The sequence below is a fragment of the Podarcis filfolensis genome (genome assembly GCF_964270895.1).
Source record: "Podarcis filfolensis genome assembly, chromosome: 6".
In the NCBI taxonomy this organism is placed as follows: domain Eukaryota; kingdom Metazoa; phylum Chordata; class Lepidosauria; order Squamata; family Lacertidae; genus Podarcis; species Podarcis filfolensis.
This window is the reverse complement of record NC_139609.1, coordinates 53,933,940-54,004,510: the sequence shown is the minus strand read 5'-3', so window position 1 is coordinate 54,004,510 and position 70,571 is coordinate 53,933,940. Positions and strand designations below refer to the sequence as shown.

Here is a 70,571-nt window from a genome sequence, read left to right as displayed (position 1 = left end):
TTTGAACCTTTTGTGGTGGTTTTGCTAGAGACGTGGTGGCACTTTCCTGTGATGCGAGTGAATTGTTTGCCTGCATGCAATCCACTGTGTTTAAGACTGGAAAGGGGACACTGTTCCCTCAATAGAGGATTAGTTAACAAACTATGTGAATTCATAGAATTGGCTAAAATGACAGCAGCCATTAGACTTCACTCGAATCAAAAACTTAAGAAGGAATGGAATTGCTTAGAAGAATATATGACAAAACATCGCTCCAAAACGAATTTATTGATATGCATGGACTAACTTTGTAAAGGTGTGAAAAAATTATTGCAAGAGGGTTTTGAGAGCCAAGGGAACCAATATATATAGCACAATGACTAGTTCAATATATATCAAAGGAAGTCGAGCTGTGGTGGAGGGAAGTCACAATAGAATGAGATAGACACAGAATGGAAAACGGGAATTTTATCAATGTAGTATCTTATACTGTATATTCTGTATACTTTAGTGCATATATTCCATGTTATAATAATTAAATGAAATAAAGATTTAAAACTCAGTGTGTTTAAGGCTGCTGCAGTTATTGTGGTCACAGAAGTAGCCTTGACTCTTCTCTTTCAGCAAGAGGAAGAAGCAGTTCAGAACTTGCATGGCACCAACTTTTGCAGGGTGAGCAGCTGAGGGAACTAAAGGTGCCTTGTGGGCACTCTGCTCCAGTGGCCTGAAGTGGCAACTTAACAAGATATCAAGTTGAGGCCTGCCCTCGGCAGCCACGCTACCTGCCAGGACTTGTTCTGGTATGCCTAAACCTCTCAATGATGTCATTCAGCATAGCTGTTTATAAAGAGAGCATGAAGGCTGCTGCTATTTTTAACCTCTTTGCCTCTTCCCAAGCCTGAACACTGGAGGAAAGGCAGCCTTGCAAACACATTGGCCAGTGTAGGTGGTGGTGGTCTGGAAATATACTCTCTAGACAAAACACAGTCCACTTAAGCATCCTGGTAACCCAAACCTTATAAACCCAAATGTGTGTATGCACAGTAAACCTTAGAGGTGACTTCACACAAGATGCTTAAATTGATCTACAGTGTGATGTCAAGATGGGTCATTATTTGGCTGCATTCTGTCTCTCACTAATGCCATTCAGCACTAGAGAAAATGTGTTATGATGGTGTGGGAGGGCCTTGTATTGATGGAAACTCTGTCTCCCTTGATGGCCTTGAGATCAGCTTTGTCTGCAATATGGATGGATGAAAGGGGGGCAGGGCAAAGGTCAAAATGCTAAGATTATGTGGGCCAAAGGCATCAGATTTGATGAAGCCAGGAACCCCAACTCAGCTGTACAGATCTGTGTGTATGTGTGTGTGTGTTGAATCCTGAACAGTCCGTGATGCCCAAGTCCATTAGCAGCTGGTGACTTAACATTTTCTCGTAAATTGTAGCTAGTTCTACACTGCATATGCACAGCAGGTGGTGTTTGGCCACATTCAGTGCTAAAAGTACATGAACAGTGCAATCTTTCATGCACGTTAACATGAGAGAAAGTCACACTGCATTCAATGCAGCTTGCTCCCCAGCTTTTCAAGGCTGGAGATCTAAAACAATTCTTGGCAACAAAAAACACCCATTTCACAGAAGAACTGGTAATGCTCAGAAGCCTCTCCCAAACAGGCAAAACATCTACACCCTCCCTCCCAAAATAAAGCACAGAAAAAGGAGGCAACTTCCCCAACCCCCCTCAATTAAAAAACCCCCAACACATTTTAGAGTGGGGGTGAGGGCTTGGGTCTGAAGGTGCTGTAGTGCCCAGGTGCCATGTTGAGGACCGTAGCCCTAGGAAGTGTGTTTAGGATTGCAGGTTTTGCAATACAGTATACTGTACTGAACTCAAGGTCTTCCAGTGCAGCCACATGCTTTTTAAAAGAGGTACTTGGACATCCTAGGACTGTACCAAGACAACTGAGGGTGTGTTTTCTATATAAAGATTGGGTTCTGACTCTGTCCTTCTGAATCGTCCAGATTTGGGCAAATGTGGACTATTCCTTCAGGGTGCTCCTATGCTCCTTTATTAGGTCTCATATCAGTATAGCCGTACCTTGGTTTATGAATTTAATCCATTCCGGAAATCTGTTCTTAAACCAAGGCATTCTTAAACCAAGGCGTGCTTTCCCATAGCAGCGGGGGACTCAATTTACAAAGGAGACACACTCAACATGTTCTGCTTGCAAGGCAAAGTTCACAAACCAAAACACCTACTTCTGGGTTTGCAGCGCTCTTTTATCCAAGTTGTTCATAAACTAAGCTGTTCTTAAACCAAGGTACCACTGTATTTAAAAGCATAACTAACAACCAACACAATCAAGATTCTGTACAGAAACTATCATTTGGAATGAGTGCGTACAAACTGACAAAACAGACACTTTTATGCAACGCAGTTCACCTGCATCCAATTGTCTAGAGGGGATCAATAAATAGTGGAAAGATCTGATGTGGAAGATTCTGCTTCACGTTAGGCCAACCATAAAACTGCAAATGCTGTTCATGGAAAACATGGGACTGCCTCCTTGAGTGTGTTCAGTGTGCCCAATGATAACTGCTGTGGCAATGCTTTCCTAATTTAACAAGAGTTGTCTGATGGATGACTGCATGGAAATAATTATGTGGGAGAAAGGGAGTACTAAAAATGGAACACCGCCAACTAGATCTTGGCTTGCAACCCCTTTTTAATCTCCAAGGAGCTCTACTACATGTAGCTATTGGGTAGCTTCTTGGTTGAAGGCTGTGGTTCAAAGGGTGGGGATGATGAGGCTTGTGTGTACAGTGCAAAGAGCAGCTTTCTTGGTGACGTTGGCAGTTACTCAGAGGAATCCTTAGCCGTTTCAAACGTCATCTGAATGATGTTCTCCTGGCTGAGAATTTCCCTACAGATTCCATCCCTAGTTTTATGTTGCTCAGTTCTTTCAAAGGTAAGGCCTGTTAAAACCGTTGGGCCCAACTTGTTGGTTTATATATTCAATTGCTGGTTTATATATTCAATTTATTTGCTACTTCTTAATGTCAGCTGAAATCTCCCAACAAAAAGGAATCGAATACAATACAAATTCCTTATTCAAAAGTAAACAATATTCCTAATCACCACCACCACCATAATTCTTCATTTGGATAGTGTTCTTGAAGCTACCAGCATGAGTTTGACCAAATTGCGGGAGGCAGTGGAAGACAGGAGTGCCTGGCGTGCTCTGGTCCATGGGGTCACGAAGAGTTGGCCACGACTAAACCACTAAACAACAACCACCACCAAATATATATCTAAACAATGTACATAATTAGGCATTCTTAGTCACTTTACTTAACAGTTAAAAATTCCTAACTGTTAACCAAAAAAGCTTGATAGTGTCATGGCTTCAGCCCTGGAGGTGTACTTTATTGTCTCTCAAGACAACTCTGATGCCAACAATAACAGTCACCTATACATTCACTCTACACAGGAACTATTCTAAGCACTCAACCACCACATACACAATCGCACATGCACCACTTCACTCAGTCTGCTCGATTCTCACTTCATTAAAAATTGCCGTGGTCCTTTTCTATATGTACTGCATTTTTCACAAGTAAATCTGCGCTCGAAGCAGTTTATGGAAAATATAGTAACACAGTAACAGTACATAATAAGACATATACTTGCTGAAACATAACACTAAAAATTAATAACAATTAACTGTTAACAATATATAAACATTATGCTGTTGAGTTCTTTTGATTAGGCCTTGCTGCTGGTCTTGCCGCCATTAGGAGGTGTGGTTGGTCAGTGACTTGGGACAGGGTCTCTTCTGTATTGGAACCAAGCTACAACATTTCCTCCCCTGGAAGCTGGTCTTGCTTCCACCTTGAAGGCCTTTCATTGTGCTGTCAATTCTGATATTTTTGCCAAGCTTTTGACCTAGTAAAATTAGCTTTGCCATGGCATTTTTTAAAAAAAATCAATTTATTTTACTTGCTGAATTGATTTATAAGTTTTATTGTTAACTTATAACTGTTATAGGTGGCCTGTAACTTTCCTTAAAACATGTCGCTTGTATTTCTCCTAGCTGGAAACATGCCTCTGTCTAAGGGCAACCTCCTTCGGTCTCCCTGCAGCAGGAAGCTTTGCAGAAACCTCTTTGGACCAGTCGATCATGACCAGCTTCAAAAGGACTTCCAGTCCTTAATGAAGGCCCAGCTGGAGGAGGCTCAGCAGAAGTGGAACTTTGACTTTGAATCGGAAACTCCACTTGAAGGGGACTATAAATGGGAAAAGGTCTCTCATCTAAACAGGTTGCCTTCTCAAGATCTGCTGAGCCCCACAAAGGAAAACAGTTGTGCCGGTGAAAAGAGCTTGAGCTCCTCCCCAGTGCTTCTCAAGATGCACACAAAGACAGACAGGCCAACGCAAGTGGGCTTTGAGGCTCGCAAGTCTTCCAAGCGAAAGCAGACAACTATCAAAGGTAAGGAGCTACCAGCTTTGTTTGTCTTCCGTGTTTACATTTGCAGAGAGGAGGGTAGAATTACCAGTAATGGCCAAAGCTGCCCTGGATGTGGATTTCACTTTTGTGAAATTGCATTTGTTTCAAATTCACCAGTTGAATTCTGAACCTGAGCTCAAAACTGGAATTTGATTTTGGGAATTTTGATTGTCTTGTCATCAGTTTAAGAGGAAGTTTTCTTATACGCCCCCCCTTAAAAAAATAAAATTATATTTTAAACCAAACCTTCATCCTGAAGGTTCCCAGGATGCAGTCGAACCTTTAAAATAAAATTGAACACATAGCTATAGAAGTTTAAACCGAACAGTCACGTTTAGTAACTATCTCTTAAAACTTCAATAGCAAAGAATCCAGCAGAATGCAACCAGTAGTCATATTGGTGGTCTTCAGCTGACAAGTGAAAAACCAATAACAGGACATGGAAATATCTGCTAGGAGGGAATTCCACAGCTAAGCTGCCATGATTGAGAGCGTTGCACCAACCACCAGCACAGTCTGTCCTGCAAATCTTAAACCAGGCTTCCTCAACCTCGGCCCTCCAGATGTTTTGAGACTACAATTCCCACCATCCCTGACCACTGGTCCTGCTAGCTAGGGATCATGGGAGTTGTAGGCCAAAAACATATGGAGGGCTGAGCTTGAGGAAGCCTGTCTTAAACCATGGGCTGGCAAGGCCACTCCTTCGTGTACATGACTCTCAAGTTGTAAAGTGCGACCTTGAAGTAAGCTCACTTGAATACCATGGAACTTCTGGGTAAACATTCATAGAATTGCGCAGTTACGGTTGTGTTGGGAACTCCAGGATCTTGGCTGGTGATTGCCTTGCAGTCTCTGAGCAGACTGCTCTTGGGCATGAATGAATATCTCCCAGGCACTCACACGGACACTCCCTTGGCTGGCATGCTCAATTTGTCCTTCTGCTCTTTTCCAGACTTCTACAGCTCCAAGCGGAGAACTGTCCCCTGCAAGTCAGACCCATGATAACTACACTGCAAGCAAAATGCATCCACGCAGTCTCTGGGCTAAAGGAGCTGACCTGCCTTCACCGCTATTAGCTGGAATGGCCGACTTGGACACGACACTCAGTGCAGGCAGCAGACTTGACTGTTTGAAGGAGCAGCTAGTTAGAGTAATGACTTCTGCTCTGAGGCTCTTACTTTACATAAAAACTATGTAGCGGACTAGTGTAACACTTCAGAAGGATGTAGAGTTATTTTTCTTATTTATGATGGCACTGGAGCTTTATGTGCAATGGAATTTATTGTAAAGCCTTATCCTAAAATAGACTTAAGTTGCTGGGGGAGATGCTTAAGCATGATGGCAAGAGGGAAGGATCAGTGCAAGTACTGCTTGTGGCTGAGACCTTTCACACACCTGTCTCAGGTATGAGTCACTTTGCAGGTGCAAGGTCCGAAGGATTGTATTTTCCTAGGTCTGTGATCTTGCTCTCTCTGTGTTGTTTTTTGTCCTGCTAGGTTTAAAGGAATATGGTGAGGGGGGGGGGGGAGAAAAAAGACTTCCAATCCAGAAAGCTAATCCATTCATTTACAAAGATGAAGATCTTCCTACTGTGGGCAGTAGTATCACAAATCAGTACCATTACTGTTGCAGGAAGGATTCCATTATCAGACAATACTGGATAGTGTGTGAGCACTGTAACTTCCTTCCCCTTCCTAAATCTATCGAATAATACTGTTGACTCAAGTCATGCAAATAACACTAGCCTTAGGGGGGAAATGTAGCCAGTGGGAACCAGAAGTTTGAGCTCAGAAATATTACTCTACTTCTGCCATGCAGCCTGTAGGCACATATTGCCAGCATAGCGACTCATCCATCCTTCGACAGCATACAGCCTTTGGTATGGTACTAATTGGTGAGAATATTGTGGGATTTGGGTTCCCAGTGAGTGCTAGCGAGGCTTGATAAGACATGCCCATGGAGTTTCCATTGCCTCTGGAAACATGGTTCACTTGTGACATCTCTCTCTAGCATGACGTAATGATAAAGGATTTAACTTGTGTTTGCTTTCCATGCTTTCTGCAGCTACCTGTGATCTTGCCAGCTTTCCTTTACCCTTTTAAGATTGGAAAGTAAATTGCTTAAAGCTTAAGCACATCTACTTGGTGCAAGACAATTAAACTCACAGCTGTTCCTGTCTGAATTTGGGACCGATATTTCAGTTATTACTGGCATCTTATTGCCAGAAGCACCACCTGTTCATATTGGGTGCAGTGTTTAACACTGGAATCTGAAATGTAGCCTTTTGCCATGTGCAAGTCAAATCAGACTTTCATGTGAATCATCACAATGTTCCAAGTCAAATCTAACTTTGCCTTTATTGTTCTACCCCTTTGCAACGGGTTCTTTACCGCTGCGCTGCTGGAATAGCACCCGCTGCTGAAATCTTGAATCTTTCATCGCGGTGTGTTTTTTGGGAGCTATTGCTTTATTCCAGAGGCTGGAGCTGGGTTGGAACACTTGGACCACCTGAGGATCGCATTTTAGTTAAACGAAGGGTGTGTCCCATTTAACTGCATCTGTTTTGCAAGAGTGGTGGGGAAATCCCTACGGCCGTGGGAAAGGATTAATGCTAGCACATTACTGACGGGCACAATTTTGCCTTTGACAGACAACGCAGGAGCATATTCGTGCTTTGTTCGGCACCTTCATCTTTTTTCCTCCAAGAGAAAGTTGGGGGTGGGGAGATGTCAAGCACTTGGCCTAGTGGGTTGTTTGTTGTTATAGGCCTGGGATGGAGGGGGGGTGGGAATGTAGCAGCTGAAATTGGGAGTACTATCAGCCATACTGTATTAGACTAGTTACAAACAACAACTGTGGCTTGTGAGCAAGATGTTGGAAGAAGACCTATCTTACCCAGAAGCACAGCTTTGGGTACTTCCTTAAGATAGTATGTTTGCCTGTGGATTTCTGACTTTTCTAGAGTTGCCATGGACAGGCCTGGCCACTTCGGACCACTGCACTTCTACATTCAGGGTAATGCGTAATGCTAGGACTCTCGGCACTAATCCATTTGTTTGTGAATATAATGCTGCTGAACTGACTTAAGTATAGACCTTAAAATAAAAGCTGTTTCATAATGGAGCAACACTTTTGTCTGATTTAATTGCACGTGGGATTGATCAAGCTTGAATTTTCTGGGTGGTGAGGGCTCTTTCCTTGGGGGTTGGTTAGTTTTTTTAATGGAGATAATAGGCAAATGGAAAGACACTATTCCTCCTACTAGTTGTGCAAAGTGGGACAAAACCATGGCAAAGGGCTGCCATACCACCATCAGGAAACACTGCAGAGGATGCCATAGATGGCAGAGGTCAAATCTGATTGCCAAATACATGCTGTGACTGTTAATCCATGCTTCATCTATCAAATATGAGCTGGAGAACTTAGTGGTATTACTATGCCAGCTGTCAGTCAGTTTCTTCTTTCCATCCTTGGATTACTAATCTCTTGCATGCTGAAGCATCATGGTAATAGTATTTGCTCTCTAATGGTTGGATTGTTGCAGTGCCTTATAGAATATCCACAGGCATTCTCATTTCAAAGACCGAAAAACATGTTTGCAAAAATATTTTAAGTTCATGAAAGTGAAGGTTTTGGTGGTGAATGCCACAATAGGCCTAAGAACTTAATGTAAGGGCAAAAAGATAAGGAAGTTAAAAGAGATCCTAGAGCTTACAGGAAACTAAAAGACCAAGAGTCAGATACAATGGTAAAAGTGTTTGATGGGCAGGCTCCGAATAGGCAGCAGGCTGGAAAATGGGAGCCTTAAGGAAACCCAGAACAGAAGGTGGAGAGTAAAGAAAGGAGTGAGTTTAGAGAAAAGCCCATACAATTTTATAGAGGCAGAAATTATTTCCAATACTACACATCTGAAGTCACCTGCCTGGCTGGATGTGGGAAATAAGAGTGCTAAGAGGTACAGTGGCTCTCCCCTACCAATCTTTCTTTGGCAGAATGTATCCTCTTAGGAAGGGTCACCATGGCTGCTATTTGCATCCCATTCTGGGCAGTCTTAATTTACTCTGGAAGGCCTCTTTTGCCTGAAAATTTCATTCACTTAGGTGAAAAGGGGAAAAGGTTATACAGTGGTACCTTGGGTTAAGTACTTAATTCGTTCCGGAGGTCCGTTCTTAACCTGAAACTGTTCTTAACCTGAAGCACCACTTTAGCTAATGGGGCCTTTCTGTTCTCATCCTGAAGCAAAGTTCTTAACCCGAGGTACTATTTCTGGGTTAGCGGAGTCTGTAACCTGAAGCGTATGTAACCTGAGATACCACTGTAGTTGTTTTTATATTCAAAAAGAGTGAAACAGCTTTGGATTTAACAGTTCAGAATTGGACCTGAATTACAAATTGGAATGATACAGTACAGATCCAAAAGAGGCTGGGTTGCTTCCAAACACTACAAATAAAAGACCAAATTTTGCGGTGGCGGCACACCACTATTACCGGTAATTGGTTTTTATTCATATGTCCTTCAAGTGATTAAAAAGCAGCTGTGAGTTGATATTTCCAAATATTCAAAGACATATCTAAGAAGCACTTTGCACACACAAAAGAGCAATTGTATTGGATAAACAAAACAATGTGCTGTGTTTTTGGCAGTACACTGGCAGTACACTTACACAGGATGAAATATAAACTACTATAATCTTGTAGTTTCTGTACTGTTAAGTGCTGCTCCCCATGAATGTGGGGTTGGGTTCAGAAAAGAGGCAACTGTTCTTAGAAATGTGATCCTGAAAATACATAGCAGATCCTCTTCCTTTGTAGGATGTTACTTGGAATACAGACAACTATTTGTTTTTTTAAAAAAGCCAGTTAACAATGGCTAATCAATATACAGATAATCTCAGCAGAATTTGGCAGAAAAGAAAGTGGGTAGATATATTTACATGCTTGCTTAATGGAATGGCAGTGGCTTTTTATAGTTGCCTCTGACTAACCTAGACTGAAGACCAAAAAACCCTTTGCTGCTGGTTTGCATTCTAGGTAGCCACAATAATCTTGCTAACACAATCACATTTCTATTTGCAAACCATTCCATAAACAATTTTTACTGCAGGCTGACCTTTGAGCTTGTTCCACATTTGTGAAATGGCTCAATGTAGGCCGTACTATTGGTCTCCCATTCAACAGCAAAACATTTGCTGATACTTTATATTCCCGGAAATATGGCTTCTCCCAAGTAAAAGTGAAAACCAACTGTGTTTTGTGCAGCCAATTTTAATCTTGCATTAAATGTCCCAAGGCAACCAATGCCTTTCCCAGAGATCTGTAGGACAAACAGTTAAAATAACGTGAGTGGCTGTAGCATGCTGTTCTGGCTGAGCCCACAACAGAAAGATGGGTTGAGCAAGAAGGAAAGTGACAACACAAATGTCTCAGTTATGCTGGTGAAATCGGCCACCTTCTCCCTCCTTTGTGGTTGTGCCAACTTCCGTCTGCAAAATAAAGGAACCGTCTCATTTAAGAGGAGGTGTCCTGCTCTTTGCAGCAAGTGAGAACCCTGTAGATGCTGGTGAATGGTAAGTGCTTTTTATGGTCTGGCTCGTGTTTTAGGGAGTAATATCGTGAGTCAACATATTAGTTAAAGAACAAACACATGGAGGCTTTTCTGTATTTTGGAGTTAGATTTTATTTTAACGGTGGAAATACTGAGTGCTAGGAGCTTCCACAAGGAAGCTTCTAAAGGTAAAGGTAAAGGTAAAGGGACCCCTGACCATTAGGTCCAGGCGTGACCGACTCTGGGGTTGCAGCGCTCATCTCGCTTTATTGGCTGAGGGAGCCAGCGTACAGCTTCCGGGTCATGTGGTCAGCATGACTAAGCCGCTTCTGGCAAACCGGAGCAGCGCACGGAAACGCCGTTTACCTTCCCGCTGGAGCGATACCTATTTATCTACTTGCACTTTGACGTGCTTTCGAACTGCTAGGTTGGCAGGAACTGGGCCTGAGCAACGGGAGCTCACCCCGTCGCAGGGATTTGAACCGCTGACCTTCTGATCGGCAAGTCCTAGGCTCTATGGTTTAACCCACAGTACCACCCGCGTCCCTAAGAAGCCTCTAAGAAGCATTTCCATGTGCTGAATTTCTGCCTGCTGTGCAGCTGTTAAAAGCACAGATCCCCTGATTAAAAGTCAGTGGGGTGGAATAGTGGTTGGAGTGAGGATGGGAAGCCTGTGGTCCTCCAGATGTTGTTGGACAACACCTCCCAATACCTGTGACTGTTGGCCATGCTGGCTAGGACTTATGCAATTTGGGGTCCCTGCACCTGTATTGGTGTGACAGAGTAGGATGAGACCCAGGCTCATCTCAGCTAAGAAGCTTTTGCTTGGGTGACCTTGGGCTAGTCGCCATCTCTCAGCCTAACCTACTTTGCAGGATTGTGAGAATAAAATGGTGCACAAAAAGACAAATGCACGCCACCCGGAGCTCCTTGGAGGAAGCGTGGAATATAAGTACAACAAAGAAAGAAAGGGGAAGGGAGAATTGATAGCCCTAGTGACTGATTCACACCATACATTTAAAGCACATTCAGCACACATTTAGTGCGTATGACTTACCCCAAACATTCCTGGTAGCTGGAGCCATAGACCTACAATTCCCTTATTTGTTTTTATTTATTTACAGCAGGGTTTCTCAAACTTGGGTCTTCAGCTCTTTTTGGACTACAGTTCCCATCATCCCTGATCATTGGTTCTGCTAGCTAGGGATGATGGGAGTTGTTATGTACTGAAGTTCTCACCCTGGGCCAGCAGGGGGATACTGTAGATAGTTTTCACTCAGGTCCACATCAGTTATTTTAGGCGGGAAACCCTGGGTTGTTGTTGCTACAATGTTGACAGCCGGCTGCCTATAAAAGCAGGCCGGCTGAGCTGTTTGCTGTTCAGTTCTGTCCAGCTTACAAGTAAAGAGCTGCTCTGGAGAAATCGCTGTGTCGTCTGCTATGTTCGCCCACAACTTAACAGGAGTTGTGGTCCAAAAAACATCTAGAGACCCAAGTTTGAGAAACCCTGCTTGTCAACCGAAAAGGCTTCCAGAGTGATTTACATACCACCTAGGATTATTGGGTGAAAGTCATGTGCTTTAAATGTATGGTATAGATTTGCCCATACAGCGAGTTTGAATCAAAATCCAGGTTCCTTTTGAAAATATCTTACGCATCGTTGCCTGGGCCCTTGCAAGCAACACCAGGACTGTACACTGTAGTATGACTCTCCAGCACCCTTTTTTTTTGTATTGTCAACAAAAAAACAACGACCCTGAAGAGTGATGTAAATTGTTTTCCACTTTTGACATTTTAAAAAATGCAAACAGCACCTCTTACAGCAGATTACTCAATCACACTTATGCTACAATCCTGCACCCGCTTAACTGTGTGACTACTTCTGAGTAGGCATGTAAATGCATATACTCTAGAGCAGACTCAAAGAGCTGCTTTTTGCCAGACTTAGTTGACTGTCATGATAGTCCAAATCAACTGAAATTTCATCCTTTGCCAGCAGCACAAACAAAATGTGGGAACTTATTTAAAGGTGTTAAGTTTCTGGAAAATCACCACATGCGCTGGCTGTGTGAATCCATGTTTGCACAACCATTGTCTCTAATGTAAGCTGACTTTTTGTAGTTTGCCAAAGCTTTACTGCAGGCTCTCTGTTGGTCAACTGCAGATTTAGAACCCACCAAGGAGAACCAACCAATTATGAGGTTGCACGGATATGGAGCACTAGCGGGGCTTGAGTTGCCTTGACTTTAAAAAAAGCTTTCTGAGTTCGTACCAGTTGCATCATCTATCCATGCCTATTGCTAATGGAACCTTAGTCTTATGTAAGGGTGTTGTGAAGATTAATGTCTTGCTTGAAGAATAGGTTGGGCAGGCTCTTGGGCTATATTATTAAGAACACATGTACAAATTTACCAAGAAAAGTTCTTATTTCATATACTGTACATGACATCTGGCAAGCCTAGCTGCAAAAGCCCAATGAAGTCACCAAACATATAGAATCAAAAGCATGAAACTATCCTGCAACTGGAAACTATATAATGACCCTTGTGGAATAAACTTCCAACTCAACATTTAGTTATATCATGTGTCAACTTTGAACCATGAGCTGCTTTTTGGAGGGACCTGGCCTTAGTTTTGGTCATCCAGAAAACCCACAGAAGTACTATTTATTTGTATATTGTATTTCCCCTGAAACTTTGTGTCCAAAGTGGTTTATAGGATGGACAATTTAAATACAGTACCCATAATTATAATATATTGCAATTACCAATTCAACAACTGCAGTTCATTTAAAGGAGCATAAAACATACCAACCGGTCAGTGAACAATATCCAATACTAATAATATCAGAGTTATGCTCATATTAAGCCATTCATTGAAAAGTTAATTCAAGTCTAACCAGGGGCGGAAGAAGGGGGGTGCGGTAGGGGCAGGTCTACCTGGGTGTCACCACTGAGGGGGATGACAAAATGCCGGGCGGCACCACCCCAGGCGCCCGATCCGCTTGCTCCACCGCTGAGTCTAACCATACAAGTCTAACCTCCCCCATAAAGTAGCAGAAAAAGAGGAAATGGTTTTTAAAAATTGCAAGACACTTCAGACAGCGCACTCTAGATCATAGTTATCATTTGAGAGTTGGACTTCCACATTCAGTTTCACATACCCTGAAAAGGCTCCAGTTGAAACTAGTTGACCAACTTTTGTTGCTGTGTGTTGCCAAGTCTGCTTGGTCCCCACTGCACTGTTCAACCTGGGAAATTCTATTGACTCACCGCCAGCGATATAGGCAAGCGGTTCTCGATCCTCTTTGAGAGTAAGTACTTCTTCTTTCTGCGAACATTTCTAATTACAAATGCTAGAAAGTTGTGGGCTCCTGTACCATAATTTCTATAATTAGATACAAGTGCAGTTACCATGATGGTTTCAAAGGAAGGCTGATTAAGACAGGAGTCGGCAAAGTTTTTATGGCTTGGGCTGGTTCACGGTCCTGCAGACGCTGCAGTGGGCCAGAGTGTGTGTGTGCCCATGCATGCATGCATGCGCAAATGCTCTTTCCAGCGCTTCTACCGGCGTGGAGGAGGCGTGTGCAGCTTCCCATTGGCTGCAGGAGCTTCCTGCAGCCAATGGGAAGCCGGCCAGCATTGCGGAAGGCGGTCCGCGCTCTGCTCCGTGCCGGTTTAGCGCGGCGCACAGGAGCTGACTGAGCGGGCGGTGGGGGTCCCCGAGCAGGCGGCGGGGTCCATGGGCTGGTTAAATGACCCCCATGGACTGCTTGTGACCCATGGGCCTTAGGTTGCCAACCCCTGGATTAAGATCTAAAACATGGGTAGGCAAACTAAGGCCCAGGGGCCGGATCCGGCCTAATTGCCTTCTAAATCCGGCCCGCAGACGGTCCAAATGTATTTTTACATGAGTAGGATGTATGCTTTTATTTAAAATGCATCTCTGTTTTTTTGTGGGGCATAGGAATTCGTTCATTCCTCCCCCCAACAAAATATAGTCCGGACCCCCACAAGGTCTGAAGGAAGGTGGATCAGCCCCCTGCTGAAAAAGTTTGCTGACCCCTGAATTTTAAAATGATTCAGATAATAACTTTTTTAAAAAGGGGCAAATCAGTGCTCTTTTTTTCTAAAAAAATGTTTAGGGGTATTCTCATTTCCCCCCACATATTGAAATACTGCCCCTCAATGATGCCAAACTTAGTTTCACAAAATGTTTAGGGGTATGCGTCCCCCCAGGAAAAAAGCACTGGGGCCAATACAGTGGTACCTTGGGTTACATACGCTTCAGGTTACATACGCTTCAGGTTACATACGCTTCAGGTTACAGACTCTGCTAACCCAGAAATAGTACCTCGGGTTAAGAACTTTGCTTCAGGATGAGAACAGAAATCGTGCTCCGGCGGCGCGGCGGCAGCAGGAGGCCCCATTAGCTAAAGTGGTGTCTTAGGTTAAGAACAGTTTCAGGTTAAGTACGGACCTCCGGAACGAATTAAGTACTTAACCTGAGGTACCACTGTATTGTAACAGCTTTTGAGTTTCCCAAGACTTTTCTCGACTGCTGAACTTTCTTGATTTTAAAGCTTATTATGCTAATCTACCACTGGCCTATTAAAAAGGTGTTGCTTGAAGCCCAAGGTATCACAAAAGCTTGCAAGGTTTCACGGATGATGAGAATAGGGGTATGCTTGAATAATCTCTATTCTCCAATCAAGGATCATTTGGTGAACACCACTGTCTCCTCTGTTTTATATGAGTGAAGACTGTTCACCTCCTGTGTGTTTATTTGCCCAGCAATAATCTGTCCTCCATGCACTTAAGAGCCAGCTGTGTGTTTACTGTTTTGGTTTCAGAAAAACATAATTGTTTCAGAAAACAATTGTTTCTGGTTTCAAAAAAAACCACAGTTGTTTCATAAATGGTATGTTATCCATAAACCTCAGTAGCCGTTGCATGTGAAATGGCAGGTTTTGTGCTCTGTGGTGCCTTAGAATGCGTGCACATAGATGTACCTTTGTGTGCATTGGAGACAATGTGCATCCATTTCTGACTCAGATGTTCTGCTTCTAGAGAGCTGGGGTTGGGAGTTGAGCCCTAAAGCATGATGACATCAGTAACTCAAAGCTAACCACATTTTAACTTGAAAACAAGTAGTGCCCATCCTTGCCAAACAGGGAGGATTGGAGTGAATGCAAGTCCAAAACAGCCATAAACTAGAGACGTAGCACAACATATGTGGCAGCTGTCACCAGGTATATCCTGTCACTTCCTTTCCTGATCTAGATAAGGATTCTTGGTGCAGAAGTTAAGATTGCAATGTTGGCTCGTGCACTGGATCAATGTTGGTATCCACTGGCAAGCTGGGAACCAAAGTATGTTTAGCCCAATGGTGGCTAATGTAGTGTCCTCCTAATATTTTGGACTACAATCCCCATCATCCCTAGCCAACATGGCCAATGGTCAGGGGTGATGGGGGTTGCCATCCACAGCATCTTGAGGAAACCATGTTGGATACTTTTGATTTAGAACAACGAAGGAAATGGCGGAAGAGGTCTCTTTGGATACAGTGCAAATGGGGAGCCAGGATTAGCGGATGCTTGTAAAAAAACCCACTTGCAAATAATTACTCCCCAAGTGCAAACAGCCTGGGAAATATTTATAAATTACCGTAATAAGCTCACTGACATGTGGTCTGTTTATGCATTATATTCTCTGACTGGCAGTAACTGTAGCTGGTCTGCCTCAATGAGAGATCTTTCCTGCTCTCCTTTTAATTTGACCTTTGACCTTCTGCATGCAAAGTTAAGAGCTACAGCCCCTCCATAAAAAAGGTAAAGGAACCCCTGACCATTAGGTCCAGTCATGACCGACTCATCTCGCTTTATTGGCTGAGGGAACCGGCGTTTGTCCGCAGACATGTGGCCAGCATGACTAAGCCGTTTCTGGCAAACCAGAGCAGCGCATGGAAACGCCGTTTACCTTCCCGCCGGAGCGGTACCTATTTATCTACTTGCACTTTGACGTGCTTTTGAACTGCTAGGTTGGCAGGAGCAGGGACCGAGCAATGGGAGCTCACTCCGTCGCGGGGATTCAAACCGCCGACCTTCTGATTGGCAAGTCCTAGGCTCTGTGGTTTAACCCACAGCGCCACCCGCGTCCGTCACAGCCCCTCCATATCTGGGAGTTATTTTTCTTTTCTTTTAGGCCTTCCATGTGCCATAAAAAGCTTACCTAAATATATAATAAAGTCAGGGAGAGCTGATGTCTGTCCTAGGTAGGCAGAACCTGGGCAATCTTAACTGACCAGGCAAATTTTCTGCTTTGTAACTCACCTGGGGCAATAGTGCGTTCTGCTCCTAACCTCAGCAGCTCCTGATGCTTGCTTGCAAAGTGGGTTTAGTGTAGGCATGCAGATCCATGAGCAGGCAAATGCATCACTGCTTTACAGCTGGCACAACCACCAGCCTTCACAGGTTCAAGATAACTAGGAGGAGAACCTTTCTGCATCACACGTCATAAAGTGCCGTGTGTCTCTAGCGTGCCAAATTATGAGGCAACGGAGGATATGAAAAAGGATTGATGCCCCCGCTCCCTTTCCTTCCTCTTTCCAAAGAACTGAATGTAAATCTCTGGGAGGGCCATGGATAAGCAGAGGATGCCTGGCAGAAAGTTTGGGTCGAGCCGCCGGAAGCAAGCGAGAGGGACCTGGGGAAGCACACGGGTATCTTCGATCTCAGAGGAAGAGCCATGCCTTTCTGAACTCATGGAAAAAGTTCGGAACCTCTCCCAGGGACATGGAAAAAAGGAAGGTTTCATCATACGAGCTGATATGCAGGTAAATTGGCGGTGCGTGTACGTCATGTGCTTTTGAGGGCCACATGCTTCATTTTTCTTGCTGGAAGCTTCAGACATGCTGCCTCTTGACAGTGGAGGTAGAATACCTTAATGATGGATGAGAAAAGGCCTGGCAAAAACCCTGATCACAACTTTGCCTTATCATGGATCATTCTGTGTGACCATAAGACAAATAATTATCATCTTAACATTATTTAGGTGTCTATGACCCTGCATTTAGAATGAAACGCTACGACTCTTTTCCACTCGATGTTATGATGTTGGGTCTGCTAATCAGACCTTTTTATTGTCCCAGGCACTGCTAATGCCAATAAGAGCCTGTAGACAGGAGATCCAATATACTTTGTTTATTCAATTGAATAAAGCGCACAAACATCTTCAAAGAAAGGGAAGGAAAATGCCGGCCACGAGGACTCTTGTGCCAGGCTTTTAAAACATTGATTTTTCCCTCTCTCCCACTTTCTCCCTCCTCCTTTCTTCCATCTGCTTTCTGATTGGTTAAGACTTACAGCTTATAGATTTCCCAGAATGCCCATTTCATGTCTTACTCCTTGGCATGTGAAGGAGGGGAGCACACACATCACATGTGCATTTAGATTAGCCTTAGCCCCACCCTGGGTTTGTCTTCTAATATTCATGAGATCCTAATAGGCTCCAGAACATGTGCAGAGTCCCCAAAGTAGCACCTGCTATTTCTTTTTGTTATCTTGGATTGTCAATCTTTCACTCTTAGGCGCCTCTTGGCTATCTACAGGCCTTGAGCAATAAAATGCCTCCTTAACACATTCCAGGCAAGAGTCCCTAACAAATAGACAAAGGAAGAGATTCAACTTAAAAAGACCAGGTTAATGGACTGCAAACTTAATTAATTAATTAATTAATAACTTTATTTATTCTTTAGCATAACACTTGATAGGTTCTCCAGCTGGGAAACAGACACAGCAAGCACAGTTTTATACAGCTGGTTATTTTATATAAAAACAGGACCAGCAATCATTTCTGACCCCGCAATGACACTGAGGGCACCTTTTTGGCAGACCGAACTGTTTACTAGCCGTCTTGAGAACAAAGGGACTGATATCAGGGCCTTAACTTCACATTTGTATTGTTTTCAGAAATTGGAGGCAGACTTTCCTTGGAGCACCAAAGAGCTGGAGCTTGTGTTTGATGGCCTGGATACTGACAGCAAGGGCTACTTAACCACAGAAGAGTTCACTGAGGGGCTTAGTATGCATTGCTTGAGTGTGTTTACGTTACACTGATGGGGTTGATAATGTGCAATGTTTGTCTGCAATCCTATGCACACCGTACTTGGCAGGAAGCCCCCATTTGGAGGGAAGTGCAGAAGTTTGGAGCAATGGTTGCTGTGCCACCCCGACTGAGGATGGTTGCTTCTCATGTTTGCAAAGTATTGCAGCAGCATCCACATTATTATTATTGTTTTATTAGTAGTGGTCACTCCATTCGCAAAAGTGATTCAAAGCGAGTTACAGAAACAAACATGGAAAATAAGATTAAAAACAACCTAAAATGCTCACCGATAAAAGAGTGAGTCCAACTCAACCCAACCCACTGAAAAGATAAGCAGAAGATTAACATCCAAAAAGCATGGGTCAGTGGAAATATCTGGTGTCCAAAAAAAGATAGGGATGGCATCAAGCATGCCTTCCTGGGGAGAGCATCCACAAACAGGAGCAACCATGGAGAAGGCCTGTTCTTGTGTTGCCAACCTCTGCACCTTTGGGAGCAGATTGGGAGGCGTAAAAAATTCCAGCCTGTATCTGCTGCCTCTGTCGCCTATTTAATCCAGATTTACCCTTTCCGGGTAAAACAATCCAACCAGGAAAAGGAAAATGCCCACTGTTGCCTGCCAATGACCTGTCCACAATATTAAGCCCCTGTCTGGAAGCCTCTTGATTCTGACGGTCTGTCTAGATCAACACGAGGATCAGCAGAGTGCTTGTGGCAGTTGCTCTGGCAGTTGTCTCATCGTAGGTATTTATTTTGTCCTAGGGGCCAAATACTGCTTTGAAACTGTTCTGTGTTGCACCATGTCTGTCCAGAGGTGTGATTTTCATTGTCCATGTGGCAGGGTATTTTCTGAGCTCACAGACGGTGGCAAGAGCGCACCGGAAGAGAAAGATGCCTTCCGTAAGGGCTCCTACCCACCTGTCTCTGGAGGAAGCTGATATAGAGGAGCAAATGTGCTTTAAGGCCTTCCTAAACCAACTGGGAGCTGACAACATCTTTGAAGAGTAAGTGCATGCAAACCTTTTGCTAGTTTTATACTGAATCTCACAACACAGGATCCAGGCAGAGGAGGAATAGGGAATAAGTGAAAGAGTTTTGGTGTTGAATGTTGCACTTAAGCTTGAGTTACTATATGGGTTGTGGAAGTGGAAAGTCTGTAGGAAGATGCTCTGGATCTTGAAGATCATGTTTCAACACCCTGAGTTAAGAAAGTAGCTCTTGGGGCTTGAAAGCTGGGATTAGTCCTACCATTGGGTAAAGGGAGGCAACTACCTCAAGTGCTGTGATAAAAGTGCTGTGGGTACAAGCACAAAATGGCTGCCACGGGCAGCTAAAAAAAGAGGTGATGGTACTTGATACCAGTAGGTACACTCACAAAAAGGCAACAGTAATAGTTAAAATGGCCTAGACACTTTCCTATTTTATCTACTAACTAGTTATTTTCAAAGTGACACGCATGGCGATAAGAGGTATTTCAGCTTTCGCAATAGCTACTTTACAGCCCCGTTGCCTTATTGATCCACATGCTTGTTCTTAGAAAGAAACAAAACTGCTCTCGGATCCTAAGAACAGTTGAGACAGGCTGTCCCGATTGAGAGGTCCCCTGAGGAATTCAGGTGGATCAACAGAATATTCGCTGGAAAATGAGACAATCTTCTCTCTTGCAGCCAGTCAGAAATCTGGAAGATTTGGGTGCAGCTCCGACAGGATGAACCACATCTGCTGGGAAACCTGAAAGAATTCTTGGCTAAAATGACACACTTGATCAAAGAATCGAGGGGCGCAAAAGAGACACTGCAGTTAATACTGAAAACGTAGGTCACTGGATGTACGAGTGAAGCGCGGAAACTGCTTTCATAAATGCAGCTTTCTGGAATGGGTAGAAAGACTCCGGGAAAAGGGAATTTGGAACCCAAAGGGTAGAAAAGGTTGGAGTGTTTGCATTTGTAGAGAGAATAGGGGGGCATACATAGCTCAACAGAAGAGGCTGTGGTTTTCCTTCAGAAAAGTGTTCCCCAACCTGGTGCTCTTCAGGTGTTCCCATCAGCCAGCAAAGCCTTGCTGGATGGGTCTGGTGGACGTTATAGTGCAGGGGTAGGCAAACTAAGGTCCGTAGGCTGGATGCGGCCCAATCGTCTTCTCAATCCAGCCCATAGACGGTCCGGGAATCAGTATGTTTTTACATGAGTAGAATGTGTCCTTTTATTTAAAATGCATCTCTGGGTTATTTGTGGGGCCTGCCTGGTGTTTTTACATAAGTAGAAAGTGTGCTTTTATTTAAAATGCATCTCTGGGTTATTTGTAGGGCATAGGAATTCGTTCATATTCCCCCCCCCCAAATATAGTCCCACCACATGGTCTGAGGGACAGTGGACCAGCCCACAGTTGAAAAAGGTTGCTGACCACTGTTATAGTGCACCATACTGTATCTGAAGGTACAGTACTAGGTTGGGAAAGGCTGTTGTGGAAAGGCACAGGCAGACCTAGCGGACAGTTAGGTTGGTCCCAGCCAAAGGCACAGGCTGGGGGCGGCACAAAAATTGCACCTTGGTGCCTCAGTGGGGAATCTGGCCACTGGCATGGACCTTTGTAGCAGCCCTCCCCAGTCAGCCATCAGTGTTGACAGTTAGTTTGTGCAGTGGGGCTCCCCATGAGGGCACCTCTACTTGGCCCTGTGGCGGCTGTTCCCCGCTCTCTTCTCACCTGGCTAGCCCTGAGAGCGGCCTTTCAGCAGATGTGGTGACTGAGAAACGTCAGGCGAGGATTTTAATTTACCACTGCTGATTCGCTTTTCCCTGGTTTCTTTCCCACCTTGACCAGCGCATGCACCCCTGCATGTTTACCCCAGAGAGCAAGGGCCATTGAGTTAAGTGTGGCTTACTTCTGAGTAGAGTGTGCACTGGGTGCAACCTTTCTTCTGGTGCCTTGTCAGAAGTAATGACAAAGCAAGCAAGGTATTGTCAGAAGGTCCTGCCCTCTGGCTTGCCAGATTTAGGCTGCTATCATGTGTACCCACTTTCCTGGGAGTAAGCCGCATTAAACTTGGCAGGATTTACTTTTGAGTGTACATTTAGAGGATTGTGCTGTTAAACACCCAGTTTAAGAATCATTTGTAATGATTGAATTATGTCAATCTTTCTCTGGAGCTGGGTGGGAGGTGCCGATACATCTCCTTGCCAAGGGAGCCCAGGTACGGCTCTGGTCACAGGTTCAATTCCTGTCATCTCCTTTTAAAGAATCAAAGTGCAAGTAGATAAATAGGTACCACTCTGGTGGAAAGGTAAACGGCGTTTTGTGTGCTGCTCTGGGTCGCCAGAAGCGGCTTAGTCATGCTGGCCACATGACCCGGAAGCTGTACGCCGGCTCCTTCGGCCAATAAAGCGAGATGAGCGCCGCAACCCCAGAGTCGGTCACGACTGGACCTAATGGTCAGGGGTCCCTTTACCTTTACCTTAATCTCAGCATAATTTTCCAGTCCTGGCCTAACACGGAGCCATGTTGAGATCAGCAAATGAAGGGGCCTAGGGCCAATTCTGCTCTTTTAAGGCACATGGGTAGGTACTGTGGTTCTTTCCAGATATTGCAGGCTTTGACTCCCATCCTCCAAGAACGTGGGCCAGTCTGGCTGGTGCTGATGTGAGCTGTAGCCCATAACGTTTGGAGGGTAACCATGTTAGCCACCTTTAAACAACTCTGCTTTAAAGCCTTCTTGTTTGCTCCTCTGCCCTAGACGAGTGGCTGATCACAACAAGGAGGTGCAGCAGTTATATGAGGAGTTGGAACAGCAAATAGACAAGGAGACAAGACGGCTGCAGCTTGAGGTTGGTGCATAACTGGATCATGTGTAATTCCTCAGATTTATGAGAAGGGGTGTGCTAGAGTTTTCCTTTTAAGTTCCTGCCCTCTCCCAAAAGCTCAGGGTGGATCACACCATTTAAATCACCATTTAAATCCTCGTTAACAACACATGATGGTGTTGTTCTAGTGCTGCACAATGACCCCAGGGGCAGATGCCTCATCATAAGACAGTCAGCAGGAGAGAGAGCTGTGAAAAAGGACTCTGATCCAAAACATGGAGAAGGAATAAGGCTGCAATCCTATGCGGAAGTGAGCCCCCTCGAACTGAATGGGGCTTGCTTCTGAGTAGACGTGTAAAGGATTGTACTGTAATCGTCTTTCTTTCTAGAAAGCATGTTCTCAGAACCCTTGTGTGGGCAGAGGAGAACAATTCCAATATAGCCAGCCCCACCTGCAATTAGGGATGGAAGGACCTTTCAATTCCAGTTCTCACAATTTCTCATTATTATTTTTTTGAGTCTTAAATTCAGTTTGCCACATTTTGCAACAACCTGTGCTTAAAAAAAGAACCCTCATGAAAATTCACCAGCAGTTTAGGACAAAGTTCATAGATGCCTGCCTGATTTCTTATGGGAGGGGGCACCACTCAGTTGGGCCACTGCACTGAAGACGTGGCTCCTCGTTGACATGAATTGTTCTTTGGATACATGGGGAACTAAGATGATACTCTTAGGCAGTGCTCCCCCCCCCCCCAGAAAAATAGGTGCTGGGACTCACCTTGAAGTTGTTACAGTAAGTGCCACACTTTTTAGCAACAAAACAAAAAAAGGAGGTGCCCGTACTGTGTACTCTTGAGTACCCCTTGGAAAAAAGCACTGCTCTCAGGTCTTTGGCAAACATCTCCCTCCCAAATATATCTAATGTAACTAGCTTTCTTAAGATGACTATTCTCCATTATGAAAATTTCACTTGTAGGATTTTTTAAAAAAGGATATTATAAAACTTATAATCCCAGGGGCCTTTAGAGTTCCTGATTTCTTATAAAAGGGCAAAAAATATTAACATTTGACTATACAGTGGTACCTCGGGTTAAGTACTTAATTCGTTCCGGAGGTCTGTACTTAACCTGAAACTGTTCTTAACCTGAAGCACCACTTTAGCTAATGGGGCCTCCTGCTGCTGCCACTGCGCCTCCGGAGCACGATTTCTGTTCTCATCCTGAAGCAAAGTTCTTAACCTTGAAGCACTATTTCTGGATTAGCGGAGTCTGTAACCTGAAGCGTATGTAGCCTGAAGCGTATGTAACCCGAGGTACCACTGTACACAGTGTGATTTGGCTTGATGTCATTGCACAATGGGAAATTCAAAAAACCAACCAGCCATATAACACTTCACACAAGGCACTAAAATGTCGCGCAATTTGTTCCATCTGTGAAGACAGAAATTGCATGTATATTGTAGTCAGAGTAGGTTTCATTCCCCCCCCCCCTGCATTATTCTATAATATAATATATAGAATCTAGATACTAACAGCAAACTCATTATCCAAATATGGATCTTTATGTAGAAAAACCACTAGCATCCACTCCAAAGAGGGAGATATCAGAAGGCTTAGGAGAATCCCAAAGTTTGGATAAGTACAAAAAATACGTAGAATAAAATTCAGGGCAGGGGGAACCCCAAAACAGCTCAGTGGGGATTGGACATGCCTAGTGGGCACAGAATGCTGACCAGGGGTATGGTGTGGAAATGGAATGGAGTATCCTAAAAAAGGATACGGTTGTCTGAAAACATGAACAAGAGCAAACCATGCTGCAACTTTTTGTTGCATGCTCTATTTGTGCTTTGACTCAAATGCAAACAGGCTTTATGTGTGAATGCTCCCTGGAAAGCTATAGCTTCACCACCTTTGTTTATTGCAGAGTAAAACCCAAAGTCAATTCCACAGCGTGGAGATGAAAGAACTGTTGGATGCCAGGGAAAGGGAAATACAGCATTTCCTCGATGTTCAAAAAGAGGTAAGGTTATCCATGTGACATGAGGAAACAGCACCATCTACTGGAAGCATCTCCTCTGGCTAAAACAAAAGCACCATCCACATGTAGGGTTGCCATATGTCCTCTTTTCCCAAGACACGTCCTCTTTTTCATGATGAGAATCTCCATTCAAGTTAAAAGTTGAAGTCGGCAAATGTGTCCCCTTTTTTGCTCTTCAAAATATGGCAACCCGACACACACAGCTGCTTGCAGTGTGGCTGAATATTTCTGATATAGTCAACATGATTCGCCAACATCATGACCTCCTGGTATTGTTGGACTATCGATCCCATCAAAGGATGGAAACTGTAGTCCGGCCATATCTGGGGACACTGCATTGCTTCCAGTTACTCAGGGACCATGGCCTTCTTTCACTGAAAAATCTATCACACCATCGTCCAGTAGTGATGTATGGAAGTGAGAGCTGGACCATAAAGAAGGCTGATCGCCGAAGAATTGATGCTTTTGAATTATGGTGCTGGAGGAGACTCTTGAGAGTCCCATGGACTGCAAGAAGATCAGACCTATCCATTCTGAAGGAAATCAGCCCTGAGTGCTCACTGGAAGGACAGATTCTGAAGCTGAGGCTCCAATACTTTGGCCACCTCATGAGAAGAGAAGACTCCCTGGAAAAGACCCTGATGTTGGGAAAGATGGAGGGCACAAGGAGAAGGGGACGACAGAGGACGAGATGGTGGGATAGTGTTCTTGAAGCTACCAGCATGAGTTTGACCAAACTGCGGGAGGCAGTGGAAGACAGGAGTGCCTGGCGTACTCTGGTCCATGGGGTCACGAAGAGTCGGACACGACTAAACGACTAAACAACAAAATTGTCCAGGCACAATAGGGTATGATGTTTGATACCCTGAGATAAGGCACTCCAGGAAGAAGAATCCTGGGAACTATAGTTTATGTTTCACAGAACTACCATTCCTAGCATCTTTAACAAACTACAGTTCCCAGGATTCTCCTTTCTGGAAGGGAGAGGAAATGTGCTTTCAATGTATGATGTGAATGCAGCACTTGTTAGCCTCTAGCCCTGGTCAAAATGGCTTCAGTCTCCAGTATGTGTGAGAGAGAGAAAGACAGAGAATGTGAATCAAATGCAAGGCAGATGTTTTCAGCTGTTTCATTACTTTTCTACTGACCACCTGAAAGGAGTTTGAGAACCTCATGTCTAAGAGGCTTGCCCATTTTACTTGTAGAAGGGTCTAGCCCATGCAGAAAATAGAAATGTAATAAAGTAAATGAAATGAAATGTCAACCTCACATTTCCTGCAAGGTTCTTCCCCCATTTTTATCCTCACAAGAAGAACCCCATGAATGTAAGTTAGACTGAGAGACAGTGACTCTGTGAGCTTTGATGGGATGAGGGTTTGAATCCTGTTCTTCTAGGTACTAGTCCAGCACCTTAACCACCACACTGCTAGTTTTCTTTTACTGCATTGAACACTTTCTATACTCCTTTCTCAGCTTGAGACACAGTTTCTCAGCCTTAGAGAAAAGCAGCACATGGCCAGTACCCAAACTCAGGAGCTCAAACAAACCAACAAGGCCCTTGAGGACCAGCTACAAAAAACTCTCAATCAGCTTCAAAAGACCCAAAGGCAACTGGATTTCATGAGGGGTAGAGTATCTCAGTTACACAAAGAAGAGAGGTGAGTCCTAACCACCACAGTGTCACCTTTTTTTTTGGGTGGGGAGGATACACTGGAGAGAACCCCTTTTGTAGCCTAACTTGTGGCAGCTATTTCATTTGAAGGCTTTCCAAGGTTCAATGAACTAGCTTTGATCTGGTGGAAAAGAGAGTGGCTTCCCCAGATACTGGGAACGAAGTGTTGCATCATCAGAACACCTACGGCCCCTGACATCTGTTCATTCATTCCATTAGTCAGATTTGATGATGAGGTAAAAGCAGAATAGCTCAGCAGACTGGACTATTTGCTGCCCCTTGGAAAGGTTGGTGGTGGTTAGGCTATTTTGGCCATTGCTTCTGGCAGGGATACCTCTTCCTGAGGTATACCTCTCAAAAGATGTCACTTTTCCAAAAAAGCTACAGCATAAATTGAGTGGAGCAGTTCTGCTGTCCCTCACAGCCCCCTTGAGATAATATGCACTTCCTGCTTGCACTGTCCCACTTCCTGTTGGCACCATTGCATTTCCTGTTTGCATCCCACCACCTTCAATATATGCCATTACATGCATTGCGGCACTATTGCTGCTACTAGGCTTGTGCCCCTGCAGAAGCAACACATTTTAGTATACACACAGTGACCATGTATCCCTTCTTTCCTTGGCAGTGGCAGATCGCCAGAGGAAGTCTCTGTCAAGACTGCTCAAAGTCAACAGGTATTTCTTAATTGTTCACCTTGCATCCTTTGTCACTCAGAACTGCCCCCCCCATGGGGTGCCACCATAATTAGCAGCCTAAGTGTTGCCCTGGAAAGGTGGCCTAGCTATGAGTACTGTATATTAATGCATCCGACATAGTGCTTTCAACCAGCAGATAGGATTATGGGAGAATCTAAGCTCTCATGGGCCCTGGGGATAGTATCTAGCACCCTACATGTATAGTAGCACCATTAGAGAAATCCAGTTACATTAAATCAGGCTTTCCCAAGCATCTGTTAACCAATGCACATCTTTTCTTCTGAACCGAAATTGGAGGCACGCTCAAACTATCCAAAATGATTAATGCAACACAATCCTTGGGAAGTAAGGCCCCTTAAGTTCAAGGGTGTGTGTAGAGGATTGCAACCTTAGATCATGCTCCTGTGCACACTTACCTAGGAATAAGTCAATGGGGCTTCTATTGGAGTCTTTTATATCATAATTGATTTTATAAAACTTATATACCACTTGATTGTATGTAGAAAAACCCCTCAAAGTGGTGTGTAGACATGCATAGGGATTTACAGAGGGAAAAGAGACCAATTTTCATTAGAGGCTATCTCCCATATCTCTGCATGAGTCAGTGTTCTGGACATGCCTTCTGTGCACTGCAGATAGAGGCAAAATCAGAGCAGTGACTTGTGATGAGATTCAACAGGCAGCCTCTTCTAAGTGTGAGCGATTCAGTTGCATGTCTGTATCAGCACTGATCCAGTCTCTCCTCCCCCCACATGTGTGATTAGAAATAGGCAAGGCCAGTGCAGTAGATCATGCAGAGATTCAACAGGCATCGTCCCTCATAAGTGGATACTGAAATTGGTAGTAAGTGATCCTTATTTCTTTTTCTGCCTTTATCCCATTGTGATTCTTCTAAGGGTCATCTGAGTGCAAATGAGATGAGCTCCTCTGAATTGGTAGGCAAATTTGGATACAATCCGAGTGAGGATACACTGGACAGCTCTGCTCAGAAGTAAGTACCAAATACTCCTTTAATACATTTAAGTGAGGAATGCTAGTGGCAGCGGTCTTTGTTGAAGCTGGATCCATGCTCTGGCACTGAAGCAGTTACGTTATTTCTGTCCGCAGCCCTGATATTCTCATGACCTTTCACATACAACGCACCCAGAAAGCCAAAAGCATGTTTGAAAAGTATCCTGCGGCCAAACAGATTAGATTAGATCAGATTTACCGTAATATTTGTATGCAGCTTTGCCAATGACAAAGCTGATCTCAAAGTGGTTCAACAACAATAAGCAGAGCTTCCCCCACTGACATTCCATCATTAGACAATTAATAATAATAGTAATAATAATAATAATAATAATAATAATAATAATAATAATAATGTCCCACCACATTACCAAGACATTGCCATTAAAGGGTTGCCAGCCCCAAGGTGAACCTAGTACATTCATTTGTTTTGTCTGTCTAGCTCTTGAAAATGCCTCAGAATTAACTCTGGCAGACTTTTTAGCTCTCCCCCATAAAATCAAAATACTGCTTATCAGTGGATTGTAAGGAAGAGCTGTGGAAACAGACAGAGTTTAGAGTACGGTTGATCTTGAAGATTCTCATATTCTTTAGCAGTTTAATAAATGCCCTGTTACCTCATTTTTGTGGAATGACTCTTAGTTTACCAACATGTTTCTCTTTGGCCTTTTGCTATACATTACTGCTTTCATCCCTCACTGTGTTTATAAGAAGAAACATGCATGCTAGAAACAGATATACAGTGGTACCTAGGGTTAAGTACTTAATTCGTTCCGGAGGTCCATTCTTTTTTTTTTTTTAAAGATATTTATTGAGATTTTACAAAAACATAAGTTTACAAAATAGAAAAAAGTCATATAGAAAGAAAAAGATACAAAAAAGAGAACATACAAAAATACATAAAAAAGAAAAAAGAAGAATAAAAATACAAAATACAAAAAACAAATAGATAAAAAAGAATTAAAAACACATCCGTTTTTTGTAACTTTAAACTCATTAGCTTGTTTCCTTGGCCTCCTCACACCTCCCCTTTTTGTATTCCCATTTAAATAATCAAATCAGCAAATCCTTACCCTCTTTCGTTTATCTTAACTCTATATCTTAACATATTATAACTCTATATTTTCATCCATTATCAATTCATTTTTGCATATTCTTATTAACTTTGTTGCTAATGCCACTTATTTTCAATCCAACATCATTTTAACATTCATTAATTTTACAGTGTTTCTGCAGATAGTCTTTAAATTTCTTCCAGTCTTCTTCCACCAACTCTTCTCCCAGGTCTCGGATTCTGCCAGTCATTTCCGCCAATTCCATATAGTCCATCACCTTCATCTGCCACTCTTCCAGGGTGGGTAACTCTTGTGTCTTCCAATACTTTGCAATAAGTATTCTTGCTGCTGTTGTTGCATACATAAAGTAAGTTCTATCCTTCTTTGGCACCAATTGGCCGACTATGCCCAGGAGAAAGGCCTCTGGTTTCTTCAGGAAGGTATATTTAAATACCTTTTTCATTTCATTATAGATCATCTCCCAGAAAGCCTTAGTCTTTGGGCACGTCCACCAAAGGTGAAAGAATGTACCTTCATTTTCTTTACATTTCCAACATTTATTATCAGGCAAATGATATATTTTTGCAAGCTTGACTGGTGTCATGTACCACCTGTAAATCATTTTCATAATATTCTCTCTTAAGGCATTACATGCCGTAAATTTCATACCGGTGGTCCACAACCGTTCCCAGTCAGCAAACATAATGTTGTGACCAATATCTTGTGCCCATTTGATCATAGCAGATTTAACCGTTTCATCCTGCGTATTCCATTTTAACAGCAAGTTATACATTCTTGAAAGTATCTTAGTTTTGGGATCTAACAGTTCTGTTTCCAATTTTGATTTTTCCACCTGGAAGCCAATTTTTTAATCCAAATTATAGGCCTCTCTTATTTGATAATAATGAAGCCAGTCTCGCATTTTATCTTTTAATTTCTCAAAACTCTTGCGGAATGACTCTTAGTTTACCAACATGTTTCTCTTTGGCCTTTTGCTATACATTACTGCTTTCATCCCTCACTGTGTTTATAAGAAGAAACATGCATGCTAGAAACAGATATACAGTGGTACCTAGGGTTAAGTACTTAATTCGTTCCGGAGGTCCATTCTTAACCTGAAACTGTTCTTAACCTGAAGCACCACTTTAGCTAATGGGGCCTCCTGCTGCCGCCGTGCCGCCAGAGCATGATTTCTGTTCTCATCCTGAAGCAAAGTTCTTAACCCGAGGAACTATTTCTGGGTTAGTGGAGTCTGTAACCTGAAGCGTATGTAACCTGAGGTACCACTGTACTCAGTCTTTACTCTGCGAAAGCAGCAAACATAAGAGCCCAGAAGTCTTGCTGGTGATTGAGTTAGCATTTCATAGGCCCATGAGATCTTGATGTTCTCCAGCAGGAATTGTCCCCTTCTAAGGCCTTGTTTCTTACTTTCCTTATCTTGTACTGAATGAGTGCTGCTCTATCCATCATTTCCCCATAGGGCACCTGGTGGTGTGGCATCAATGGCCAAAGCCAACTCAGAATCTAGAACTACTAGAGTGATCTCCATTGAAGAGGATCCTTGGGTAGACTCTGTTGTAGAACCAGAAAAATATTTCCCACAGGAAGTCATGGACCAAAGCTCTTTGCTCAGAGAGCTGAATGATGCCATAGCAGCAGTAAACAAGGTGTCTGAATCATCAAACAATCCACAAATAGATAACTTTGGTTTTCAGTTCTTGGGCCAAATTAAAGAGAATGGAAATTCTCAGCAAAGAAAAATGCAGGAAAAAATAACTCCATATGATGCTAGCTCCAGAAACCGCGATCCACAGAAGAGAAGTGCTGAGGCTCTTTCTGGTCGAGCTTCATGGCAAAGAGAGGCTCTACTTCAAGAAAGACTAACTTGTGTTCCGGAGGTGAAGAATGCAAACATCTCTGAGCCAAGAAGGGAAGTCAAAACTCTAGAGTCAAAGCAGAGAGGATGTATTCTTGTTCCTGAAGTGCAGTCTTCTGTTTATAAAGAGTTGACAAGTCCAGCCGGTGACTATAAAGAAGACTCGATGCAAGGAAAGACTCTCATTTTAGAACAGGCAATCCAACTTCACGAGCAAGTTTTAAAGTGCAGTGGTATCAGCCGGACTCAATGGCCACCTGCAGATTCTGAGCCGAGAGTGGTAAAGCAATCTCCAGAAATTAAAACATCAGAGAAAAAGAGACCTGAGACTCAACACCCATCAGTGGAAGATACGCCGCCTGCTCATTCCTCACCCAGAATACTCTTACCCAAGTTGGATAAAGGATGTGAGCCAGAGATCTCCGTTTTCCAAAACCACCAGTTAGAGAATATGCTCCAACCAGAGATGCAAACACAAACCACGGAGGGTCTAGAAGTAACATTATCAGAAGACAAAAGAGAAGGATGCATGGATTTGCCAGGGTGTAGGAAGAACCAAGAGGTCAGGGTAGAAATGGATGAGGAAACAAATGTCAAAGCAGAAGCTGCAGACTATCCAGTGGATGTGGATGCAAAAGCAACTTCTAAAGACACCACAGCTGTTTTCTTTTGTCCAGACCACATGTATAATGTGCTCTTTGTTGGAGACTCTAATGTTGGCAAAACGTCTTTTTTGCACCGACTGCAAGATGATTCCTTCGATGCAAATATGACTGCGACTGTAGGTATGAATCAATCTTTCACCAGCAGGTAAAAAGAGACACTGTGTCGTCTCTCCCATAGGAGACAACTCCTAGGGGCCAAGATATTTGAGGGAGCCAGGACCCCCCAAATTGATGGGGATTGCCATTCAAATGGTGTGTGTGCAGTGCATCATGTGATCAGTTATGCAGGATGGGGCTTACATGCCCCCCCATATTTGATTCAAGTTGGCACCCCTGGTCTCTCCCCACCCCTAGGCTAGATGTGTTTTTATTTCTAAGGCTCCTGGCTCCATGGGGTGTGTTGTCTCTGTTCTAATCTCAGTGAGCATTTGTGTGTGGAGATAAACCTCCTCTTCCCATGCACTGTGTTTGAACCAAGAATTGGGCTCCCCGGTGCCCATCTCTAATTAAGAAAAAATAAGATAGCTAGTTGCCTGCCATGTATTTATACTCCAGTTTGGCCTATATTTTTGTATGATTAGGCCACTCTTGGACCTGCTTTCCATAAGGAGTGGCAGTGACCCTGAGCTCTATATACAATATAACACTCCAATATTAGAGATTGACCTGCATTTTTCTTATTGTTGGTATTATTTTGCTTGAAGTTATACTTTTGAAAAGAATATCACCAGAGATATTCCATTATTTTCCATAATTGAGCATGGTTTTCTTAAAAGAAAACATTCACTTGAAGGAAAGAGCATGGTTTTAGAATGAGAGGAACCAAGTGGGAGTTGAGCGACCGATTGTCTTGTAAGTCTGTTGCAGGCATCTGCATAACCAAAAGCAAATTAGAAGACATAATTTGTTTTCCTGCCCTATTTGGGGCTGGGGAACACCACCCAGATCACTGTTTGTCTGCCTATGCAAGGTAATTGGTCCTAGGGCGCATTCTAAAGGCATGCAATGTCATCGCTTTGCTTAAGCTAAGTAGGTATCGGTCCAGTTAGTGTCTAGATGGGTGATTGCCTGGGAACAATACACCCACCAACTTGGGTTCTGTGAAGACAGGTGAGATATAAATGTAACAGAATTGAAACAAATAAATAGTTCAAAGGAATTTTTTTTAACTCTCCCTGTGTTAAAACAACTACGCCAAAACCCTTGCTAAGCTGGCAAATACACCGAGTCATACCAAGAATCAGCTCCAGCTTTTCAACAGCCCTTGGGCAAGATGTCCTTGGTGGGCTTTCTTCCCTGAGTTGGTCTACCTCCTTTGCTGTCCCATCTCCCTCTGGGCTCACATTTGCACAACCGCCCAGAGAGAGAATGCAAAGCCAACTGAAGGATGCTGCTCTGCTTCCTTACTCTTGTCGCTTCATGCATGCTCAGAGAGGGGAGCGACAGCAAGGACGAGAAGTAGCAGGGCTAGTAGGAGGCTCTGGGGTAACGGTGATCCCCCTGCAAGGGTCTTGGCCTTGGCAGATGCCCAGCTACGCCTACTCCTGATGCCTGACCTCCTCTGTCCCACCATCAGTAAGTTAAATTTAACCAAATGGCCACAAGGGGTCCCAATCCCAATGTAATTTGAGCCATGTAGAAATTCAAAGGACTGCAGCAGGAAGAGTATTTTTTATCTATAGGGCATTTCCAGCTCATTTCCTCCTAGCGTGGCCTTTCGGTTTGAATGTTCTCCTTTTTTTATTTGTATGAAGGTTAGTCAACTCTAAAATGGAAGGACGTCAAATCCATTACTCCGTGTCAGGTTTTACACCTGCAAAATTCAGATAATAAAACGGAACAAGTTTCTCAGTGTTCTGGTACCTTTGCTTTTATTAATCTCCCCAAAATTCAGGGATGGAAATGCTAGAGCCCTGCTGCGTTTTATTCTTATCAGTACAGTTCCAGCTTGCGGTTTTCAGCTCTTTGAAGTGGTTGGAGATGTGAAGTGAACTTGATTGTAAATGGCTGCAATGTATCCCTTAGGAATGGACTATCGGATCAAAAACCTCTTTGTGGATAACAAGTGCTTTGCTTTACGCCTGTGGGACACAGCCGGCCAAGAAAGGTAGTGTAAGGTGCTGCATCTAGAAAAAGAAAGAAAGAAATTATAAATATGTTGCAGAAAAAGTACACATTTCTCCCCAAAACAGATACCACAGTATCACCAAGCAGTTCTTCCGGAAGGCTGATGGAGTTGTATTGATGTATGATATCACCTCAGAACATAGCTTTACAGAGGTGCGGTACTGGATGAATTGTATCCAGGTAAGGAAAGCAACTCTCTTCCATTATTGGTTGGCTTTTGTTTTCCCTGCTTTAGCTCTTGGTGATTGGGTGATTTCATTGTTGAGTTTGGACAATGCAGTCCTGTGTGTGTTTAATGAGAGGTAAGTCTCACTGTGCGGGTGGCACTGTGGGTTAAACCACAGAGCCTAGGGCTTGCTGATCAGAAGGTCAGTGGTTCAAATCCCTGCGACGGGGTGAGCTCCCATTGCTTAGTCCCTGCTCCTGCCAACCTAGCAGTTTGAAAGCACGTCAAAGTGCAAGTAGATAAATAGGTACCGCTCCGGCGGGAAGGTAAATGGTGTTTCCGTGCGCTGCTCTGGTTCGCCAGAAGTGGCTTAGTCATGCTGGCCACATGACCCAGAAGCTGTACGCCGGCTCCCTCAGCGAGTAAAGTGAGATGAGCGCTGCAACCTCAGAGTCGTCCGTGACTGGACCTAACGGTCAGGGGTACCTTTACCTTTACCTTTTAAGTCTCATACATTCAGTTATGTTTTCTTCCAGTAAAGGTGCTGAGGACTGCAGCCTTATCCACCTCTCTATGGTGTTATTCCCATGCCATGGGCTTAGCCAAGGGGGGCAAGGAGGGGCAGCTGCCCTCCCAAAGCAATAAAAATACACAAAAATACATGGCTATCTGAGGTTCTGCCCCCCCCACCAACAAAAGGCCTGCCTCCCTTAACAAAAGTCCTGCCTCCCAAAAAAACACCAAAAGTCCTGGTTACGCCCATGTCCCGTGTGGCTACAACTGTGGACCTGATTAACAACAGTACATGCTGAGTCATCATGAGATACATTTCCTGACTCGTTCTTGTCATGGAAGTTGCAAACTAGAAAAATCTGTACTGCTTTTTTTAGTATATATGCTAGAAAGTGCATGATTGGTAATTAAAATAGCAAAGGGTCCATGATCATTAGAACTAATAGATGCTGGAAAAGCACAGATGCTGGAACATACATGAGTGCTTTTGCTTGGCTGGAATGTCTCACTGAACTACAGCAATGCTTTTTTTTTTTTTGCTTGTGTGGATGAAGGATGGAGAGTTTTGTGTGTGTAGAAACGTCTGGCTTTTGCATGGTTGGAATGTACCCTGCTATACAAAGGTAAGAGTCAGATCTGTTGCTATGCCCACTCTTGCCTCTGGCCACACCCACCATGGCCATGCAGTCCCCAGAAGGTTACTCAGAAGGAAGTGTGGCCTTTGGGTTGAAAAGGGTTTCCCATCCCTGGGACAGAATGTTGAACTAGAATCAAATCCTGGGCAAGAAAATTCTTCCACCCATAAAATGGGGGCCATTCCTGGTCAGCCTGAGCTTCACAAGACTGTTATGAAGTTTTACTTACTTGATTTTTTTAGTCACTTTTCTACCACAGAGTGACCCAAAATGACTTAACGTTAAAACCAATTGAAAACATCTAATAATTTCTTTAAAAGCACATATTTTTAAACAGACACAACAGATCGGGACCTACTGATCTCACTAAAAGAGGTCACAATACCACCCTTAAAATTAAGAGCCAAGATTTGAGTAAAGAGAAGAGTTTTTGCCTGGCACCTAAAGAAAAAGACAGCACTGAATAGAGCATTCCACAAGTAGGGGCCACCAGTGGAAAGGCCCAAGCTCATGTTGCTACCCCCCAAACCTCTTATATAGGGGGCAGATGAAAAAGGGCTCACATGATAACTGGGTTTATGCCAGGATGTGGGGAGAGGCGATCCTTGAGACCCGAGCAGCATTAGGCTTTATAAGTCAAAACCAGCACTTTGTATTGATCCTGGAAACAAATTGGTAGACTGTGCACTCCTGCTAGAATTCATGCTATATGTTTAGACTGTCTGCCCCATAATTCTATGCCACAGAATTCTATACCATCTGCAGTTTCCAAACCACTGTTTAATGAAATATGGGAAAGATTTTGCCTATTCTAAGAGATATGGCAACTCAAGTATCTAAAATATGGATGCAAAAATGAGTTGAGAGAAGAGGACCTCTCATATTTTCAACATACTTTGGTTTCCTTAATTGTCAGGAACTAGGAAGGATTATTTTGCAGCCTATCCTATTTGTAGCCTCTGTAGAAATGCAGTAGACGGTCCTTTATTGCTGTCATTTTGGTTTCAGCTCATATTTGAAGAAGCATGTGCGTTTCTTCACAGGAAGGAGCAGAAGATGGAGTTGTCATCCTTCTGCTTGGTAACAAAACAGACTGTGCTGCAGAAAGAAGAGTCTCTTCAGAGGACGGTGCATACTTGGCCAAGGTCTACCCTTAAGCTTTCCTCTTATCTTTGTAATTCCTTCTCCCCTGAGTTTGGCAAACCAAAACAAAGTCAGAATAAATTAAAAGTAATATAATGTAGTGCTGCTTTTGAGGTTGATTGATTTAGGCCAGAGGCATAGGAAAAAATCAGATACACATATATGACTCATGTGTTCACCTATGGCTTGGAAGTGACCACAAAATCATAATGCTCGCTTCTTCTGATTGCTTTTTTTGCTTCTCCTAACTAAATCCAATTGTGCTTAACAACATCAGGATGTAGGAAGAGCCCTGCGGGATCAGGCCCCAAGCCCATTTAGTCCAGCTTCCTCTTTCCAACATTGGTCAACCAGGTGCCTGTAGGAAACCTACAAGGATATTAGCTTAGTAGAACTGTGCAGCTTGTGATCCTCAGCAACTTAGTTGCAAGGATCATATGGATTCTTGATTACCAGTTGCAGCTGACGAAAACAACATTTTGAGGGCAAAAACCACCACACAGTTAAGAAACAAACTAACATGCATGGATTTTTACTGGGTGGGTGGAGTTGCCATTAAGATGGTGGTCAGGAGTCTTGGGACCTCATCAAGAGATTGATGCTCTGGTGTAGGTGAACACATGGGGTTTGCAGGGCTCATTCCGTGTTTTTCTCCATAGGCAATGGCATGGGGGGGACAGAGACAGGCTGCCTTTTATATCTTTGTTAGGGACGCAGGCGGCTCTGTGGTCTAAACCACTGAGCCTCTTGGGCTTGCTGATCAGAAGGCTGGTGGTTCGAATCTGCTCAATGCTGTGAGCTCCCCTTGCTTTGTCCCGGCTTCTGTCAACCTAGCAGTTCAAAAGCATACCAGTGCAAGTAGATAAATAGGTACCGCTGCGGCGGGAAGGTAAATGGCATTTCCGTGTGCTCTGGTACTCATCAGGGTGTCCCGTTGCACCAGAAGAGGTTTAGTCATGACCCAGAAAGCTGTCTGACAAACGCCGGTTCCCTCGGCCTAAAAGCAAGTTGAGTGCCACACCCCATAGTTGCCTTGGACTTAACTGACCACAGGTCCTTTACCTTTACCTTTATCTTTTAAACCATGCACCTTTGTCTGAGTCTTGACTCTTTTATGAAGAGGTAGGATAACTTTGATGGAGAAGTAGATTGGACTAGTGAGGATTGGACTAGTATTTTGCATTCCATGGGCATGGATCCTTCCCACTCCCCTGACAGCTCACTCAACATAAGCCTTTGCCCAAATGTCATGAATAATTTGCTCTGTCTGTGGATATGCAGTAGCAAAATTTGCCAAGATAATTTGGTCAAAGATGAGATGTCAGGGGTAGGGTGGATCTCTACAGCAGGAATAGAGTCACGTTTGATCATGTTCATGGTAAAAATGTGTAGCTACGAGGTCAGGTGGTGGAGCTGAAAGTTGTTGTGTTTCCCCAATTAGGCATAATGTTTTTCAACTGCCACTGCTTTAAAGGATGTGCATTTGTTTGTTTTGCTCTCATATTTTTTTTTTTTGCCAGGAGTATGGACTCTCATTTAATGAATGCAGTGCTGCCTTAGGTCAGAATGTGACTGAATCCATGGTCAAATTGGTAAGGTGGGTAACTGGTGGCTCTTCAGCAAATAGCATGGACTTGGTGTGGCATGGGAGCTGCAGCAGATGGTGTGGTGGGGCTGTGTCATTCACCAGATCTCTGTACAGCTGAGTTGATTCAGCATACTGGGACTTGGAGCAGGAGGGGTGCACAGTGAGGATGGCATGGTGCAAACCTGCTGGCAGGAGTGCCAGATTGGCTCCATTAGTGTGTTTGCACCATGCCAAACATGCTGCCATCATGGTACAGTCCAGAGACTCAGCCAAATGGAGGTACACTGCTGGACGGGAGTTGTTTTGTTTGCCATGAACAGCAGCACAGACAATAACCAACGTAGTCACACAGTCATTATAACAGCAATAGATGAGAACATCTTGAGGGGGGGAATGTGATGTCCCAGGTACCAAATATAGAACATCGAACATTCTACAAAGGGATGATGCAGTAAATTATTATGCATAAGTTTTTCTTCCGGATAGGAATTTTGTAACACAAGAAATAGCCCATCCATATTTCAGTAAACTGTTTTTAAGGACTGCCTGAATGTGATTGAAATTGTACCTATGTTCACACAGAACACTAAACCTGGGTTTAGAGGTACATGGGTGACTCAGCTTCCACAAGCCCAAACATTGGCCTTACAGTGAAGCATTAGGAATGTAGGCTGTTAAACCTTTTGCACACCCCATTTAGTCCACTTGCAAAGTGCTCTTCTCATTCTACCCCTCTTCCGGTGAACAGACCACACACTGTTAAATAAATTTTAAATGCTTTATGAACAAAACATTACAAAGGTCAGATTCATGCATTTATGCAAGCAGCAGTAGGAGAACAAAGGCAGAATACTCTTGGGTAGAAAATACAAATACAGTGTTCCAAATATGAGCTGTAAGCCTGGAGCTTGCTTAGATACATCTTCCTTAGCCAGTGGCGTGGTGCAGAGAGAGAGGGAACAGGAAGAGAAGACTTCACTTCCTCCTTCATTGGAGAAGAGGGGGTGTGACCTAGCTGAGTCTAGGAAACTAAATCTGTGGTCTTTACCCCTTCTTGCACCAACTAGCAGTCATGCAGTTATGTTTGACTGCAATTTCCCACAAAACCATGCTTTGGCATTGTGTGAACACAGTGTGAGAGCTTCTGAAAATCCTCTAGACTTGAGCAAAATACTTAACATGTTTCCCTCTATGTTTATCATGTCAGGTTGCTGAAAACTCATGAAGATAAGTTCAAGCAGGAGATTTTGGAGCTTCCAGCGCCATCTGGAAAGAAAAGAGGATGCTGCTCATAACCAAAAGGCAAAAGATGAGATGTTTAAAGCTAATGGCTTTCAACAGATCCTTGTGGCTGTTATGCGGTTAGACATGTTTTGTTCCCCCCTTGAGTCTGGTGCTCAGTCCACCTTATATAGAATGGGAACCTTGCCAATTTACATTGGCCAGATTTTACATTGGTGTCCCAAGGCAGCTTTCAAACCTTTTATCTCTCCAGATCTGTTCTTTGCTCTGTAAACTTTCTTGACAACAGGCCAGAGAAGAATCTCTAGTTCATGCCAGTAATTTCCCCCTCCCAATACCAAGCTAGTTGCTATAAGCAATTATCTCCTGAAAGATGTGCCTTATTATGCCAATAATCAACAAACATATTCTGATTCTGAACAAATTAGTTGTTTGCTCCTTCTCTTTTCATTCTTATATAACTCTGTAAGCTTTGCATATTAATACACTTTCAATTCCTGTGCTGTTATGGTTGGTAAATTCTTTCTCAATGTTTTGTGTAGCATGATTTTGCTGTTAACAGCGGGGTGGTACTTGGAGTAAAGTATTAGAAGCTGATCTGAGGGTACAGGCAGGTTCATATAGGACAAAGCACTCACTAAAGCACATGGTCCTCAACAGTTTTACAAATATTTTAAAATAATAAGAATAATCAGTACAGATTCACTTTTAGAAAAAATCTAAGTATGTGGTATTCAAGTTAAACAAGAACAGTTGCAAAGCTATAATGTTTTCAGCTGGAAAACTGTAATGCAGAGCTTTCCAAACCGTGTGTAGCAACACGTTAATGTGTTGGCTGCAGTGTGTAGGTGTGTTGCGCGAACACTCTTATAAGGGGTTAGTTTAACCTCTGGTTTGCTAGCAAAACTGAATTACTGTGTCGCAAAATGATGCATGTCTAAAAAGTGTGTCACCAACATTAAAAGTTTGGAAAGCTCTACTGTAATGTTATACGTTTCCAAGCACAATTCAAAGTGTTGGTGTTGAACTTTAAAGCCCTCAACGGCCTGGGCCCAGTATACCTGAAGGAGTGTCTACACCCCTATCGTTCTGCCCGGATGCTGAGGTCCAGCGCCAAGGACCTTCTGGTGGTTCTCTCACTGCGAGAAGCAAAGCTACAGGGAACCAGGCAGAGGGCCTTCTCGGTAGTGGCGCCCACCCTGTGGAATGCGCTCCCATCAGATGTCAAAGAGATAAACAACTATCTGACACTTAGAAGACATCTGAAGGCAGCCCTGTTCAGGGAAGTTTTTAATGTGTGACATTTTAATGTATTTTTAATTTTTGATGGAAGCCGCACAGAGTGGCTGGGGAAACCCAGCCAGATGGGCAGGGTACAAATAATAAATTGTTATTGTCAGATCCCCTGCTCCTTTTTACCACCCTTTGTTTTTCCAGCATCCATGTATAGCTGGGGTGCTACACATAGACAAAAAAGGTTTTTTGTAAATGCTATTTCAGTCATGCACAGAAGGCGGCGCTTTTTTTGCTTCTAGCTACCCTTTTCCAAAGGGATATAGCAGAAGGTGACTGTCTTACAATTGCTTGATTTTCTCCGTAAGATGGCAGCAAACACAATTTAAAATTCACCATTGATTGTATTAACAAGGTTGGGTCAATCTGAATTTCTTCCAATTTGAATTTCTTGAAATCTGTAAACAACTTAAAAATCAACAACGGTGAAATTAGTTTTCTAATGAAAACAGCTGTTTATAAGCAAATTCCACAAGTATGAAGAAAATCCACATGCTAATCATAAATCAGCCTGTAAACAAGAACAAAACACTGTGTTCAGTGTCTGTTCAGAGATAATGACAATAATTGGAGCATAAATAGTGCCAAGTATGCTGCATTTTAAATATTGTTTTGCTTATAATAATAACTTGTCTCTCGATTCTGCTACAGCTTTGGACTTGCGTTTGCAGGCTCAAAGATTAAAATATCATACCATCTGACAGGAAACATCAGCTTAAAAAATATTCAGCTTTGTAGCTCTAAAATATTTTTTGATGACAAGGGTGCTATTTTTGTGGTCATCATAGATTCCCAACTGGGAAGTGAAAATTCTGCAGAAATCTGGCCCTCAAATGAATACAAAGGGAAATGAATAATAAAGGAATTAAAAGAAATGTGAGGGGGCAGCCTTGGACCCTCCGTTGGAAAAATCCCTGGGATGGATTTTTTTTTTAAAGTCTCCTGGCATGCACCCCCCAAGCCTAAGGCCAGGATAAAGATGTTAGGGCAGGGGTAGCAAACATGGTGCCCTCCAGATGTTGTTAGACTCGAGCTCCCATCAGCCTATTTAACAATCAAGGATAATGTGAGTTAGTCCAACAATATCTGGAGGGCACCACATTGGCAATCCTTGTTAGAAGCTTGAACAGGCCACTAAACTCTTCATCCCCTCCCTGCCAACTCAATCTCTTTTTCTTTTTCCAAGCTTTTTCCACTTCAACTAGAGCAAAGGAGTATGCAGTGTGAAACATGCTATCACTTCTGGACTGAAAGAAAACAGAGGAGCTTTAGCATATTGTGTTAACTGGCCTAACAATTCCTGTGTTATCAACTGTTTGCTGGTTTAACTGGTTAATTGGGTAATTATTATCACTGTACTCCCCCCCCCACTGCATTTCATTTCCCTTTGACCTCACTGTTTATAATTCCTCGCACCCCACCCCATACCTGCAAGTCAAGATAACAATTTAAACTTCCAATAAAATGGACTGTAACCCATGCAAGTGTATGCTATTGTGTTAGTCTTTAAGATGCCACAAGCCCTATGGAAATCTCAAGATTCTGTACAGCACAGAAACATAAGAACAGTCAGTGGCCCATCTTGTCTAGCATCCTGTTCTTATAGTTACCAACTAGATGCCTGTGGCAAACCAGCAAGCAGAATTTGAGCAGAAGAGCACTCATTCGTCGTGTGGCTTCCAGCAACTGGTATTTGAAAACATTGCTGCCGCCCGACCATGAAAGCAGAGCATAGCCATCATGGCTAGTAGCCATTGATGGCTCCATGAATTTGTCTAATTGTCTTTTAAAGCCATCCAGGTTAGTGGCCATCACTGTCTCCTGGGGGAGCAAGTTCCATAGTTTGACTATGCACTGTGTGAAGAAGTACTTGAAACCATAGGTACTTGGGTTTTTATTTTATTTTTAGACACATATATATTTCTGCTTACTTAGGGATTCCTAGGAGTATATAGAAATCACCACCTTCTTTTTGGGTGCCCCAATTTTTCTTGCAAATAGACATGCACTCAAGCACCTAATGGAGGGAATGAGGATGATGGTTCTTAGCTATAGCCTACTTTCCTGAAATGACTGAATGAATGTTGAGGCAATCGCCAGAGAACCTGTTTGAAAATGTCATGTACCAACCCTGCTACACTATGAGCCCAGGGCTGGCGATGAAGACTGCAGTTCCGTGGCTCTTACTACTTGGAAGTATGACAGCGGACTTAACCTCCACATACAGCATTTTGCATTAGGTTTGGTCTCACAGAAGCCATCCTGGACGACATTCTTACAACTATTGAAGAAGACAAGTAGTGCAAGCCTATATGTGTCTGTTCAGAAGTAAGCCCCCCCCCCCCCCGCCCCATGAATTCAATGTAACTTCCTCCCAGATATCTATCTACCTATCCATCTGGGACGAAGCCCTTTCATTCACACCCTAGACCCGTGCTTCCCAACGTGGGGCACACGCCCCACAGGGGGCAATTTGATTTTTAAGAGGGGCAATTCGAGAATGAGTTATTAACAGTTAATGGTCTTTTAGGCTTCCTCCACGTGAATAGGAGTTCACTTTTTGAATAATAAGAATTATATGTCAGAGGAGGGGGTGGGGATAAGGATTTTAGAGATGCCTAGAAAGGGCATGGCCAAAAAAAGGTTGGGAACCACTGCCCTAAACAGAGGATGCCAGGCAGCATCCCGCTGCCAGTCAGTGTGGAGAAAACGGGCTCGGCGGGTTTTGACTCAGTTGAGTCCGCTTCCTCGGGGCGCAAGCCCCGCTGACCACCAGGGTGCGGCCTTCCTCGCGAGTAAACGCCCACGTGACGGGGCTGCACTGCACAGCCGGAGGGCCGCTGACCACCAACTGGCGACCATGGGCGGGGGCTTCTTGAACCGCGGCGAGCGAGAGCCCCTGTCCGGGGAGGTGGGGCGGCCGTTCAGGCGCCTCCGAGCGAGGCGAAAGTGCTGCGGGGAATCTGCGGCCTCGCTCCCGTTCCGCAGCCCGGAAGCAGGAAGCGCCAGGCCCAGCCCTCCTCCTCGCCTGCACGGGGAGCGTCGCTCCCATGCTCGCTGCGCTCCGCCTCTCCAGTCTGGTGGGAGCCATCCGGGCGGCGGTTCATGGGGTGAGGAGGCGCGTGGGCGAGGGAGGGCCGCTTTCAAGTGAAGGCGGGAGAAGCCTCCGGGTGGGGGTGGGGTCTCTTGGCCGCTTGGTGGGGATGGGGCGGGGGCTCTCGTCGGGAGCCTGGGCATGACAGGGGAGAAGGGCAGCCCCAAAGGACTGTCCCAGGCCGGCTGCCCCCTTCGGAGGAGACCGGGGTGTGGGGGGCCAAAGGCCTCCATGCTCCTGTCAGTGGACGGTGCTTTCCTCGCGCCCCACAGCTTGGAATGTCAGTGGCGGTCAGTGGGAGAGAAAAAAGGGGTGTTCTAAGGGGTAGCAGTAAGTTCCATAAATTGTGGTCCAGCGCTCCCTTAAGTGGGTTCTAACATGTATGGTGTTTCCCAATTAGCTAAGTATTTTGGACCCCCTGTTTTTCGAAAGCCAAGTCACAGAACCCCTCCTTTTGTAAATATTGATAACTCCAGGGTAGTTTTTGTTATATGAATGGTGCCACGGACCCCCTGGGTGGGTTACACGGATTCCCTGGGGTCTGCGGACTAGCAACTGGGAAGAACGACTGCCTAGCGGAAATCTGGAAGTTTGTGTTCGACATAAATAGGCCTGTGCTTTTGTCATTTGTGCATGTCGAGGATCATATTTCTTGCAGCTGGTGTTTACAATCTCACCAGTGTTACATAATCCCTGAAGGCGTATAGGGTTAGAATCTCAGGTATGTTGTTGATTTCATACAGGTGAATGAATGAATGCTAGAATGAGTTCCTGTGTCATTTATGTTGAGTCTTGTGAATGTTGGCTGTTTCATGAGACTTTTACAGTAAGTGATGAGGCTTTACCTCTTCATACATATGCACATAAAGTAAAACAGGGCTGCATTATAGATTTGCAAAGTCAACCATGGAATGTAAATGCCCCATTTCAATTCAGACTCTGGAGTAGTGTCTCTAAGGCTTCAATCCTGTGTTGTTGGGAGGAAGCCAAATGGCGTGCCTTACTTCTGAGTAAACATGCATAGAAGTGTGCTGTTAAAACAAAACTGTTCTAACCATTATGGGGTATTCTTACTTCTGAGTTATCTCTTTAAGTCTGAATTATCCCTTGGCTACAAAAATGTGAGACCAGAACAAATCTGAAGGTCATATTGCCCATCCCTCTCCATTGATGCAGCTCCTTATTCATTTAACAACGGTAGAGGTTAGAACGTGGTACATTAAAGAAGTTGACAGAAAGCAGTGTGTACATCTAGTGACTGAAATCTAGGTGGCTCAAGGGAGCCACAGATGATCTACAGTTTTCCTTTCTTTGCTACAGAGGGCAAGAAAAATCTTAGGTTCTCAAACCAGTCTCACCTGGAGAAAGTTTGTTGCCCAAATCTAGATTCTAACTAGGCCCGTTGATGCAATCCTGTAAAATAGGAAATTGTACTAGATTTAATATCTAGTTGAAAACATACTAACTGATGTATATGATGTATATACTACCTTATGTAAGACAATTATGTGAACATATATTTTAAAAATCACTTTGTAAAGCATTATCTGGAGGAAATTGACTTATAGCATGCCTGGATAGCTCAGGTGATTATAATGCCAAAGTTGCAGATTCGATCTCTGTATGGGACAACTGCATGGCAGGGGGTTGGACTAGATGATTCTCAGGTTCCCTTCCTACGATTCTATAATTCTATGCCAGTTTCCTCATCTCCAACAAATTCAGAGGTTGATTTGACCCCAGCCCCTTGTTCCCGATGTAGATCTTTATTCTCCCATTGTTTCTGATGTAGATCTTCACTCACTCTTTCTTCCTTGGGGAGGGACACACACACTCCATTTTGTGGTTTGCCTTAGGTGCCAAAATGTATTGGGCTGGCCCTGCATCTGCACACACTTCCTATTTTGGGGAGGAATTGTGCTGGGTGTTTTGTTCCCAGGGCTGGAACACTGAATCCAACACAGGATCAGGAATCGGGTCTGACTGTGTATGAAGATCAGAGCTGCTGTTGCCGCTTGTTTGTTGTGGAGTGTTGGATCTCACAAGGAAGTCAGAATTCTAAAGCACTTATTTTGCTGGGAAAATGCTATAAAAACAATAGTAATACAGCTGTAAACCCATTGTGTCCTCCTGTTGATATATAGCTCATTTTGGACTCTCTCTCTCTACTTAGAAATTAAGCATTTCTCCCGCCAGTACATGATTGCATAGAGTCATCATGCAGCAAGACCTTGAGGGGTACTTCAGGAATGGCTTGACCCTCTACATATTTTCTCCTTTCAGTATCCTCTTGTCACATTTTTAGTTGTACGTGGGTGGGTTGGCCTTGATACTAAATTGTTGAGAGTTTCATAAATAACAGAGTACCCTTGCAGTAAAGAAGTCGTGAATGAAAGGTTTGATAACTGAATGGTAGTTTTGTGCTAAAACAGATGTTTAACAAATGCTAAACCATAAGAAGGCTCAAAAGTTTACCTGTAAGTCTGCTTGCGTATGTTGTTCTTGCTCTCCCTTGACCAGAAATAGGTTTTGTGAGTCAGATCCTCATTTGTAAAAAGTGGACCTTTTGTGAAATAGCTTTTGTGCTGCCTTGAGAAAATAAAACTTCATTGTGTATACCATATTTACTCAAGTCTAATACGCCATCGAATCTTAACGCACACCTGAATTTTCGCAGTGTAATTTGGCCAAAAGGGTGAGCATTAGATTTGAGTAAATACAGTGGTTTCTGTCTGTAAATGTATCTAATCCAGCATTCGCTATGGCTTCCCATGTTTTCTTGGAAATTCACAAGCAGGGCATGAAGGCAACCACTTCCTATTAGGCGGTATTCGTAGTTGTAGGACGAAGAGCCTTGGCCTAGCATGTTTGTAATGCCACAAGATTTTGTGGATTACAGTCCACTTCCTTAGATGTCTATGAAAGCTTTTACCATAATATGTTTGTGTACAGTTGCATCTAACTAAGACATTGCATGAGGAAAACAGTGAAACAGCTTCCACTGGTTTAATAGAAGTTCCTCTCCTCCTACCCCCAGCTCCATCAGCTCTGGAGGGTTGGAGAACCCCCACCGTAGATGGAGGAAGGGGGGAGGAAAGAGCGAAGTTATATTGCATGAGTGACATTATTCCACTCGCACAGTGACTTCATCCCTCTCTGTGCCAATTCGTGCATTTTCAATGTAAACAACGATGATACTTTTATAGTAGTCATTATGTGTTTTACTTAGATGAACAAACTAGCCCTATTTTAGAATGTTTAAAATCAAGGATCTGGGTGGAGTTTAATGAGCTATGTTAATGAGACCTCACAGCCAGCTTTGCAATTTTAACACAAAGAAACCTTGCTTAGATTAGGAATTTGCTGTCCTCTCCTATGATCTTCTTTGAGGCACTGGAATATCTTGTTTCTTAATGTTTTGAATTTTCCTTAATAGGATTTTTCACCAGAGGACATGGAGCTTTCTGCCAGCGAACTCAGCATTTATGATAAACTCTCGGAGACCATTGACTTAGTGAGGCAGACTGGTTATCAGTGTGGTATGTCTGAAAAGGCCATTGAGAAATTCATCAGGCAACTCTTGGAAAAAAATGAGCCCCAAAGGGGACCCCCACGCTACCCTCTTTTGATGGTACTCTATAAGGTAAAGCATTTGTGGATGATCTTGTATGTGTGCATGTCCTTATACAAAGTGGACCACAGTTTGAGGTCAACCTAATGGAGTGAAACCTAACGGCCAGAATATATCAAGCGAGATAAAGGCTTGAATCACTGCAATGCCTTTCATTACCATGCCTGTTGTCTGGCAGGAATGTTAGAAAGCACTGGCACACAGGGTCAAACTTTTGGTGCCTGGATGCCTGACCTAGTTTCGTTGCTGAAAGTCTGGCTGCATATTTTGGCCACTACTGTATTATTAAATGCACAGGGACCACATTATGCTACTGATGTATAGGCAAGAGCATGTACTGAGCGATAATGCACTGCAAGTAACATCCCCTCATTGATAACCATATTCACTAGAGCATTTGAGCCTACATTCCTGCAACAGCTTTTGTCAGCAGGCAGTGACACTAAAGCAGGGATGGGGAAGGCCAATGGTCAGGGCTGATGGGAGCTGGAGTCCATCCACATCTGGAGGGCCCCAGGTTCCCCATCCTCGCTCTGTAACTTCATGTTGCAAGCTTTGGTGTCAAAGTGATGTAGCTCAGCAGATCATAACCTACATGATTACCTGAAAGGGACAGTTCTCACTCTGAACAAGTGCCTGTGACTAATCTAATGCTTGTCTTCTCTTGCAGGGCCTGGTTATGCTGGGGTTAGTTTTACTAACTGCGTACTTTATGATCCAGCCGCATACGCTTTCGCCGCCCGAAACAACGCTCTCCAGAACCCATGCGTGGGGCTCCCTCATTAGTCATATCCGACTGCTGCCTTTACCAATTACCAAGAAGTATATGCTGGAGAGTAAGAAAGTTATTTGCATATTTACTTAACCATAATATATTTGGGGTGTATTGGTGGTAGCACACATGATGATATGCTAAGACAATACATGCTAGGGAAAAATATTCAGTAATGATGCCCCTAGCTTTCATTGCAAAATAATACTGCTTTTTACAGGGAGCAAAATGAGAACTACTACCAAGGTCTATATGAGGGCTGCCTGCAGTAATCACTAATTAATTCATCGACATGCTCAAAGGCTTTGTTTTTGTGTTTACAACAAAGCTTAGCAAATTGCCTCCAGTGGGCATGTTCTGATACATTACACTCTGCAGCATGGCAACCTGCTAGCATTTTTTTTTAATGTTCTAAAACTAGTTCCAAACCAGTCACAAATGAGGATAGGCAGAGCCTAACGTTGTGAAGGAAAGTTTAGAAAGCACAGGGATGTTTGCTTATTGTTGGGAGAGCGGTTTAGTTTTGGATTTTTTGAGAGTGAAAACAAACCAATTACCATTGGCCCCTTATTTCGTACTTTATGAAATTAGCGCAGCATTGCACGTACACGCAGATTGTACAAGATAATGTGTTGCAAAAGGGAGGTTCTGGGAAGCCAAATCGGACAAGGTGAGGTTTTTCCTCTGCTGCTGTTAAGTCTCCTCCTAGCATGAGCAGCTTGCCCCAGAGTGGAGTTTTCAGCTTTTTGTTTTTCCTGGATGGCCTCTGGCTGCACAACTAACAGGTGCAGCTTTTCCTGGCATGCTTTACTTATCACACAGCTTTACATTTTTTGGAGGGCTGCCAGGAACAAAAGTACTTTGGTAAATTTGTCCGCAGTTTAAACTGGACTCAGAAGGCTTGTATTCATTTTTTTAGCAGTTGCATCAGACCTTCACCCTTTACTGCCTCTCAGGATGCAGAGATCCTGGCTTTACACCACCTATATCAAGCACATATCCACAAATGATATCACCAGTTATCATTTTTTGTTATTCTAATGCATTTAAAAACGTTAAAATCTTTAAGAATTGCTGTATGTTTTCCCACTTGGCTAAATATTTAAATCACACATTTAGTTGCTTGTGGAGTATTTAAACAATGTCCAAGCATATAGGAAGAGCCTGATCAGGATGCTGCTAATGGTAAAGTGACCATTAACTCTGGTATTGCCTGTAAAAACTGCTTGCAACATAATTCTGAGTCTTTCCACTAGTGCCCTAAAACATTCAAGGCAGCATTTGTACAGGATTACTCTTCGCTTAAGGTGGTGCTTTGAGTTCTGCATGGAACTTTGGTTCAAAGTTCAGTACCGGTAAATCTGATTTCAGCAGGTAGGCTATGAAAGGTAGTGGTGCAAATCTCTTCTGTTTATTTTTTTGCGGTAGTGATTGAAATGTACACGTCAGGAAATGTAGCAATCTCGGTCTTTGTCAACAGAAATGAGGAAGCCCCTCCAAGGAAACTCGGAATGAGACTAGTGTTTTGTAGCTGAACTTAGTATTCAGCTGCTGCAGGAAGGTTTCAGAGCAGTTAACTCTGAGATAATAAACCACCAAGACTTAGCATAAACCAGACATGGGTGCGGGCAGAACTGTCTGAATTGCAGCTAGCTGAAAGGTCATCACAACTGTGCTGCCTTCTCGGGCAGATTTGTTTAAAAACCTTATCATGTCTACATGTGTTGCTTTTTTTTGTTTTGTTAGTGCTCAGTTGAAGGAAATTTTATTTCTGGGAATGCCTGGCACACAAATGGTTGTTTTTCCTTTGGGACAGTTGAGAATAAACAAGGGGTGGGTAAGGCAGAAGATAGATTGGAATGTATTACTACTACTACTACTACTACAACAACAACTACTACTATTTATTACCCGCCCTTCACCCTAGGGTCCCAGAGTGGGTTGCAATTAAAATATAACATTAATATTAAAACACAGTATCACACACTATTAAAAACCAGTTTAAAATGGGTAGTTTTCTAGCTGATTGGCAGTGGATTAACAAAGACTATCTCCAAAATTATTTATTTTTAGCCATAGCAATAACAAAACAACCCCTTCCACCTAAATTAGGTTGTTGAAATAAGGAAAGGTTACCAGAAATGAATTTCTATGTGTGGAAGGATCATGAGCAGACATCAGTACTGGTATTGAAACCAATTCCTCAGCTCAGAATGCATATGTTGGCAAAAACCCATTCCTGCAGAAATAAACAAAACCACATCCTATTTTTGTAATAGGTCCCTAAATCTATTGAAGATGATTTCCTGAAATCTCACACTCCATTTAAAAATGGTGTGTGTGTGTTTAACCTTTCCCCTTCCAATCATGTCTCCTTCAAAATCATACGGTCCAGCTGCTTCTACCTTTGCATAGATCAGGATGCATATTTGCAAGACTAAATAAGCATATGGAATCCCTTGGGTGGGGAGTTTTGACTGAAAAAAGGCCTAGCAGGGAAAGGGCTGAGCACTCCCTATGCTGCTGCTGTGTTTGAAATTGTAGCCTCCCAATAGTACTTTTCATCAAACAAACATAGAACATTGGTGTTTGGATACACACAATTTATATGTGATATGCAGTCTGCCACTCTCAAGTTTTAGTCCTGGGCATAATCACTTCTAGGTAAGCTCAGATTTTGTACAATGAGACTTATACCCTAATAGGCATGCATAGGATTACAGACTGAATTGTTTCATGACTATTCTTACATGTACATAAGAGAGAGGATCCTTTTTTTGCTTAGATTTTCATACTGGGCTTCTACATGTTAAAGCAATGACTTTTCTAGCTCCCAATTATGATCTTATCTGATACTATTTGCATTCTGTCAAAAGCAAATTGAAGGAATGCCATGGAACCTTGCCACCTCATTCTATTAAGTATCTCGAGGCCTCAAAGGAAGATGAGGGCTTTAAGTGTAGTAGTTGGATGGGTCTCCTGACATATTTTTAAAGGAAAGACGGATGGACTGTGTAGTTGCAGCTGTTTAGTGTACTGCTCTCTGATTCTTTCTAGATTGGGAACTGTCATAGTTTCAGGAATCCTACATTCTGCAAAATATCCATCTTAAATTTAGCGCACTGCCGTGCCCTTGCATTAGTTGGTTGATTAGGTCTAGCCTTGTAAGTCACTTCCTGCAACTCTTAAGCTGGGAAATGATAAAAGGGAGTAAAGGCTGCTGCCATATCAACGTGTGTTTCATAATGTACAATGCAAAGAGCAAATGTAACTAAGCAGCTTTGCTGGGATGGAGAAGAATCCTGTTTAGAGGCTGACTCAAGCTAGATGTCAAGCATCTTTGAAGAGCTGCTGTTTATATTTTCTGTTGTAATATCACATCAGTACTGTCAGGGAACTGCCATCGGAACTAGAGGAGGAGGCGAGGCCCCACAACGATGCTGGAGAGGGGCCAAGCAGGGAGAGAGGCAAGTCTCCTGTTGGGGAAGAAAATCAGCGCTACACCAGGGATAGAGGGGGGCCAATGGGGGAAGCAGAGAGCAGGCTCCGGGACTCTTCACTGGACACCAGTGGGGAGAGCACAGGCCCTCCGCTACCCACGCCCTCCCTGCGCAGAAGACTTCCGCGCAGGGAGAGTAGGAGGAGACTGGGCGTCAAACAACTTTTATGTTGGAAAAGGTTTAAGAAACGCCCACTGACGGATTCTGCCAGCGACTGAACAGCCACGGAGTGGATGGCTGTCCAGCGAGAAATGGTTTAACCAGCCAACCTAGCCCAGAGCGGCGGCTATTTATGCACAAGCAACCCCTAAAGCCATTACAAGTACATAATGAAAATAATTAGACATTAAAGGAATTGCTTTGGTAGCTTGAATTAGCTGGCAAATGAAAAGAGGAGGGAGCTCTTTGAAGAGAATCGCTCTTGTTTGCGAAGGCTATTGACAGCGATGGAAAACTTCTTCATCACTGTTGCAGTGCCCTGAAAGAGGAAAATGTAGTGGGCACTTTATATTTCCTTTGCCTGGACTGATATGGTCACTGGAACTCAACATTCTAGAAACCCTTTCTCCCCCACTTCCAAGAGACTAGATCTATCCTTTAATCACAGATTTAAATAATGAACTATATAATAATGTACTGGGTGAAACCCAAGATACGCAGGGTTATTTGGAGACATGATTACTCTTAGCACTAGGATGTGGTCCAGTGGGAAGCCCTCCATTTGTTCTTGGCACAGAGAAGTATCTTTAAAATGATGGTAGTATGGAGCTAGGCCAACATTCATTCGTCCCACATTTCTAAATTCCTTTGACATACCAAATCCAAGACTAGAAATGATTATGTTCTTTGCCAGGCATTTCTGCTTCTCTGAAATTGTTTGTAAAAACAGGTCAGACTCTTGGGCTCAGTTTTGGCTGTTTGCAGAGGTGCATGATGTAAAGTGGTGGGCGAAATTCCAGCAGGTCACTTTTAAGCTGGCATATGAGCCACAACTGCCTTGTTAGCAATGAACTGCAACTGAGGTCTGAAATAATATGATTGGAAGAAGCAGTGAGGAGTCTTTCTACATTTCAGAACCCTTGAGCACTACCTCCAAGCTGTAAATTATGAACAAGGGTGCGGTTAGCAAAAATGGTTCATTTGGGAAGATTTGCAGCAACAATATCTATCTTTTTGGCTCTCTAGCTTAGCGTGAGACATGCTTGACTTCCATCCAACATTCAGGGCCCTCTCAGGCTAAATCATGTCTTGGATAGTTTCAGTTGAGTCTGCTATAGAGCATGCACAAAGATTTCCTTTGCAGATTAGTGTTCTTTCCCACCAGAAAATACTGATGCCTCTAGAATGTTGTCCATTAACGTCAGCCCAGCTGCAGCATCCTTACACCATTATGAACTGAACTGTAACTGATGCCCCAGGGCTCTGAATCTCATTGTAAACATCTCATTTTATTATAATCTGAGGCCTAATAACAGGCACATGTGTTGGTACACATTTTTAAAGGTCCAGGCTGGCTTTGTACAGATGGGTGGTGCAAGTTCTTTTTAAACAATGACTTTATCTTGGCTATTCAGTAGTTGAACTGTTTGTTTGACATTTCTTATAGCAAACCAGTTCCATGTTATTTTGGGAATCTGGAAAGTGTAAAACTCTTTTGCATTTTTTTGCATTTAGGGTAGCATGTTATATATATATATCTATATATCTGGCCACAAAAGATGGGTTTGTTGTGGGGGTGAACTGTTGGGGTTCACCCAGTGGCAAATAAGGTTTGCCATTCAAAGCTTAGTGTTGAGCACATTCTAAGAGAGTTAGCTATTTTTAAAAAAATTCTTGAGCACTGCATTGTATAACTTGTTAAATTATTCTTTCAAGTTCACTAGACGTGCAGAATTGGGTATTTTAACGTACTGCTAATTGAAAACCTGTTTCCAACTCTTAGATGTAGAAACTAGCTATGAAAACGTTTGCTTATATTTCTTGGTAACCCAAAGCAATTGAAAGAGGTATTAACATGATTTCCCAGGGGATCAAGGAATGGGGCTTCTGTTCCATCACCATTCCTACCACTGTCTCTCCCACAGCATAGAACTGTGCAGGATACCCTTGTCTTACCCTCTTTGCATTCTTTTCTTTGAAAACATTGGGATTGAGAGGAGGCCAAAGAAAGTGCAGATTTAGGAGATGGAGTAAATGAAATAAGTAGTAATTCATTTATTTTGGACAAAAGGTTGATATTTGAATGTGAGTGCACATAGTCCTGGTGGTAATTCCACCTTGGTGGTGTTCAGCTTTGCAAAGTTGTGAAGAAGCAGTTTCTTCCTTGCTTCAGGATTGGTATGCTTATTATGTAAAACATGGTAGAGTGATGTGTCCCCTTCTTTCTCCCTCTCTCCATGCATTTACCGAGCATGTGCATTTCATAAAAAATCAGTTTTGACATCTGGTTTCCACTGAACCATGTCTGTTGTTCCAGCTGGGGTAATCTGAGGATGACAACACTAGAACTCTTGTGGCTTGAAATTTGAGGTTTTTTTAAATTGTGCATTTCTTTTTAATTAAATTCTAATGTTTGAGTTTTTCTGTTCATGCTGAAGCCCAGTTTCCAAGTTTTTATCTCCAATCTTAAACGCTAAAACTTCCCCCACAAAAAAATGGAAGTTATGATTTTGAAGTCACTGTTGAATACACATAGCACAAGACGCTTTGAATCCTTGCCATAAAATTGACTTTGATAATTAATGGCTATAACACTTAATATCCCTTTGAGGTGGTCATAACAGGAGCACCTTTCAGCTCTTTCTGCTGAGTCATGATATGCCATGATATTCTTAGAACCTCTGGTGACAGATAGAAATAAGAGAGGAGGATGACAGATGAGGTCTCCCCTAAGACTGTGGCTAAGCTAGAAACTGGGAGGTGGGGGACAGACCTGTATCAGTTCAGTGCTTCAATGCGCAATCCGCTATTAATTGGAGGTTAAGTCCAATTAAGCTTACTCCAAGAGAAGTGTGCATAGGATTGTTTTCTTAATCTCCCCAGTCTTTTACTCTCAAATGTGAAGGACTCATACTATCCAGGTCTCTGCAAGTTAGTTTTGGTGACTTGCAGATGCAAAATTGAGTCTCGCTATGTTTTTTTTTTAAATGTCTAAATGAAGTCAGAGCCTGTGCTGCTACTTTTAAATGAATCAAAATAATGGTTTGCTTTCCCTGACTAAACCTATTTTTAGTTTTATTCCGATATACATATTTCTCCTTGTAGAAAAAAACAAGTCTGTTGCAATGAGTAGCTTTATATTTTACCGCCACTGTTTCTCTCTTTCCTTGTAGAGTGCTAAGTTGTAAGACAGAGCAGCAATAGCAATGAGGGTAGCAATTGTGAGTATTGTATGGCCATGTTTTGGGATTGAGGATGTCTGCTAAGCAGGGAAAAATCACTTCTGCTTGGAGTAATGTTGGCTGCTGCAGAGCATGGTACAACTGGTGGGGTTTTTTTGGGCTAGTGCAGGTTATTAATGGTTTATGCTTTAAAGGATCTTAGCATCATTTTGAACGTGTGCACCTGCATAAATCCAAGGGAGGCAGCCACATTGCCTGTAGTGATCTCATCTGTTAGTGGAGAACTTTACTCTTCCTGAATCAAATAAATAATTTGGCACAGGATAGCCCAGTACAGGCATGACACTTCTACCTAGTCATGCCAAGAAATGGTGCAGCCTGTTACCAAAGCTATGCAGGGCGGATGCATGTTACAGATTTTGCGGGTTGGATAATCAAAGTGTGAGCCAACCCTTAGAGACCATGTGGCGTTGCTGAGCTTACTCAGCTCCTGGTGTGCAAAAACGTTCTAAACGTGATGTTACTTGAGTTTATTTGTAGTATGATTTAACCTATATGGCATGAAAGATAAATATTTTTTTAAAAAATGAATGTATGATATCAGTGTAACCACACACGCTATTCACCTAATATTTATGGACAAAATGTCCAGTTCTGGTTTGTCTGTCCAGTTTCTATATCATTCTGGGGAAAGTTCTTCACACGCTTGAGGATCAAAAGGCCAACTTTAGATACACGCAGTGGGCTGTACATGCCAGAGAATTTTTTGAACATTTTGAAACATAGCCACTTTTGCTATATCTCAAACTGCTTTTGAAACTCTCTTTAAATTTCGAAAGCAATTTGGCATGTACCACAGGGTGCTGTTATTTGCATATTGTTGGTCTAAAATCTCCTTTGGGGACTAGCTTGTCTGGGCTAGTTGGTTGGTTTTCAGATATTTACATCCCACACATAGGCGGACCCCTGTGGTGGGTAGAAAAGAATATTTAAAACACAACAATAAGGGAGCAGCAACTTAAGACGAGCACAGCTTAAAACCACATCCACAGCCAAAAAACAAAACCAGTGACAAGAGCCAACTTGGAAATAGGAAGGGGTGGAGGTGACAACAATTCCAGCTCTGTGTGCCAAAGGCACATTGAAACGAAACAGTCAACTAGGCCTTGAAATGTCAACCAAAGAAGCCTCCCAGGACAGAAAGTTCCCCTGCCTGGGGACAATAACTCTAAAGTCTCTGACTTGCATACCCAGCAGCTGCACGTCTGTCAGTGGTGGTGGAGCAGTATCTCCATTGAAGACCTAAGCGCGTAGGAGATGATGATCCTTTAAGTATTCTGGTCCCAAATTATAAAGGCAATGACAAACATCTTGAGGCTTGGAAACTGACTGGATGCTCCAAAAAGCCACCACCAACAAATTTATTTATATCCCTCCTTTTCCCCTGATGGTGCTTAAGATTTGATAAATTTAAACTAGTTACATATATAAAATCTATTAAAACCATACCAATAATTACAAAACAGCACAGCGCCAGCCCTTTAATTAAAAGCAGTCTGTTCCCAGTCAGAACGTGTTTGGGCTAGTTGGTTAGTCCTTACTTTTGAGTGTTTTGCAGTTAACCAGCCAACCTAGGAGGTGTGATAGGTCCATCTTCTCCAGGAAAGGGCCCAGCCAGTGGCCAGTTGTGAGTTCTCTGGATCTAGTCTGTTGTGTCTTAACTTCCCAACTCCCTTAGCTCTTTGGGGTCCATCTTTCCTATCAAATTAGCTTCTTAGCATGCCAAAAGTTGTTACTGCATGTGAAGTGATTTGAAGTGACTGAAAGATTAAAATGGTGATTATATGGATTAAAAAAAAATTAAAAGTGCCTGGTGGTTTGTATGGACAGCCAAGAGAAACAGTTGGTAATGATACAGTACTCTGACCTCAGGACTGAGTGACAGGCTGACTCCCATATGAAGTTGCTGAGCCTCTAAGGAGAGATGCAGAAACTGCTCCTGTCTACACTTCTGGTCAGTAGGGGGAAAACAGCACCACAATTGTGATGCTCAGTGCAGTAGTGAGAAGAACCAGGGAGGAGCAAAGTGTCTGTGAGCTCCTCTCCAAGAGCATGTACATTTATGCTGAGCTAGGGTTTGGCTTAATGTGACGTGTGAACCTGGCCAAAGTGGGACTCTGCTGTCTAATGAGGATCAAAATACCCTCCTTGGTGTTTTGGCACACAAATATACTGCTTAGTAACAGCACAACAGAATCTTCCTCCTTTAGTGGATTTTAAATGATGTGGGTCTCCGTATTCCCTGCCAGATAAATGCAGAATTGCGTTATTTCAGCTTCGCTATCTCTCTGTCATGGCAACAGCAGCTCATTTATAATAACTTCTATGTTAGTCGAAACAAAATAAAAAAATTCCTTCCAGTAGCACCTTAGAGACCAACTAAGTTTGTTATTGGTATGAGCTTTCGTGTGCATGCACGCTTCTATGTTAGTCTCAGCTTTGCAAATCTCTTGTGTGTGCCTGGTCTTTTTAGACTGGCAGGCAAAGATATACACATCACTGCAAGTTACATGAATGAAGTGTTGGAAATAGCATGCCTATTTTTAAGAGTTGAGAAGGAGAGCCTTCCCAGATATGTGGTATCTTAAGCTGCTTGTTTCAAGGATCTATGTTGCAGTCTTGGTGGGGAGGCGATCCTACTGATGAGAGCCTGTATGCATATTTGTTGGCCCACTGCTTGTAGTTGCAAAAGGATTGCTCTCTGCAAGCAGACTTGTGAAAGTAGGGACTGGTGGTGGGAACACATCTAGAACTGGGTGCTGGCCCTGGAATCAAGCACAATTGCTCTTGAAACCTTAACATACATGTTTTAGCTACAGCATTCCAGCTTGAATATTCTTTTTTGAGAATTTACGAACTGGCTATGCTACAAACGGATCAAGGCCTGCTACACTTAAAGGCCAAATACACCTTGAGTGTGCCCACAGACAGACTGATAATCTGAAAGGAATCCAGAGGAGTATAACTGAGGGTAGTAGAGGAGAGAAGACTACTGCATCAAGCTCCAGTTCAGTCCTCTTCTACACTCCTGTGTTTGCATTGCCTCTGCTCTTTGCTCAGTCTGTTATTCTTCCATGTCACCCTTCAGTCTCTCTCCAAATCCAGGCTAGCCTGCTGCCCTCCCTCCCTTTTCCCACTGCACTTTTTATGCAAGTCACACACTTTCTGGTGTACAAAGGAACACCCTCAACAATAAATCTCAGATTGATTAAACAATTTTTTTAAGCCCACTTGGAATACTTGAGTGGGTTATTCATGGCAAACAAAAACCTCCTGAATCATGCAATTGAGAATGCAAATACCCAGAATTGGCTGCAAAGATAAATTGGGCTCTGTTTGGTGGATGTGATTAATGCACAGCCGTACAGATTGCTCTGTGCTTCTATATCTTGCGATGCTAAACATCTCAGTCTTTCAAACTGGGTAAACCTCCTGAAATGGCTTCAAAGACTTTAAAGGCATCAGAAGCATTTTAACGGTCCTCCTTTTCCATGAATTTTGTATTGTCTTCTGTTAGGATGTACTGAAGGAAATCAAAGGAAGCATTGTTGATCGCTTGTTACAGAAGGTGATCCTTAAGATCAGGAGTGGGGATCCCCAGGCCTAGGGCCAATGCAGCAGCTCCCCAGCCTCTCTGTCTATTGGGAAGCCATCCCTCTGGCTAATAATATTACCGACCCTGATTTGTGCCCTTCCTGAGTGCATTTGCCTGGCTAGAATGTGCTCTTGAACTTTGATAATGATTTTAGGATAGAGAGGAGTGTGCAAGTGTGTGTAGAACCTATCCTATTGTACGAAAGTAAAATTCAAATTAATTGCTCTGTCCCTTTTTACCTCTGGCCGCACCCACCAATACCATGTGGCCCCCTGAAGGGCTATCATTTGCAACCTCTTTTTCTTAATTCTTTCTGCCCCATTGGATCTCTCTCTCTGTGTATAAGAGATTTTCTGTCATTTAGCCTCTGTGCAGTTGGGAGGTGCACATTGAAGCAGTTGTTCTTGCTTACTAAAACATCAAGAATTTGTATGCGTGCTTAAGAAGAATACAATGTTGTTATCAAGTATCTTTTTAAGAAGGCTCTGATGCAAGTTTTCCAGTAACAAACAAGTCATATTGTGATCTTTCTAGAACACATCCCAGAGGTAACACATGAAACACAGCATTCAGTCAGATACTGCAAGCTTTCCTGTGATCCTCGGATGAAGGGTGGTATAGAAATTTGATAAATAATGATGATAATGAACAAGCCATAAAGAATTAACCACTGTGCTTTCTTCTGTCTCTTGAGAGAATCCCTTTCTCAAAAGTGTAATGATGAAAAAACTCCTCTCTTTTCTTCTCCTGAGATGTCATTCTGTATAACATGATTACAGTTACCTATTTGCAAAAGGAGGAGAGAGACCCTGGTGGGAAATAAGCCACCATCTCTTCATTTCCCCCCAATAAGGGGTCATATGTTAACCATCACTTCCAAGCTACAACAACAAAAAGTCTAACCAATAAAAGACAAAGCCTTACTTATCTTGTTGTATTATACGGTATTGTAAAATGACCATTTAAGCCAAGTCTCTCTAATCAAAGGAGATTGATTCCCCAAAGGGAGTGCTGAAATTTGATTTCCATTGAGGCCAGGCAAATTGCTTATGCCCTGTTTTTCCTATTAAAATTAGAAACAGAATGCCTGATCCTCAAATATAATTTGCCTGTAATTTAAATCACACGCTCCTGTTACGTAAGAATGCTAGAAGAGCCCTGTTGGTTCAGACCAAAGGCCCATCTTCCCAGTGTCCTTTTTCCCCATAGTGGCCAGCCAGATGCCTATGGGAAGCCTGCTAGCAGGACCATATCGTGACAGTGCTTTCTCTGCTTGTGATTCCCAGCAACTGCTGGTATTCAGAGGCATATAGCCTTGGATACTGGAGGTAGTACACAGCCATCATAGCTAGTGGTCAATGATAGCCTTATTTGCTGTGAATTTGTCTAATCACCTTTTAAGCTATCAGTTTGGTAGCCTTTACTGTATCTTCTGGTATTGAATTCCAGAGTCTGAACTATGTGCTTTGTGAATAAGTTCTTCCTCCTGTCTATCCTGAATCTTCCATCCTTCAGCTTCATTGGATTACTCCAGCTTCTAGTGTGATGAGAGAGGGAGAAAGGCTTTTCTCTACCTACTTCCTTCACACCATGCATACTTTTATGTTGTATGATATCACCCCCTTACTTTCATTTTTCTAAACTAAAAAAGGCCAAATGTTGGACTTTGGATGATAATTCTGGTTACCCTTTTCTGAATCTTTTCCAGCCCCGTGATAACAGTATTTTAGATGCCTCTGCACCGTAAGTTTGTCAATATTGCAATGCTCTTAAACCTTTTTATTTTCAGTTCTTTTAACACGGAGTTTGCTTTTTTCACAGCTGCCATTTTCACTGAGGTCTCATTTCTGGTCATTCACCACCAGATCAGACCCTCTTGGCATATATGTGAAGACAGGGATTTTTTGCACTAGTGTGCATCAATTACACTTGCTTACATTTGCCATTTTAATGCCCGTTCACCCAGTTGGAAAATAGCATTTTGGATTTGCTCACAATTCCTTTTTGTTTGTGCTACCCTGAACAATTTGGTGTCACTAGCAAACTTGGCCACCTCATTGCTCACCCCTAACTTTAGGTTGTTTATGAAGAAGTTAAAAAGCACAGGGTTAAGCAGGGCTTTTTTTCTAGAAAAAGAGGTGGTAGAACTTGTTGACCTGTTTTAAGGGGAAATACCCACCCGAAGTTGTTGAGCTTTATCAACAGCTTTATCAAAAGCTTTTTGCAAGTCCAAGTACACAATATCTACTGAATCTCTCCTATCCATATGCTTGCTGACGCTGTTGGATAACACTCAAAGGTTAGTTACATGGAATTTACCTTTGTGGAAGCCATGCTAGTCCTTTATTAGGAAGAACCACTTACTACATTTGAGTAGCAAGTATGTATCCCTCTTAATGATGTACCTAATGTTATGCATTGCCATCTGGGGGTGTTCGGGGGGGGGGCGCTCATTCTGAGACAGAACTGTAAAATGCACCATTTGTTTGCTCTTGAATGGGGTGACAGGTGTTGCCCATATCAAGTTTAAAGATTCCTTTTCAATGAATTATCTCATGATAGTCCATGGCAATGACAAGTGTAATGTTTGGAATCTGTTGCTGTTTGCTTAAGTGAATTCTTGGGGCTCACAAACCACTTATATCCTTTTGCTTCAAAGAGTGTCAAGACTGGTGGGGCTTGGATTGTAGACAGAATGTGTCTCAGACTGCCAACTGCTCCTGCTCCGTGAAGAACCATGTGGCTGCTGCTGACCTAGGGCAGCTATCCGAAAAACTACTGCAAACTCAGCCTCTCTTCATCAAGGTAACTTCACAGTGTGGGATGCCTGTCAGAATGTGGCCTACTCCTTAGTTGTACGAGAAAGCACAACTCATAAAAATACCATTCCATCTCCTCTCTTTTTCACAAGACAGGACAGTATCGGTCTTATGCTGAAATGAAGCATTTTCAGTCTCTGTACCCTGGATTGACAGATTTCATCATACTGGAGGAATCAGCTGAGAGATGGAGCAGTCATCCAGGGCAAGGAGTTCACATTTTCTGGTGAGTTTGAGCTATTCACTGAAGTTGTACACACACACACTTTCTTGAACTTGACCCAAGTGAACTTTCTGGGATGTGTCTTCCAAAGGGCTGGGTGGCTGGTGAAGAATACTAGAAAGGATGATACAGATTTGCTGTTTTTGTAGCTGTCTTATTCTAATATGTAATGTATCATCTTGACCCAAATGGAAAATTGGTCTGCTCAATTTTATTTCCTTTATATATTTATTACACTTATAACCCCACTTTTCCTTCAAGGAGCTTAAGGTAGTGTACGTAAGTTCTCCTTGCCATTTTATCACAACAACCCTGTGAGGTAGGTTAGGCTGAAAATGAGTGACTGGCCAAGGTCACCCAGTGAGCTTCATGGCTGAGTGGGGATTTGAACCCTGGTCTCCCAGGTCCTAGTCAGACACTCTAACCACTACACCAGACCGGCAATCAAATTTATAATGTGGCATTTTGGCACATGTGCCTTGGGATTCTGAGAGGGCCTTTTGTGGTAGGATTCCTTAAGCATTTAAAAATACCAGCAGATTTCTTTCCAAACATGTTTTGATGGAAAGTTTGGTGTGTGTGTTGCGGAGGTGAAATACGCAGAAAAATACAATGGAGTTGGGATGTGAAACTCAACAAAACTATTTTGGTTTCCCCGGTCAAATTCTGCCTCTTAGATGCCTGTATCGTCCCCCAAATGCAGGGGCAGCAGAGGTCCAGTTCACATTGTGCAGGTTACAGACTTTGCAGAAGCCTCTACAGTGCATGCAAGTGGTGCCACCAATACATGCCACTACTTACAGGCCTTTAAAAAGGTCAACTACAGCACTGAGTAACTAATGGATTCAGAGAAGCCCATATTTGGCTGGAATTTGTTCAACCCCCAGACTTTCTGCAGAAATCTCTCCCTACCCCTGCAATTTAGAGTATTTTATTCCAAAAAATGCTGGGTGCTGGTTTTGCCAATTCTTGTTTAGAATGTTGTCTAACAGCCCCATATATTCAAGTTACAGACTCCACTAACCCAGAAATAGTACCTCGGGTTAAGAACTTTGCTTCAGGATGAGAACAGAAATTGCGTGGCGGTGCGGTGGCAAAGGGAGGCCCCATTAGCTAAAGTCGTACCTCAGGTTAAGAATGATTTCAGGTTAAGAACGGACCTCCAGAACAAATTAAGTTCTTAACCCGAGGTACCACTGTACTGAATTGCTCCAGTGTTGAGTATGTGTGTGTGAGAGAATAAAGGGCTCTTCAGTTGCTTGGAGATAAATTCTCAAAGGCAACAACATCACCTAAGTCACTTTATTTAAGCTGCTCACTTCAGAGGCTGCTGCTCAGAGGTTGCCAAAGAAACTAGCATGCAGCAACAACTTAAGGCTAAAATCTTAAACTGAAGCGAATGTGTGCATAGATACAGGACCTAAAGATTTTAGGCTTTGAGTCATATTTGGGCACTTTGTAATTGTGGGACACGGTGTTGTCTCTCATTCAGTGCTGTTCTTACTTTATGAACTTGTGCTAGACAGTTTGGGTGCAGAATATCAAGCTGTGAATCATGACGGATCCCCACACTGGGATTTCTAAAATGCGTCCCTGCCCTCCCTTTTCTTGGAATGGTGAATAGGCTAGGATTCCCAAACTCTTTCCCATGTGGTTTTAGTTAATGTTTGACTAGGTGACGCCTTCCTTTATTTCCCTTCATCAGCATTTTATTAAATGAACTTGACATTTAAATATATATATATATCGTTGTTGCATCAGCCTCTTTGTTCCCTGAGCATATTGTTTTCTTGGGAGGTGATAGGTGATCTGAACTCATCCCAAGGAGTCCCTGTCTCTAGTTCAAGCTCTGGGAAAATCACATTCTTATGCTTTCCCCCGCTTTTTGGTCACTTTTGCAAAATGGAGGCAATAATAGTGATTCAGGATGACAGAGGTGGATATTTTTGAAGGGACTTGGCAGCAGTGTAAGATGCTAAGTACAGTCTGGTTCTCTAAAATGCCCCATAGGCAAAATCCTCTGAATAAAACTCGGATTCTGCAGGAGATTTTCTCCATCTTCTCTTCACTGCTGCTTCCAAAGACTATTTCTCTGAAAAGCTGTTTTCTCATCCACAACTCAAGACTTCAGGATAAGGTGAGCATTTTAATGCTTCTTGAAATATTTTTTGTGCTGCTTCTCCGAAAGTTCAAAGCAGTTTACATCACAATAAAATGCACACCAAGAACCCAAAAACGAAAGAAAAAAAGGCACCTAAACATCAGCAGAAAATGTTTCCCCAGACAATGGCAGGGTCCCCTTTCTTTGGTGGGAATGCATGCACAATTTTCTGCAGTTGTCCCAATGTGCCTTATGCTTAGCAGTCTCAGATAAATGGTGGTGGTGATCACTACTTGTCCACATTTCTCCCCAAGAGTATAAGTGCACATGTAGGTTGCGGAATAGCATTGAGCACCTAGTCCATTCTAAAAGGCAAAGTGCCTCAGATGGTAGTTATGGGAAACAGCTCTGTGGCAGTCAGCTCTTCTGCATCTTTGTGTCACCTGGGTTAATTCGGCAGGGAAATGTTCCTTCATTCTCTTGCTTTCCAATAAAGCTCTGAAAGGGCATGGGATAATTTGAAGCTTCTTCATCTTCATATTTTTCAGACATACAGACTGCAGAGCACCTTTGTGGTTGGAAGTGGTCAGCTTACCTTGAATGTTATCCCTTCTCCGTTGTGCAGAGAACATTGCAAAACAGTGATAGTGGAGCTGGAAGCCGGGGATATTGGTAAATACAAATACAGATGATGTGACACTGCAGCAATGTTGCATTCTGGGAGCTGTTCATTGCATCCCATTGTACCTTATACTCTGGAAAAAGGCAAGCAGTGGCTTGCGGCTCACGATTATGCCCTGCTAAATGTTCTAATCTTTATTATGCAGCAGAGGAGAAAATGTATTCCACACCCTGTCTTTTGGGGAAAAAATATGAACTCTGAATACACAATGTGGTATTCTGAATTGGCTTTTCCAAACCTGGAAGGATGCCTCGCCATTGTGGGAAGCTTGAGATCAGCGCTTTGTAGCAGTGAAAAGCCAAATAACTGTTTAGGGTAAAGGGCATGATATATTGCGTAACGTCGCTACGCCACTAAGCAAACCCATCTTGATATAGAACACTAGACTTAACATTTGCTACATTTCAAAGAAGAGAGTGTAGAAGTGGGAAAGGAACAGAGAAGGGCTCAGGTGTAAAGAGGCGTGCTAGCAAAATAATTATGGTGATCTACTGTAGTAACAATGAAGGAGTTTTGTGGCACCTTAAAGCTTTAGAAATGTGGGGTGGAATCCTTTGCACTCATCCCTTTAGCACAACAGAACATTCCCCTGTCTTCTGCACATGCCCAGAATCCTCTCCAAATGTGCTGCAGAGGGTTGGGGAAACAGACTTAGGGAGCACTAGGGAGGAAAGGGGGAAATTCTGTTGCACAGGTGTAAATCCTTATGCTAACAGAATGAATTACTTAGCACTACTTTGGATACAATCCATATTGTGTCATGGAAATTCATAGGACACGATCCATCTTCACTGGGTGCATCTAGTGAAGTGATTTCTGGCTATGAAAGCATGTGCCACAATACATTCATTAGTTTTTTATGGTACCGTGGAAGTCTCTGTAAAACTTTAGGATTCTGAAAAAAGAGAAGAACTGACCTGTATGACTTGATGTAGTACATGTTTTTAATCTTTAAGATGCTCTTTTATCAATAGTGTGGGGCAGGAGAAATATATAGAATGCCTTTCTTCGCTGTTAGGCCTAAGAAACAGTCAGATAGGATTATTATTTTTTAAGGGAAATTCTGTTTCTAATATAATTTCTATGGGATGGACTGAAGCCTTCAAGTCTAAGGGTTGCACCCAACACTGCCATTGCAGTTGTGCCATGGAACTTCCCACTCTTCCTCCCTGCCGTCCCTTCCGCATCCTCCAAATCTGCTTCAGAGGAACCCGCTAAAGGTTCCTCTGAAGATTGGGGAACCCTCAGGAGCAGATTTTGGAGGTACGTAGGAAGTGGAGAGGAAGGGACATCCTTTTCTGTGAGCAGAACTCCACACACACACACACAGTATTGGATACAATCCTAACAGTATAAGTACGTTTTGAAAGGTAAGCTCAGTTCATAGACAAGACTGTCAATAGCATTGTCTTTATAAAGAATAGTAATGCAGATCACTTTTCCAATGTTTTCTCATTTTTCTCCCTAAAGGCTTTGCAAATGTGGATTATTGGACAACAGGCTTTAACTCCAGGGGATCAGAACCTACTGTTGTTTGTGATGGATCTGCCAGTTAAGAACTGTCGAGAGGTGCCTTTTGCTGAGTAAGAGCGCTCGGGATCCAAGGCGAAGGAAATGGAACACAAAAGATTTAAGGATGGTTAGCCACCATTTCCAAGGATGTATCTTTACCCCGTTGTGTGCACCTGCAGTAAAGGAAGGAATACACTTTAGAAGGGCATCTTCTCTTGACCTTCAAGATAACTTTGGCCTTTCCTTCAAACATCTTGGTAGGAGTTGGAGGTGCACCCCCTTTCCTTGTGTGTAGATTTCTCCTTGAAAGCAGATGTGTTCTGGTGTGGGGTGAGGGTGGAATTGCTCTTTTGACACACTGTACAAGTGTGCAATGCACTCTACAAGTTTCTTTTTCCACCTCTTCCCTAGTGTTGAGATACGCATTCTTGCTGCTTTCTTGGCCTGGGTCAGTTTAATGCCAGATCCAAGATTTTTTTTCAAAATGACTAATAGTTGCATCAAGCAGCCAAATTTGCTAGAGGGTTTCTTCTTCTTCTTCTTCTTTTTAACATTTCAGAACATGCCAAGCACTACTCTTCTGAAAACTAGGTCTTTTTGAGCTGTCTAGGTTGGACTACTTTGGTCTCATTTAATCACTGCCTAGGAAATTAAAACTTTTTGTGCATATTTTGCTTGAACACTGTCCAGCTCTTGTTTCAAAGATGCTGATGGGTGGATGCTTTTGCGGGCAGGATTGGAACAAACAGATTCTTAAGGCTTGTGCCATGAATAATCTTGCCCTCTTCTTTCCCCCTACGTTTTGTTAGTGTTTTCTCATGTCTTAATCCATGTTTTTGAATACATGTTGATTATTCTTGAGCTCTTTCCAAGCTTTGTGCATTTCTTCTTGCTGCTCATGGGCTCATCTGTGCCTTTAGAGAGGATCAGTTTCAAGCATGTGCTGTCTACATTTGTAGTAGTGCTTCCCAGGAGTGAATCTGTTAGGTTCCTGCTGCGTTAAGACAATTTGCAGATGTGTGAGGTTGAAGTCGGATCCCAGTAATGAGGGCTGGGGCATACAATTTAGCATGTTTTATGTGCTATTGGGGATTCTTTTGTTTCAACCAAGTTAACAATGCAACTTTCCATGTGAAAAGAAAAAAAAAAGTTAATTTGTAAATATGGGTCAATTTTAAGGAAGAGAGTCAAGCAATCTCTCTATCTTTGCTAGAAGATAAAGTGGGATATATTAATTTTATGATAATAGCAATTAAGGGCCCCTAACCGGGTCCCATTCTACTTGATTTTCTGCAAATATGCAGATTGCATCTTCCCCACCTTTTTTCTGTATATATTCTATTTTGGAAACATGCATAAACTGATTTGCAGTCTTAAGTGGGAGATGCATATGACAGTGAACTTAGCTGTATGTGTGTTTAAAAGATCAGTATATAAATAAGAGGCAGCACTATAGAGACTTGGGTTTTTGGAGGGTTGGCATTTAATCTGCCTCATTCTTTAGCGTTTCCCTTAACCAGATGGTGAACCTTCCTCCCACCTCCCTTTTCTGCGTAGAGGAAATTCTCACACTTTTTATTAACCTACTTGAAGTCCATAAAGAAAAACAACAACTCTACATTAGAGCCCCGGTATCATTTTAAGCAGGTTTTTGATAATAGCAAGTTCAGTAGGAAAACCGTACTTTGTTTAATTCTAATGAAAAAGCAGAGGGATTTAATTGAGCAATTACAGAACAACATGTTCATATTAGTTGAAAAGGACCACATTCCACATAAGTTAATAGAAGTTTCGCGACATCATCGTTTTACTCTCCTGGCACCTCTGCTGCTGGGATTTACACACTGAAGCTAGCAGGTATTGAAATTCTTATGTACCAGCTTTTAACCAAGGGTTATTGTAGATTTACACAGAGTACAGTTTGCCCTGAACTGTGGTGTGTTGGCATCTTTCCCCCCCGCCTTTCAAGTAATTCAAATAGCAACAAATCCAAAGTAGAATTTTACATGATGGAAGATACAGAGATTGATCAACACTTACATGAACAAAGCTTTGATAGTGAAATGCCTGTATTTTAGGGAATTGTGTTAGTGATGCTAACTGCTTAATAGTTGGCAGGGGGTGGGGAAGAATCAGTCTTTTAGTCAACTCGGGGTCTCTAGAGAGGAATAGTTTTAAAGGCCAGTTTATACATGTGCTGCACAAGTGTTCCCATAAAAATGCTTTCTCTTTCCCAACCTCAAATGCCAGTCAGGAAATAGTCTCTTGGCCGAAGATAATGAATTTGTCCTGCATACGGACTGGCTTTCCACGTGCTCTTGGTCTTTGCATAGGTTTCCAGATCTTTGTCTAGGAGGTGCTATGCACATGTCCAAGCCTCATTCCCTCTGGAGTTTACATCATTTGTTTTCAAACTTCCAGTACATTTTCTCCTTCTCTTTCACAAGCTGCAAGGAATTAAAACAAGTAATTGCCCAACAAGAATCAGAGCTCCAAGTTCTCTGATTTTCAACTGATTAAGAGCATTCAATTAGATCAGAGTTTCTCTTGTCTGGTTTTTGGAGTGCAAGCTACCATTCTGAAGCGTTTTTAAGCACCTGTTACCATCCTTTTCGGCAATGGCCAAAGAAGTTGTGTCGGCACCTTTTTGCATTTATGGTTGGAGAACATGGAAAAGAATCTTTGCCTAGATCAGGTTCATTGCGAACTAAAACTTACCGCCTGTGACTAAGTATCTAATGATGCAAATATTAAGCGTAAGAAACCTATTCTGGAGACAAGTCAGTCTCATCAAAGCAAAACACTCCAAGTCATTGGTGTTTGTGATGCACAATTAGAGTGGAATAGTTTCCAAAGTCTGCAGGAAGCATGTGCTGAGAACCCTTGGAAGTTGGACAAATTCCAAACGCCGTTGCTATTTGTGATGAAATGTTCTGGTGAGACACTTTTTAAAAAGAGAAGCTCAGCAAGGAATAAATGCAAATATTGGCTCTCACTATTTTTCACACCCCTTGAATCCTATATATTGCTTCTGTTGCATGCCATTAATTTTTTCCTGAAGAAAATGTTTTTGGTTCCTTCTGTGATCTTAGCAGTGTACCTTGGCCTGCTTTGCTCTTTTCATCTTCTGAAGAAGCAAACTGTCTCATCTGCTGTGCTGCAATATTTACAGAGATCAATGACTGTCTGAAGTTACAGCACATTCCTAAATCCTGTGACTAAAATCCTAAGGAGGGGCTCGTCATGGCGCCATGGGTTGGCAGGTTTAGTTGTTAACGTTGACAAGCCAAGATATGAAGATAATTTGCCAGTTTCTTAGTAATAAAGATTTTTCCTTATGAGCAGATCACATTGCCTTGGTGAACTGAAGTGACGTGACATAGAATCATAGAATTGTGGAGCTGGAAGGGATCCCAAGGGCCATCTAGTCCAACCCTCTGCAATGCAGCCGTCTCAACTAGATAATACATGGCAGATGTATTATCCAACCTCTGCTTAAAAACCTCCAAGGAAGTAATGTTCCCTACCTCTTGTGGGAGCCTGCTTCACTGTTGAGCAGCTCTTACTGTCAGAAAGTTCCTCCTCCTCTTTAGTCAGAATCTCTCTCCTCTTATGTCCAACATGCCCCTCCTCTACATGCCCAACTCTCTCAACCATTCCGCGTAAGGCATGGTTTCCAGACCCTTGATCATCTTGGTCCCCCTTCCCCCCGCACACATTCCATAATGTCAGTATCCTCCTTACGTTGTGCTCAGAACTGGACACAGTACTCCAGGTGTGGTCTGACCAAAGCAGAATAGAGCGGGACTATTAATACCCATGATTGGGACACTCTGCTTCTGTTGATGCAACCTAGAATAGCATTAGCTTTTTTGCTGCTGCATCACACTGTTGACTCATGTTGAGCTTGTGGTCTACGAAGATCCCTAGATCCTTTTCACATGTACTACTGGCAATCCAAGTGTCCCTCACCTCATATTTGTGCACCTGGTTCTTGTCCTGCCTAAGTGTAGAACCTTACATGTGTCCCTATTGAAATTCATTTTGTCAGTTTGGGCCCCATTCCCCAATCTGTTAAGGTGATGTTGAATCCCAGTTCTATCTTCAGTGCCATTGGCTACCCATCCCAGGGTGGTGTCATCTGCAAATTTGATGAGCATCCCCTCAATACCTTCATCCAAGTATGGCAGGAAGAAGTGAATGGGGTGGAGAGAAGCTTATTGGTCATAAGGTATTCAAATAAAGGCTTTCCCAGTTGCCTAGGAACACCTATTTCCATGGACAGCTATTGTTTAAATTGGTGTGATTCCCTCCCACCCACCCCCCTCGGCAACCTTCAGACTTAGTTTCAAAAAGCCCTGTGCAATTTTTCTGAAGCAAAGTAGAGTTTGGAGCATTCTTAGTCTTTTTCAACAATGATAGAGAGAGCAGAACCCTTCCTGATGCAGAATGGGAGAAGATATTTTGTGTGTGTGTGTGTGTGTGTGTGTGTGTGTGTGTGTGTTTAAGGTATCTGGAGAGTTTTAGATTTGAAAGGGAAGGGGCAAGCCCATTTCATTAAGACTTGTTATGAATTGGGCTTGCAGGATCAGGCCTTCCTTGAACCACTGTTCTGCCAGATGATGAGCATCCTTAGGATTCATTAGCTACACTGGCGTCTCTGGGCTCCCTGGGCCCACAAAGACCAAATCACAAGTGTCAAGAAATTCAGCTGCTTTGTAACCAGTGAATGGAAGGCATTAGCATCTCAGAGTATTGAGCTCTTTTTCTTTGTTTATCTTATGTAGGGAAATGTATAGTTTGAGGAAGCCTGAAAATGATGGCTTTTAAAAAGGAAACTATGTAATTTGCTCTTTCATTGAATGTGGGAAATGCTGGGCTTTCCTGTTGTATTTGAGACTTGAACAAATGACTCTTTATTTTTTATTAATGTTTTTTGTCTGTTCAGGGAATATGGGTAAAATGGCTCACTGTTATACATTATAATGGCTCAGGGGTAACAGGGAAAGTAACTGTATGTACACATACAGTTTTGGACAAGCGTATACACCAAATTATGGAACTCTGTTTCTAATAAAAGAATGTAAATATGCAATTTTATGAACAATTATAGATTAATATATTGCAACCATTTGTAAATACTTGGGAGATGCCTGTAAATAATGTAAATATGTCAGATTTGTATGTTTGTGGGTGGGGTCAATTTCTACTTTTTGCAACTAAATACAGCTGTTGATGCACTTTCCCCCATATGGCTCTTTTTGTTTATTAAAGACACAGTGTCACTAAAAGCCACTGTTTTCTTTGTCCTCCTTCATAGATTAATGAAATCTGTGTGTGGGAATATGTTTTTTAGGAATCTCAAATACACCCTTCCGTGCAGTTCTGAAAAGACAACATTTCTGCCAATAAATAAATACACAATTTATTTTCCAAGGAAACATAAATCTGGAAAACAAAGCCAAGTTACATTAGCTTGCCTAATTTTGATTGTAGTGTTTGGCTCTGTAGAACTTGGGGATAGTGTTCTTAAAGTTTGGGGTCAAAAAGAAGAAAGGGGGAGAAGTGCAGGTGATATAGTGAAGAC

The 70,571-nt window shown here is 42.9% G+C and overlaps 3 protein-coding genes and 1 long non-coding RNA gene across 12 annotated transcripts in view; all 4 read left to right on the top strand.

Moving 5' to 3' along the window:
* Positions 1–541, top strand: part of LOC310764319 — an 840-nt gene extending 299 nt beyond the window's left edge. Inside the window, exon 2 of the long non-coding RNA XR_014549120.1 lies at positions 1–541. This exon is cut by the window's left edge and continues 231 nt beyond it. This is a non-coding gene — a long non-coding RNA (uncharacterized lncRNA).
* CDKN1A (cyclin dependent kinase inhibitor 1A) overlaps positions 1–7,610 on the top strand; it is a 10,882-nt gene extending 3,272 nt beyond the window's left edge. For all 4 annotated transcript variants that reach the window (XM_083617936.1, XM_083617935.1, XM_083617937.1 and 1 more), the window contains exons 2-3: positions 4,074–4,469; positions 5,440–7,610. In XM_083617936.1, the coding sequence (XP_083474062.1) occupies positions 4,082–4,469; positions 5,440–5,489 (438 nt within the window). In that variant the 5' untranslated portion in view covers positions 4,074–4,081 and the 3' untranslated portion in view covers positions 5,490–7,610. The remainder of the gene's footprint in view (positions 1–4,073; positions 4,470–5,439) is intronic.
* Positions 7,611–8,970: 1,360 nt separating this feature from the next.
* RAB44 (RAB44, member RAS oncogene family) lies at positions 8,971–41,133 on the top strand. 3 transcript variants are annotated; one of them, XM_083617913.1, is made up of 16 exons: positions 8,971–10,053; positions 16,644–16,865; positions 18,001–18,112; positions 18,978–19,140; positions 19,804–19,950; positions 21,867–21,957; positions 23,857–23,952; positions 25,444–25,628; positions 26,271–26,319; positions 27,237–27,331; positions 29,887–31,067; positions 32,973–33,054; positions 33,140–33,254; positions 35,432–35,533; positions 37,052–37,128; positions 38,327–41,133. In XM_083617913.1, the coding sequence occupies exons 2-16, from the start codon at positions 16,671–16,673 to the stop codon at positions 38,412–38,414; spliced, it is 2,778 nt and encodes a 925-aa protein (XP_083474039.1). In that variant the 5' UTR covers positions 8,971–10,053; positions 16,644–16,670; the 3' UTR covers positions 38,415–41,133. The 3 variants fall into 3 exon arrangements, with proteins under 3 accessions (XP_083474039.1, XP_083474038.1, XP_083474040.1); XM_083617912.1 differs by lacking the exon at positions 8,971–10,053 and adding an exon at positions 13,159–13,344; XM_083617914.1 differs by lacking the exon at positions 8,971–10,053 and having other exon boundaries at positions 16,208–16,865.
* A 1,335-nt stretch (positions 41,134–42,468) lies between these two features.
* On the top strand, positions 42,469–70,275 carry LOC310764311 (bombesin receptor-activated protein C6orf89 homolog). 4 transcript variants are annotated; one of them, XR_014549114.1, is made up of 9 exons: positions 42,469–42,764; positions 46,185–46,391; positions 47,050–47,215; positions 60,307–60,452; positions 60,559–60,692; positions 62,700–62,826; positions 63,339–63,462; positions 64,943–66,003; positions 66,034–70,275. XR_014549114.1 is itself a non-coding variant. In XM_083617922.1 (8 exons), exons 1-8 carry the CDS (start codon positions 42,705–42,707, stop codon positions 65,026–65,028), a joined length of 1,050 nt encoding a protein of 349 aa, XP_083474048.1. In that variant the 5' UTR covers positions 42,469–42,704; the 3' UTR covers positions 65,029–70,275. The 4 variants fall into 4 exon arrangements, 3 of the variants coding, with proteins under 3 accessions (XP_083474048.1, XP_083474050.1, XP_083474049.1); XM_083617922.1 differs by having other exon boundaries at positions 64,943–70,275; XM_083617924.1 differs by lacking the exon at positions 42,469–42,764 and adding an exon at positions 43,099–43,469 and having other exon boundaries at positions 64,943–70,275.
* The last annotated feature ends 296 nt before the right edge of the window (positions 70,276–70,571 follow it).

Bases quoted from the DNA above. Each gene is read 5' to 3' on its own strand.
- RAB44 (XM_083617913.1), top strand. From the start codon at position 16,671: ATGGATAAGCAGAGGATGCCTGGCAGAAAGTTTGGGTCGAGCCGCCGG. The intron at 25,629-26,270 runs GTGAGTCCTAAC...TTTCCTTGGCAG, and splicing joins CAGTTACACAAAGAAGAGAG to TGGCAGATCGCCAGAGGAAG. The intron at 26,320-27,236 runs GTATTTCTTAAT...GATTCTTCTAAG, and splicing joins AGACTGCTCAAAGTCAACAG to GGTCATCTGAGTGCAAATGA.
- LOC310764311 (XM_083617922.1), top strand. From the start codon at position 42,705: ATGCTCGCTGCGCTCCGCCTCTCCAGTCTGGTGGGAGCCATCCGGGCG. The intron at 60,693-62,699 runs GTGAGTTTGAGC...AATGCCCCATAG, and splicing joins CAAGGAGTTCACATTTTCTG to GCAAAATCCTCTGAATAAAA. The intron at 63,463-64,942 runs GTAAATACAAAT...TTCTCCCTAAAG, and splicing joins GCTGGAAGCCGGGGATATTG to GCTTTGCAAATGTGGATTAT.